This window comes from Numenius arquata, chromosome 19 (assembly GCF_964106895.1).
Source record: "Numenius arquata chromosome 19, bNumArq3.hap1.1, whole genome shotgun sequence".
NCBI classification, from domain to species: domain Eukaryota; kingdom Metazoa; phylum Chordata; class Aves; order Charadriiformes; family Scolopacidae; genus Numenius; species Numenius arquata.
Genome location: NC_133594.1, coordinates 12,244,441 through 12,305,388, shown reverse-complemented (window position 1 = coordinate 12,305,388; position 60,948 = coordinate 12,244,441). Strand labels below are relative to the sequence as shown.

Genomic DNA, 60,948 nt, shown 5'->3' with positions numbered 1-60,948 from the left:
ATAGGAGATTAAAAAGCCATTACATTCATATGATCAAAGACCCTCCTAAGTGAAAACTGCCTCATGTATTTTCAGCTTCTGTTTCACTGCAAAGTCCCTAATACATTTCATTATGCTTTAGGCAACAGTACCACCTATAGATAAAATATGCCATGAACAATTTAGTAGTTTCATGCACATTCTTTTCTGAGAAACTTCTTACTATAGTTAATGAATAATAATGAAAATGTAATAGAAATAATATTTATAACTTAGTACATAAATCCCTATATTGCGCTGTGACAAGACCCAAGGATGATACACCTTTTGAAGGGAAACAGCGCTCCAAAGCTTAGTGCAGCAACTTCTACCAGTCACTGTTACTACCAACAAATACAGAAGTTGAGCAGAACTAGTAAAGTGTGTCCCAGATTCAGGATCACTAGACCTGTCAATCTTCAGTAAACTGAAATAGGATTTTAACCAAAACCACTATAAACATTAAGGGTCTATGGTTTAACTATATGTTAACCCTACTGATCTAGCTGACCAGAAACCGAAATCACTGAAGTAAATATTCTTCAATAACATGCATAATTGCTGAGCAAACAGGCTGAAAAACTGATTCTTGCTGCACCTCCCAATAGCTGCCAAAGAATCAAGCCTAACTCATGAAAAAGCAGATTGAAAGTTGATTTCTCTTAATAAAGCTGTTTCAACTCTCCTACTTCCACCCCTACAACAAGACCGAATGACAATTTGAGGAAGTTTTATGACATACAGTATAGAAGACACCAGTGATTATTATCAGAGTCCTCTCCTGTTTTCATGATCTATTAATTAACACAGGACACGTATCAGCAAAAGCTTTAATGCTGAAAATCACCTTCTTGAGCAACAGAAACTACTAAGAATAGTACACAACAATACTTGGCAAGTTCCATCAGCACTGACAAAATGAAATTGACCCTACAAAGCCCAGACTCTTCAGAAAACATCTACAAGAAAAGTGGGAACCAGTAACAGTTTGTTAATTTGTCAAACAAACATGTATTTGCTGGAACATGGCAAGGTGATTTAAGCCCTCCTTTAGCTTGACTGGTGTGACACTCCCACACCACAGGGTTGCAGACACTCCTCCCCAAGTTAGACAAAAGCTGAATGACGTTAAGTTATTGGCATCCGGAACATATTTTCTGTTTCTGCAAACTGAGCTTTCCATTTTCATTGTCAAAGTGACAAAAATGCCTCTGAACTGAAGTTGTAATTTCTAGTCAAACATTGCATTCTGATTAAAATTTCTCAGCAAAACTAGCTGAAGTCTCATATTTAGCACCAGCCTCAAGATTAGAAGACACCCTGCCTGTCACACTAAACATGATTAACATATTTGTAATATATTGTTTATATACTATTTCAAGAGAGGAACTAGTAAGCACTAGTATTTGCAACATTTGCCACAAAAACATAACAACCTTTGTGGCTTCTGAGTGCTCCATTTAGTGTTTTTTTTATTCAAATGTAAGAAGTCAGCAGGAGCATTACACATGTTCTACTATAAATGGAGAAGGAAGAAAAAAAAGTTGCATTTCTTAACTGAAGAATAACGACTATAAGCTACCCAAAAAAAAGAAATCTGGCATCCTTTGCTGCTCTTGGAAAGTCTCATTCTGTGTCAACCATGAAAAACCTGTGAATTCTCCTCTCCAAATCTTATTTAATCAAGTTTTAGAACACGTCAAAGTTTTCAACGTTCCACTAGGTGGCAGTGATTCTTTACTTACTACAGGCCTGTTTCCAAAATGTCTTAAATCTTTTAATATGTAATTATAACTCAGAAAAGAATATGTACTCATCTTTGATAGACTACCAAATGAAAATGGAAAAAAAGTGCTTTCTAGGTTTTAGTTTTTTCATGCAATTACTCTGAGAACCTATTTTACAGCATCCCTTAGAAAAATAATGGAAATAAATACAAAGTGTCACGACTTGGTTGATGTGAAGTCATTCAGAAGACAATGCTAGATTGCACTGTACTGTCCCAAGTCCTGGAGAACAGAATTTACTCAGGGCTAGACAATAATTTATCCATCACATGCATCATTCCAAACTAATTCCATACTTTTATTAATTTTGTCAAATCATTTTGGCTGAAAAAGCAAATATTTTGGAAGAGATTTGCAAAGTGTAGGAGGCAGTGATTACCATTACTACCTTGCCTGTGATTTAACCTATACGCCAATGATCCAGATGTTTATGTAGGACTGTGATAAATATTCCTTCTTTAGCATGAAGGGTTATTCACCACAACTATTGGCACCTTCCTTCACTGCTTCATCTGCATGAAGTCAGTTTAGAAAGCATGCTGTCTCTCTGACTGCAATACTCACAGTCTTTTCACAGAACCACTGAGGCTGGAAGGGTCCTCTTAAGATTATACAGTCCAATGCTCCTGCTCAAACAGGGCAGGTTGCCCAGGACCATGTCCAGTTGTGTTTTGACTGTCTCCATGGATGATGCAACTTCTTTGCACAACCTGTTCCAGTCTCATGGTAAGTGTGTGTTTCCTTGTGTTTAGGGGGAATTCCATGTGTTTTTCATGTTCTCCATTCTATTTTAATTTGTGCTCATTGCCTCTTCCATTCACTGGGTACCACTGGTAAGATTCTGGCTCCATCCCCTTTACATCCTCTCAGCAGGTACTTCTATACACTGGTGACACCTCCCCTGAGCCTTCTCTCTCCCAGGCTATGCAGCCTCAGCTCTTTCAGCCTCTCCTCTCATGGAAGATACTCCAGTCCCTTAGTCACTTTCGGGGGTCTTTGTTGGGCTCATTCCAATAAGTCCATAACTTTCTCAAACTAGGGAGCCCAGAACTGTACGCAGCACTCCAGATATGGCGTCACCAGTACTAGTAAAGCACCCTACAACCTACTAGACATGCTCTTCCTCGTGCAGTCCAGCACACTTTCCCACAGTATCACTGCACCCAACAAAAATCCAGTAAGGAGGGCAAAAAAAGGCAAGACAAAAGTGAAAAATGCCTTAACAATTCAAACAGATGAAACAAATTCCCTTTTCCTCCCCTTCCCGTTTTTTTTTTTTGAACTAATGCTGAGCACTGTGGTAGCAGAGCTCAACTGACAATAGTCCTAGGACCCTTCATCACTGACCAATGAACAAGAGTCTTTGTATGCTGCACAGTACAACAACAAAACAAGAAGTTATACAGAGCTATCAGGTCATGGGCAAATAGCATAAAACAAGAAGCAGACAGACTTACAGACTACAAGAATGTAAGAGAACAGAAGAGGATTACAGACTCCAATCGAGTCTCCCACTGACACTTTTTAGAAGAAATGTCCTTGAACTGCTGGTCTTACTTTCCTGGACCAGTGAAAGAACACTATATTGCTATTTCAGTGGCCACTTCTTTCCCATAACGCAGTTGGGGAGTTTTGCTGTGATGCACTACATCATCTTAATCCAGCTGACATGCAGCTGATACTCTGCAGGAGTCCCCCTGACAAAAGCAGCTCATGCAGGCTGCCTGTTGGCAACTGGGGGAAGAAAAATAACAATCAACTTTTATAGCCATGTAAAGACAGTTACCCTATGTTAACTGGCAATTGCTTCACGTAAATGAAACTTGAACACAAACTCCATCTTAGCAAATTCTAAGAAACTGAAAGATAACTATATAAAGTAAGGAAAAAAGGGAGAAAGTGCTGCTGCATAATGTTGAAGGGAACAAAGTGAAAAGTATTTCTCAGTTAGCAACAGTAACTACAAAAGCAACACTTGTCCTTAGCAAAGAACAAATAATAAATAAAAACCCACAAGTTAAGAACCCAATACCACACCACCATCTTGATCCACATCAATACCGAGCTGCAGCTCTCTCTCCAGCAGAAGCCCTCCCTCAAAAGTCATTACCCTTCAAGCAAGTCTGCTGCCTCACATAGCAAGGTTAGAAGGACAAGATACATGTTTAGGAGAGTTATACTTTAGGGGAATCTCAATAAAACAGTCACAGAAAAAAAAATAAAATATATCTGCTGTATTACAGTGTAATACTGTCATGACTCTAACACAACTCTAGGTTCTCAAAACAGAACTAAAAGACATTTCTGTAATCTCTGATACCAAATATAAGCGAAAACAGGAAATTACGTGTTGCTTTAATTACAGCTAGATACTTACAGTGGAATCAGGTAGTTCTGCACTCACTCAACCCATTGTGCTGCACACCACCATCAGTCCGTTGCTGGGTCTAGCTCTGGCTATTCAGCAGGTTTCTCTCTTGTTTAAAAGCATGACATTCCTGTAAATTAGCAGGAAATAGGATTACAGTGACATTTATTATATAACTCAGTTCTTCAAAACCTGTGCATTCCTTATGTGAAACATGCATTCTGGTATTTTTATTCTTGGCCCCGCCTTCCAGCTTTGATGGCTAGTTCCATTCTACTTCTAGTTTCATTGGTATGTGACAAATTCCAAAATTCAAAAGAACTAAAGAATACACCACAGAGAGAAAAGCAACATATTAGGAATTTCATAACTAAATATTCTCCAAACATGTACCTGTAACTCTTCCTCACTCTGTCAATCAACACAACCTCCAAGCTGATATGGGTTTGCCTATTGGTTTTAATCACTTCTTTCAAGGAGATTCACAAATGGTAAATGCTACCCATTTGCACTTCATTTTCCTCAAGACTTAACTAAACAAAGCAGAATGGACACAAAACCAAATACAATCATTCTTCTTTCTCTGTATCAGCAAATTAAGCCACAGCTCTTCCACTAAACATGATCAGCAATAATCCTGAGAAAATCCTATTTAGGTAACTCGCTTGGGTGATATTTAGACATAGCCCTTCCCTTATCTCCTCTTTTGCCTTATACAAACTTTTATAACACCTAATATTTAAGCAAATTGTACATCAAATGATAAGAAAATAATCTTGAAGACAGATACTTTCATGTGGAAACTGACATGAAAATCCCACTAAAGCCCATGTTCCTTGGATAAAGTTAAAAATCACTGCAGATCACACGATGTTACTACTATGCCACTACTACAGTATTCTCCTTCTACTGTTAAGGACCCTCCACTTACATAAATTTATATCTTCTAAATACATTAATTCCTATTGCCAAAGAAAGCTATCTTTTGTTTGAAAAGTAATATTCTCTTCATATACTCAAAACTCATCCAAACTCTGAGTATACAGCAGGCACACCCTGCATGAGCAAACAATCCCAGTTCCTAAAAGAATCAAAATGACAAGTTCTGAATGAATTAGCATCCACTTAAGTATTCCAACCAAAATTATAGACATAATGTATGTCTGCATCCCAACTCAGCTTTGTTCCCTGGCAATTAAGTTTTTGTTTTGTGTGTCTGTGTGTATGTTCTATTGTGTCTACTTCTTTCACTCTGAATGGCTTTGAAAACTAACTTTCCAAGTACAATTTTGATACATCTGAAAAAATTGCCTTTGCAAGCTCTGTGCTGGCAGTCTCCAAGCTCTTTTCAATCAGGCAATCAATTCTTCCTGTTTCTCCACCTCCCTCGTGCTGTTAATAGTCAAAGATCATTTAGTATTGAAGACAGACATCAATTAGGCAGACAGAAAGAACTTATCAGGAACAGACACACATGCCACCTGATGTCAGAAAACAGAAGCCCATGAAAACATTAACAAACAGGGGAAAAACCAGCCTCTTGCTGGAAAAAAATCCATCAATATTTGGAATCCTGCATTAAAGACGACCTCTGCATCTCGACACAATATAACTGACAACTTCTTATGAGACTAACATTCAAGTTGAAGCGTGTGTTTCACACAACAAATCCAGTAAAAATAATTTTTTACAATAATCCAGTTATCCAATATAGTCAATGAAAAGCTTTGAGCCAAGGAAAATAGCTAGGACTGCATATACTAAGGAAGGACAGGAATCAGCAAAAAAAAATAATTAGATAATCCCAAACCAAAAAATAATTAGATAATCCCAAACCACATCTTATGTTAACTGTAAAATAGTGCAAAATCCTTACATTTCATATTACTTGCTAAAGGAACTATTAAAGCTCCCATTAGCCTTCCATCTTCCTCAATGTCTTTAGTGCAATGTGATCCATAAGAGAGTATCTAAATGTTTATTTTGGATAAATTTCTGCAAAATAAGAAATTGTTTCAGATCCAAACATGAGAAAATACACCTCCTTTTTTTTTTTTTAAATACTTAGAACTAGTTTACTTTCTTAGTTAAAAATACTTGTACTTACTAAAGAGATGTGATACTTCTGAATATCTATTTCTGACTGCTTATGAAATCAACAGATGTAGTCATAAAAGAAAATCATTGAAAGCAGCATAATTTAGCTGTGTTATTTAAGCAGTCTTCTTTCCTTTGGTAAAGGATCAGCTATGCTTTGCTAAAACACAAAAGCGGAGTCTACACTGACATACCAGTTGTAGAATTTTTTATTCCACACTTAAAATCTGAAAACATTAATTGGCATAAAAAAAAAACGACCTAAGCCTTTCACTATTCATTTTCTGTCACTTGACGATGGCAATTATAAGATAAATCTAAAGATATTGAAGTAATATTAAACCAAGCATTAGTTTGTTGAAATAAGATAATTTCCTTGAAAGCAATTCTAATACAGTTTCAGAAAACAAACGTGACTGAAGACTGAATCTAATATATATGACATAAAGGCCAACTGAAAGTTAGGCTTTCATTGACAAAAAACAAGAAAGAGCTCAGATGCAGGAGCTGAAAGAACTGGGTTTGTTAATCTTAAAATGACTATGCTAAGGACTGATCTTGTTGCTGGCTTTCACTGCCTAATGGGAAAATACAGAGAAGATGGAACCAGACTTTTCTCCACGGCAAGCAATGAAAAGACAAGAGGCAAAACAGGCAAGTCACAGGAAGGTAAATCCCAATCACATATCAGCAAAAAAAACATTCACAAAGAAAATGTGTAGGCATTGAAACAAGTTGCCCAGAGAAATTAGAGAAATTAAAAACTCAGGAAGACGCTGAGCATCTTGCTCTAAACTGGCCCTGCTTTGAGCAGGGATTTGGACGAGATTATCTGTGGAGATTCCTCCCAATTTACAATATTCTATGACTAGAGTAATTCCTTATTCTAAAAGCTGCATGTTTTCCTTGACATCATTTCAGTCCAAGCTAGAGTCTATGAATACCTAAGTGTACCGTTCCATGTCCCACCCTAAATGTCTTAGACTAAGTTTTCCACAGTTGTTCAAGAAGTATTTGGACAACACCTGGATGTATGGTTTCACTTTTAGGCTGCCCTGTGTGGAATCAGGAGTTGGACTCCATGATCCTCAAAGGTCCCTTCCAACTCAGGATATTCTGTCATTCCGTGTTACAGCACTATTATATCTAAACTTCTACTCACAGCAATTTAAGCTGTAAGAGATCATTAAAATCACTTAGTCTGATCTTCAGTTTTTAGTGACAGATCTTTAAATTTCACCCAGTTGTTCGTGTGTTGGCCTCAAAAAATGTATCTCAAAATGAACACAGGATGTTTTTCCTGAAAGATAATGGAGACACCTGAAGCCTCCTGCTTTCTTGCTCCAGAACTGCATCCTAATTTCTTACTTAAAGTGTCTCGGCTTCAGTTTCATTTGTCTGTACTCTGACTATAACTGTAGCTGTACCAGGAGAACCTAGTGATCTGTGCAGCACACTTTGCAGATGCACTTTGAAAAGCATCTGCTGGACATAAAAGGCACAGATCACTTCATCCAACTCTAAGGTCTTTAAGGCAAGGAATATCTTTCTGCATTGTAAGAGGGGCCAACCTAGATTTAATTTTTTTTGAGCCTACATATGTTCCATTTTTTTGGGTTCTGAACAAGAGGCTAGAGACAACGGGGATGCTGTGGTTCTACAGCTGAGCATTTCAACACTGGTTCCTTCTCTGCCACACGCCAAAACCTCAGATGTACTGAAACCTGCTGAAGTCCGATCAAAAACCACCCGAAGTGATCTGAAAACAGATCTCAAAACCCAAGGTTCTTAACAGCATCTCCACGAAGTCATTCACGCGATATGCAAATAATTTTCACATTTATTCCAGAAGTCCAGCGGAGGCTGTGGCCAAGCCCAGGCGATTCTCGCCTGCCCTCGGTCCCCGACACGCACGTCCCGCAACGACCACCCGCGCCCCGCCGGCCCCACCAGCACCGCCCCACCGGGCCGGCCCGCCCCGAGACCCGCACAAACGGTGAACACCGGCCGGGCTGGGCGCGGGGGGCACCGGCAGCGGGGCTGCCCGGCCCCGTATCAGCGCGGGCCTCTCCCGGGGCCGCCCCCACCGCCGCAAGGCCGCACGGCGGCCCCCGGCACCCTCCGCCTGCCCCAGCCCGAGCCCGGCCCAGCGGCGGAGGAGGCGGCAACCCTGCCCGCGCACCTGCCCGCGGGCCGCGCCGGGCCCGAGCGCCGCCGCCGCCGGCAGAGCCGGGCTGCGCCCCGCGCCGCGCTCGCCGCCGCTCCGGAGGGCCGGGCGCCGCGGGCCCCCGCAAGCGGCGCGGCCTCGGGGGTGGGCTCCGGCTGGGCCCGTCGCCGCAGGGCTCCGCCCGCAGGGGGGACGGCTGCGGCAGAGGGGCCCGCAGCCCAGCGGGCGGGCGGAGGGGCCGGTCCCACATGCCCCGCCGGTCCCACCGGGCTTGTCCTCGTCTCACCTGCCCGGGGACGGCAGCCCCCAGCGTCGCAGCGGCTGCCCCCCGCCGGCACCGGGGCAGGGGCGCCGCCGCCGCCCGCCGGACCGAGCCCCGCCCGCCGCAGCCGCCGAGGACGAGGCCCAGGCCCGGCCGGGGGGACGAGGGGCGGGGCCGGGGCGCGCCGGACTGACGGGCCCATCGGCCAATCGCCGCTCCGCTCGGGAGCGCTCACCAATGGGCGCGGCGCTGGGCGGGAGCGCGCGAGCGCGCAGCCACTGCGCAGGAGGCACCGCCGCCCGCAGGTGCGCGGGGAGGGCCGGGGCCGCGTCTCCCGGGAGCGAGGCGGCCGTCGGGCATCGCGGTCCCCCCTCGAGCCGCCGCCGGGTCTGCGCGCAGGGCGGAGCGGCCCGTCCTGTGTCCGCGCGTCACCTGCCGCAGCGCGGCCTGGAACTCGCCTTTCCCAAAATAGCAAAGAACGCACAAATACCGAAAACGCCCGAAGCAAACCCAGGCTCGGGTGCACGGACGAGCCCTCGCGCTGCCGTCATCCGCGGCGCGCTCTTCCGCGGCGGTGACACGGGGCTCCGCGCGCCAACGGAGGCCCTTTGGCCTGAGACCGGCTCCGCCGCGCGCGGGACGCGGCCCGTCACCGGGGGAAGGTGCCTCTTCCCCCGGGGCTGCTGCTGCTCCGCAGGCGGAGTCTGGCGGCCGGGGCACAGAATATTATTTATATTTATATTTATTATTAATATTATTATATATAAGATATACTATATATTATTATATTGTTTATATTATATTTTTTATTATCTAAATATTATTATTTATATTTATATTCTTTATATTTCACAGGCACAGAATATTCTTTACTTATTAGAGTTAACCCTTCTGGTACTGCTAAGCTTTGTACAATTTCCTCTAAAACTTTGAGCACTAGAGCAAGAGTACAGAATTCTCTGGCAAAATGTTTTCCACTCCATCCTATATCACTAGGCTGGGACATTAAAACAGCAGTTCATGGGCTACAGTCCTCTTAAAAAAAAAAATATATATATATATGTGTGGTATATATATGGTAAATATGTGGTATTTCCACAAGGACTCAGAAAAAACAATCTGAAAGCTGCTTCTTGTCCTAGTAATGATGAGATTCTAAGTCAGAGTTTCCAAACTGATGTGGTAAGTACTACAAAGTGACACTGTGTGCTGCCAAAACAGGTCTCGTGCATTACAGCACGCACCCTCTGAAATCCTGGGTATGAACACTGCCCTGCTAAGAGTGGAATTACTCAGCAGCTTGTCCTGTTGAAGGTATCGCCATAAACAAAGATTCTTTTTTAGTTCCTGTTTCAGGCTGCTTTCAGCAGCTTAAATTACCCCTACGTAACATACATTTTTAAAAATTGGCCAGCACCCTCTGGTGGAAAAAAATGCAGAGACAAGATTTAGGGTTGTACCATACTGAGTTATTTGAAAAGGCTGGCAAAATGCACAGCCGAATAATGTCCCTTTAGACAATGCTATCAGTCATACCGTTTCCAAAAATGTTAATGAAATGTTTCTGTCTGTAGTTCATCTGACATTTGATTGAATGTTCAGTTTACATTTTTCCTAAATCCATGTACAGTACAATTGAAATACGCTATTTCAAACAGTTAATGAAATGTAGCATCCATGGGATCAGGCTCCATTTTTCCTGCATGATTATTGCTGAAAGAAAACAAATTCTGTGTTATGCCGTGTTCATGGGCTATTCTAGCTTCCCCACAAGTTGTTTTCAAGAAGTTTGTATTATTAAAAGTTAAACTATGTGGAGGGTGTCTGTGTGTGCACAAAGTCCCTCCCCATCTTTCTTACAACCCCCCTTTAAGCACTGAAAGGCTGTGATGAGGTCTCCCCAGAGCCTTCTCTTCTCCAGGCTGAACCCCCCAACTCTCTCAGCCTGTCCTCACAGCAGAGGGGCTCCAGCCCTCCCAGCATCTCCATGGCCTCCTCTGGCCCCGCTCCAACAGGTCCATGTCCTTCTGATGTTGGTGGCCCCAGAGCTGGAGGCAGCACTGGGAGGGGGTCTCCCCCCAGAGCGCAGCAGAGGGGCAGAATCCCCCCCTCGCCCTGCTGGCCACGCTGCTGGGGATGCAGCCCAGGGTGCGGGGGGTTTCTGGGGTGCCAGTGCACGTTGCTGGCTCATGTGGAACTACCCGTCCATCAACAGCCCCAAGTCCTTCACCTCAGGGCTGCTCTCCAGCCATTCTCCACCCAGCCTGTACTGATACTGGAAATTATAAATTATTATAAATTGCTTTAATAATAGCATTATAAATAGCAAACTATCAAAATGCATCAAAGATAAACTGGCACTGGGCAAATAAGTACAAATTGACACTGACTTGTCAGTTGTTAAATTCAGAATTAATATTCCACTTAGAGTAACAGAACTTTGCATCTCTTACAGGGTTTTGAGATAATCTCTGTCAAAATTTCTACTGTTGCTTTTTGATTCTATTGTCCTCTGGTATTTATCCCATCCCCACATTAGGCTTTGCACGGCAATGGCCACATCTTTCCTTCTGCTGACTCTGCTACATAAACAGTAATTTCCAGCAAAGGAGAGATACAGCAGTGCCGAGCAACAGCCCGTAAATCTTTCTATTACAGGAAGATCTATACACCACAGCTAGAATAGATTTAGAATGGTGGGTACCCATAAAACAAAAGGCAAGTTCCTACTTATAATATTTATTCTACTGAATTTACAGGCAGGGTTTAGGGAAGCAAGTTATACTATGTATGAAAGTAGAAAAAATGATCCAAACGAAAGTAGTCCCGATAAGCAGTTCAGGCTTAGGGTTACCTTGGATCAAGAAGTTCCGTTTTTTATTTAAAATGATGAGCTATTAAGTAGTTTCAACAACCAAAGTTGTGTGTGTGTGCATTTGTCTGTCAGCGTTGCTTGAAACTGATGGAGAGAAAACCTTTTTCATGCTTTACCAAATTATGCTTTGGAAAAAAAGTTACTTTAGTTTATGCAAGACAATTCTTTCATTGGATATCTCTGCTGAAATAGCCTAAAGTATTTTCCAAGTTATTAGGGACAGACTCTAAACAATCAGGTAAGTTGAAGTTTAACCACACGTACTGTACTATGGCACTGTAATTATTGCCATGGATTGCAACTTTAAACAAATATGAGCTACCCAAGGTCAATGGTGTATCCCCAGGTAGAACTAGATGAAGTGAGAATCCTGCGCAGCCAAAATGCAGTGTAAGGCTAGCTAGAAAAAAGGGAGTTTAAAAAAAACCCCTGAATAATTTCTAAGTGTTATGTGCAAAACATTGATATCAGAATTATTCTGATAGTCGAGTTACTTTTTAAATCTTAAAATAAGCTGATATACACCACCACAATTTCTCTTATTTCCACATCTCCATGTGGACAAAACAGGCGGAGAAGGGGCCTTTGAAGCCAGTTGACGCAGGCAATTGACCTACATCGTCTCGTATCGTCATCTTGGATTCCACTGAGCCCAGCGGAACTCCCCGTCTTTGTATCAGAAGATTTTTCCTTTCTATAAAAAGAGAGAAACCACTCTTAAGAAAGATTATTCAGATACTGTGAAGTCTTCTGATGTATTATGGATAGCTCTTGAAGTGACAGACACCGCATTTTACATGGTGTGAGAATTTGATTGTAACATCATCACTTCAGCTTTATTTGACAAGCTTGAAAAGTTTTGACTCGTTAAACCTACAAAGACAGTTTTCTAATCTTGTTGCTTTGGTCATGTACCTTCATTGTTTTCCCAAGTTTTCTCTTCCAAAATCAATATGTGTCTTCACCTTTAAGAGCTTTTCCATTAATCCTCAAGACATCTATTTTCTCACAATCACATTTCACTTAAGACAGCCAGGGTCACTACGTTCTCAAACAAGCACCCTTGTACTTCCTCTGACACCACCTCATGCTCACGCATTCTCCATCAGCCTCGCAAAATTGCCTCCAAAATCCATCCTTCAAACCCCTCCTTTGTTTCAATGCCCAGAAAGTCCACTGTGGGTGACTGCAACTTGCCTCTCCAACCAAAACCCTTTTACCTTTTCCCCTCCTGGCAGCCTCTGCTATCCCTGCTTTTGCGCAGCGCGAGGCTGGGGAAGCGATGCCGGAACACGAGCCTGGCTCAGCGCCGCAGCGCAGACGGAGGGTCCCAGAGCTCCCGCTGCCTTGTGAGCCTTGTCACACTCGGTCACGCAGATCTTCCCCGATACTGTTTTACCCCTTTTTTTTCTGATGCTGGAACTTAAGATGTTTGGCAGAAAGGGAGATCTCTTGTACCCGCTCAGCGTTACGAGCCCCTACACACATCCTTCTTGCATGACTAGAAAAAAGCTGTTTGCGCAACGGACAGAGAATTAGGAACCTTCATAAAAGCACAAATTTTCTCTAATGCCCTTGACCAAACTCCACTACATTCAGGGCCAGGTGACCAGGACCAGTCGTTTACTGCTATCCATAGTGGCATATTTTCATTTTGCTAGTGCTACAATTTTGTGCTTTTCAAAAGAATGCAATTTTAAAATGTACACCCTGCCTCTCCTCTCCGCTCCCCCCGCCCCCAAAAAGGCAATTTAAAGGAAATAACGTTTTATTTCATTAACAATTCAAGTTACTTCTATAATTGCCAGTACCACTCGTGCTATAGGCACGCTGCCCAAATGCTGTGCGCATGTTACGCACATGTTGCTCTGATGGTGCGAAGACACCCCGTTCTTACAGAAAACCACATTCTCAGAAGCACCAGACAGGTTCCACTTCTACCTGGAAGAAGTTCCCAGTTACTTTCCCTTCCCTCATCACTCCCTAAAGTTTGGTGCCCTTAGGAACGGTATCTGTTCTAAAGGATAAACTATCTAGAACTTTAGAACTTAGATTATACTTGCACAGCATTGTAAGCAAAATACAACAAGTTTGGTTTGCTTGACTAAAGCAAGTAAAGAGCAGCCAACCACGTCCAGGAGGCGGCCTTGCACTTGCTTTCAAACAGAAACCACTGGGCGATGCTGGGAGCAGCCCCTCCTGCGGCCTCGCCGACTGAAAGCACTTTCCACAGGTGCCCCGTCTGTGCCAGGTCTGTGCCTGCCCCCGATATCTGCTGCCAGCAAACCTGGTGCTGGCAACGCGCCTGCCGAGCATCACGTCGGCTCACGCTCCTCCCGACCCACACGTCTGCGCAGGGAACAGCCACAGCCGCCGGTACCATCCGTCTGTGGGCAGAGACGGGCAACAAAGGAAACAGTCAGTGTTTTCTGCAGGAACTGACGAGCAGCTTGGCTCTAAAGGTTGTAACTGCATCACGTTCCACGGACACAGCCTGGATGGCTCCCTGACAAGATGAAACAATTCTACCAAATCAAACAAAACAAAACATCGTGGAGGGGAATACACAAAGTATGTTCTGTTCTGTCTCTGCTTTTCAGCTAAAAGTAACATCACATTTATTCCTCTCCTCACAGCCATGTCTTCTTTACCCCATTCTGTATCACTCCCATTTTCAGGGGATTTGAACAGATGTTTTGCTAAAACACTGAAGTCATTCTGAACCTGCCCGTAGGGTCTCAGGGACTGGCCAACCCACCCCACAGCGTTACCCCGACTGAGGGGCTCGGACCTGGGCTGCAGGGAGACACTCTGCCACCACCCTGCTGGTTTCGTGTTTTCCTCTGAGAGTTGGACAAGGTTTTGGAGCACAAACCCCAGATGATCAACGTGGGCAAAAAAGAGAAACTTCAAGAGTAGTTTGTCTCTACAAAGACTTTTGATTCCTCGTTGGCAATGAGTATTAAACTGCAACTTTTTATAACACTTCAGGAAAAGCATTTAAAATGCAAGTCCCTTTGTAATCAAATATCTAAATGTAGACACTGACACCATATATTTGCTCTAGAAGCATTTTAATTTACAAACAGCAATTCCCATTGACTTTATACCATAAAAAAAGCAATTTACAAGCAAGAAACAAATTCATCAGAACAAAATAAAGCAGCACTGAAATATTCATGTCACAAATCTAAAAACAAAGTGAATACAAGAGTAAAATATCATTTGAATAAATATTTTAAAATTCATGCTATAAAATAATCCTTAATGGCAAGTTATTAATTGTTACAGCATCAGCTTAGCTAGCTTCATTTACTTCATATGGTGATGAAGTCTGGAGTTGTGAGGTTACCGGTTTATATTGCAAGATAATGACACCAAGTGAAGTCATTCAAACTGTTCAATTATTTATCATGAAAAACAACCATACAAATAAAAATTATTTAAAAATACAATTTTTCAGTCAGAAACAAACACTGTTAAAATCGTGCAAGAGCTCTACCTCTAGCCCGAGGGGCAGCGGGAGCCGTCGGTGCCAGCCCTGGCTGAGCTCAGGCCATGAGAAGGGGAGACCCCGCTCTGGCACCGACCCCGGCCCCCACGGCCCCCAGAGAGACTCAGGAACACGTCTCCCAGGCTCACTTCTTCCTTTAGCTTTTTTTTTTTTTAAATGTAAACTTGCGTCACTTAAGTTAATGCTGTCACAGGGATGTGCAAGTAGTATTAAATCTACAATATTAAATACAGCTATTCTGGCACTTGTTAAAATATATGTAAAATGCACACAGATTATAAACTTTGAACATTTTGAATGACTTTCCTAAACTTCCAATTCGATCACTGAGTATTATGAAATTTACAATTAATGAAATAAACAGATTCATATAAAGAATTTACATAATTCCCCAAATACTTTCAAATATAAAATTTAATAAATAACCCTGACCAGTCAAAAAGCACCATTCAAGGGTAAAATTCCCTTGGAAAATAGATTAGGTGTTGCATATTTGAGTCCCTTTCAATGGTTTCATGTGAAACCTGTTTAGAAAAATGACCATAAAAGAATCACAGTAAACTAATACAAAAATTCAAATAAGAGATATATATATATATATATTTAAAGGTAAAGCTCATTCAATCTTTTCCCAGCCCTTGATTTTATTCCTGCTGTTCTTCCCATAATTCAGCCTAAACATTAAGAGGCCTCACTGCTTTGTCTAAAAGTAAACCAAAGGCTTCAGCATAAGACAGGAATTTACGCTTGGGAAGACTGCATTAAGAACTATCAATTTAGGCCTACAGTATCTTCTGCGGAACAGTGAACTGACAGTATCCTTTATGCTATTGAAAGGTTTCACGCTAAAAAAGCAGAGCCAATCTTGAGGCCTTATTGACCAAACTGAACTTTTATTATACTGTAAGTATTTACAAAGCTATTTTCTAAATGTATTTACAAGTTTAAAAGAAGTAGTGTGGAAGATAACTGATTAAGAAAACTAAAGTAACTGTTTAAAACCACAAACATTAGCAAAGGTATAAAATCCTTTATTTTCACAGTTTGTCATAATTAAACATCTAGAGGAAAGGACACTGTCACTGTTTTCACATTTGTCTATAATTAAAAAGGTAGATTAAGAAGAGACTCAATTATGAACCAGCCTATATAATTTCATGATTTATTTTGCTGTCAAATATTACTTCACATATTTTATTGACTTCTGCATTTATTGTAAATGAAATGTGTAACAGCTCTGTGCTAACTTAAAACTGTACAGACACAAGACACCGTACAGTACTTCCATAATTTGCTTAAAATGACACAGCACACTCTGTTCTGGTGACTTGTGAAATGAACTTCAACCCGAAAATGCTTCATGTGTCATGACAATGTTGATCCTGGCAAATCATTATGTGACAAGGCACAATTTAATTGCTGTCGCCAGGTTTGAAGTTCGTTTTCTACCAGAGTCACACACTTTGCAAGTGTAAATGTGATGCTCGGTGGTGTTCTACGCTCACCGACGCACGCACCCTCTGAAGCACGGCTGCCCTTCACAGCCCCGTGCTATGGCTTGATCATTATGAGCGCTGCGAGCAGCGCAAGGGGGAAATGGCCTATCAACACCAAGAGGAGGAAGCGGAACTCGCAGAATCATGATTTTGTAGAAAAAGGGATCATTTCCTGCCCCTTAACAGTCCCGTTACAATGTTTTGAACCTGAACCTGTACAATCAAAGTGATGGTTTTTTGTTTGTTTTTGTCAAAGACAATTTTGGATAAGTCACTCTTTGGTAAACTCAAACCATTTAAATACATTTACAAATACAAAGAACTAGATTTAAATAATGTTAAGATTGTGACACACAGAAATTCAAGAAATATAACAGTAGTACCCACATCCTGCTGTCCTCAGCTCATACCTCCATGGAAAAGGTCACACCAAAGGCACCACAGCACAGGTCCAAGACAAAGGGTTAACAAGAACTGTACATTTCTTGGATTTTGCCTGTCTCAAGCTGAATTCATCAAAACACTTTTTTTTTTTTTTTTTTGCATTTAATTACTTAAAACAAACATTTAGGAAAAAAAACAGTATCAGAAACGCCAACATGTTTTTAGGCGGGTAAACATACAAACTACCTTCCCTAGACACAGACACACACTTTCCCTCACTGCAAACAAAAGTTCTGTCCTTGCTTCAAGGAGAGAAACATCTCCCCACCCTCTGCCTCTTCATTTACGCAATTTTAGGACAAAGAGGCAAATCACGTACTCAGTTTAACTGAAACTGCTCCAATGGAGCAGGTGGGGTTTACACTGTAAATCTGTACTTCATGAAATTCTTATTGCAGACCGTCACAATATTCAGAGCTAGTGTATTTAATAAAGCTACTGCGCAAATACGCCCTAACTTCGCAGGAGCCAGAAAAGCTTTACAAGATAGCAAACCTACCTCTTTGCTTTCCTGGACTTTAGGAATGAGCTTTAGTTTTCTAAATTTCAGGAGTTACACAGCATGTTCACAGGTGTATTTTCAATATTTGCTAAACAAACTTAAGGCCCAATCATATAAAACCTGTATTTTAATCAAGCGTGTGATTAATTTAATTCTGTTCAGGTAGAATTTCACACAGTAGTGTTTGCCAGTTCATGCTTTTGAGGTCTCTTAAGCTATTGGTTTGTGTTTTCTCTTGTGGTGAGGGCTTTTTTTATTGTTTTTTGTTTGTCTGTTTGTTTTGGATTTTTTTTGCCTTTTTTTTTTGCTTTTGCTTAACTGTTACCATTAGGTTTCACATTTTATATATTATACTGACCTAAATGATGAAGTTAGCACCATATTAAAAGGAACATTTGGTGAAACAAAAAGATTTAGAGTATTTTTAAAGTTGTTGGTAGTTCCTTTATGCAGAAAACAACCACTGAAAATAGTAGGGAAGCCATAGCAACTCTGTAATACTCACACATGAAATAACAGACATATTGCTCGAAATTCCCATAGAGTATTTGTTTTTATACAAAAAAAAGTACAAATTCCAAGTGCTGATGCATCACTTGGAGCTTTAAGTAGGAAGTCAATGTGCACCTGAAAACAGCTCTCTGTGAAGAGACCTATTAAAACACTGCTTGGAAATACTGTAGTTTAAACTACATCATCTCTCTCGGGGTTTTAACCAACCACGAAGAGTGATGAAGTTAATTACCTGGTATGGTTCTACAGTACGAAATGAAGGTAGATTCTGAGGCCAGTAAAAACACATTTAAAACCACAATGCTACTTTTAGCTTTGCTAATTATTTGTTTTTTAAATATATATATAGATATATCTATCTCTATATATATAAAAAGGTCAGCACCACAGGTTGTCTAGCTTGCGTTCTAGACAACTAACAAAACCTCTCAACAATTTAACCATAATTTAATAGATTTATGGCATTTGGTTTACATATGTTATAAAGCAAAGCTATTAAAACAAGGTAATTCACTTCGCTCACTTCTGCACACAAAGTAATAGTTTAATAAAATGAAAACTAAACAACATTCTTTTAAAACCAAACCCATCCTCCTGAAGTCTGAAGTCCTAGATCCTAACCAGAGAGGAGACCAGCAGTTGAAAGTCATACATAGTATAAACCTTGACGTACTTTTACATTCACCTCAACCAGAATAGGAAAAGTGAGAGCATTTTATATATATAAAGCAAATTTATATATATAAACAGACTAACTACCAAAACCAGTTAGTAAAAGCAAACAGATTTCATTGTGACACACATAAGGAATCAAAGTTCCAATATTCTCCCCACTGCTGTGTAGCTCATTACCAGCAACAGGATTTAGGAAATAAAATAAGGGAGATTAGAGCTTCTCGGCATGTCCAGCAGAGCTGCCAATCTTATTCTAATATCTTTCTCCACTGGAATTTGTGTCTTGACAGATCAACCAGTGGGGACACTTCAGCAGAATCTTCCTATCCTTTCCCCAGCACACTGTCTTCTACATTTTGAGCATCTTCAAAGGTAAAAAACAAAACGAAACCAACTCAGCCTCCTTCAAAAACAAAGAATACTTATGTAATTCTTCTCCAGAAACCATTTCAAACTGATTTCCAGAAGGTCAGGAAAATTAAAAGGCTGTTATACTTGTACTGAAGATTACTAAAAGAATAGCAGATTTAAAAAAAATACATTAGTAATGTGCTTGTTTGTGTTGCACTTAGAATGTAGTATTTTAATCAGATGCGTTAGACATTGCATGAATTTCCATACTAGAATCCATAGCTTCAGAAGCTGAAGCATCATTATCTACTTTCTGTTCCACAAAAGCTTCTGTTCTGTCTGGAGACTCTACCCTGTTTCTTACTTCTGTTACCCCAGGGTGATTTTTTCGCAAATGCTGGTTTAGCGTACCCTGGAAAGGAAAACATTTTCCACAGATCTCACAGCGAAAGGGCTTGTCATCTGTGTGACCACGAATATGATACTCGAGTTGGTCCTTGCGGGTGTATTTCTTCCCACAAAACTTGCACACGAAAGGAGTTATTCCCATGTGCAACCGCATGTGTCGATCAAGGCTCCCTTTCTGGTTGAAAGACTTTCCACAGTAAATACAAATGAGCCTCTCATTGTACGGATACCAGTGACCCCTTGTATTTCTTTCCCGTGGACTATTCTCATATCCTGGGTTACTCACCATGGCTTCACTGTCAGCCCCTTGCACCAAGCCCTGGACATCACCGTGCAGGTGACCGGTGGGTACCCGTTTCTGGCGCGCACGACCCCCTCGGAAGCAGCTCAGCATTGACCTGGAAGGGCTCGTATTGCTCAGGCTGCCGAAGGTTTCGGACACGCCTGCAGCCTGCGACGAGCCATGGGTAAACGAATAGACATGCTGTAAGACAGACCCATAGGAACCGACATTGACTGCCACCACTTGTTCTCCATCCACCATCTCGGTGTGGTACCCATCATCGCCCAGGGAAGAGCTGTCTGAGCAGCTCGGCCGCTCTGCCTTCTCCGTTTTAACTTTCACCTCTGCAATCTGACTTTCCCTTACTATCAGGTCTCCTTGCTCATGATCCCCTTCAATCTGAATCTCATATTCAGAGATACTCCCGCTGCTTCCTCGATCCGAGTGCCCTTCTTCTTGCAGACGGCTGCGCAGGGCTTTGCCTGGAGCAGTTTCCATCCTGAGGTCACCGCCCGCTGCCGACTGTCGCACCTGAGAGCAATAGGGGGGAGAGATCTCAATGGGATTGGCAAAGTAGCTGCTGTCTTTAACTCCATTGCGATTTTCTGAATTGTCTTCAGCACCAACCGTGACAGAGTCAACATCACCAACACTGATCTTGGAGTGAATGCTCTCCAGTATCTGTGTGCATTTGTCAATGACGCACTGCATCTGCAAAAAGCTGGCTGCGGTGAGAAAGCTCACGACGTCCTTCAGCTGTAAGGACATCCTTCCAGTGTAACAAAACGACAGCAACTGCTCAAAAACATTGGGATTTTTAATAACTGATATTGATAAGCCACTCATGGTGCTTAATGCTGAATGGTCACGGAAATAGGGAGAACTGGCAGCTAAGACGGCTTTATGGGCTCGGAACGGCTGACCCTGAATGTGCACAATTATGTCACACAGCTTCCCTTGCAGGCGGAGCTCATTTAACTGGCTCAGAACAGTGTTGCTGTACTCGGGCACATCGAACTGAATGAAACTGCTGCTGTCCATTTCTACTGATGTAAAGAGCAATCTGAAAGAAAAATGAGAAGATTTACAACTGAGAACGAACACAGTTTTCCATTTCAAAACCGAACGCTTGTACACGTTGAAGACAAATCATCACATTGATCTGTTTAAGGTGCGCTACAACAAAACTGTTGGTATAAATACTTGATATACTACAAAAAGTAGAGCCTTAACCTACCCATTTCTTGCATTTCTATAATTTGAAATATCCCTCTGCAACATTGACAATTCAATTGTCCATTAGAGTCTCCCTGGGACAGTCCATGTGCTAAAAGGAGCTTTGCAAGTTCACTTCCCGGTAAGAACTGCAGAACAGTATCCCCACCCTCCCAAAAGAATATTCACTTCATAGTCACTAGACAAGTTAAAAACTTCAGAACCCTTAGTAGGTCTTCAAGGCAGATACTACACCGATACTTGCAGGGAACTGCACTGTTAAATTGCTCAGGAATGATTTTTGGAAGGTATTTCATCAAGTTTGAAAAACTTGCTAAAGAAAAGCCACAGGCACATATGTGCGTATGTGTGTGTGTGTGCATACACACACACACACAAATATTAAAAAAAAAAACATTCCATATGTCATATTTATGTCAAAGGAGATCAATATACTACACCAGTGACATTTCTGTTTAAACATTTACCCCCTTAGAAAACAATCTCAGTAATTATTTTAAAAAATTAAAAATCAATCTTTCAGTATTCACATCACAAAACAAGGAAATCCTCATGAAAGGAAACATTTAGTGTGGACTCAATTCCAAACTATTTACCCAGTGTGTCAGAGGTTCCCAGATAATAATCAATTTGTGTCAATATTTGAGGCAGCACTTGAAAGAAAAGTGTTTGAGCCACCCATGGACTTTCAATTTTTTAAATTTCCTTTTTTGATTTTAATTTTTTCATAAAAAACCAACCCACCACAATGTGAAGCTCGTCTGACACAGCAGTGATTTCCTAGCTAGAATGATTTGACATTTAAACTCTAACCTAACTCAAAAGCCATGACTGCTCAGACTTGCCTGACACTGGGAAAGGATGCTCCAAGAGGCTTTAGAGAAGTGTGTACATTTCAAAACAAGATCTAAAGAAAAGCACTTTACCAATTTTTCATAGAGCATTATCATGAAGAGCACACAGGCATGTCTCCCCTTGAGAGCGTCTATCTGTAGCAGACGCCACTTCACACTTCCAAGACCGGGCCCCTAATCAAGCACCCAACAACCCTCAGACTTTTATTGCTATTCTTGTTCTAATTAATGCAGAAGTCTAAACACATAATGTTGCCACCATACCTGTTTCTCCAATTGAACAAACAGATCTCAACATCATCCATTGACTTCTGATGCAGGAAGCATGTCCAATGTATCACAACATGCTAGTGGATTTTTTTTTCTATTTATGTCTTATGTTACATGCTGTAATGGGACATATGAACAATTTAAATCAAATTAGGAAAATTCAAGCACTCTAAAAACAAAATCAACAGGCAGGAATATGATAAAAAAACCACAGGAAAGAACTGGAGCTGTATCACTGGGCTGTCACTTAAAACTAACATTCATAATCTTGACAAATGGAACTTCTTGGCAAAGAAACAAGGCATGCAGCTTCCTGACTTCACTAGAATTACATATGATTTAGAAAACGGTCAAAAAATCTCACAGAGCATTCAAAATCAGGTTATCAGAGTTGCTAAACATGTTCTGTAAGTTACCAATGTGTCATAGATGAAAATGGGTGAACGAGACTTCATTTGAGTTTTTACAGTTGTTATGTAAAAGCAGGGGAAAAGACGTTCTATATGCTCTTATATCTGATGAGGGAAATAAGGACTAAAGGGTGGTTAACAGAAGCGAGATGATGGCAGCCATCCATACAAAGGTAGCTTTGGCAGGAGAGTTCTTTTATTCAGCAAATAAAGCTACAAAACGCCTCAGAGCTTGTGAGCTGACGAGAGTCAGACACAGCTCAGAAATCAAACATTACACCAAACAATAAACCCAAGGGAACAGTGGAGCAGGCAAAGGCCAGAGGAATGTTTTCTGAGCACCCCGCAGAGCCCCGCTGCCGTGGGGGGACGCAGGGCTCAGCGGGCGCACGTTTGCCAGCCCCCCCATCTGAGGGCAGCGGGGCTCCCTCAGCCCAGCCCTGCGTCCCTGGGGCTCAGGAGCCAGGCACAGGGGACACGTCAGGACACTCCTGATGAAGCTGCTCTCTGCTGAGTGGAGGAAGGGCTGTTGTGGACCTGAGGTGACAAGCTGCCCAGGCTGAGGACTGTGTGCAGGCTACAAGACCAGTCCCCAGCAGCCATGATTGGTCGGTCCTGCATCATTTCGGATCTTTGAGCTCAGGAACCAGATCTTGGTCAAGCCTCACTCAAATCCCACCAGAAATTACTCCTTCTTTGTGTGTGTTTAGAACATACAGAAAGTTTGTCATATATAGAAAGCAGCCCCTCTCCTTGTCCCATACCTTCCCAAGGGCTCTTACTCAGTAAAATGGAGAACAATTTAGTGCAGGACAAAATATTAAAATACAAACTGTCACCACTAGCACTAGGTCCAGACAGAAGGAATGAATTAAGGATAGGCACCTAAGTAGAAAGAAGATGGACATTTTATGCCCTACCATGGAGGAAAAAAAAATACGTTCTTTTGATTACGGCATCTTAGCATCTCTAGGTGAATTCACACTCCCTAGGACTGGGCCACACATTGAAAATGGACTGTGAACACGTACCACGAGAACCAGGAAGAGAGGGGTGCCAAGAGGAAAGTGACCCTCAGTGGTCCTTGCCCACCTCATCTCTGTTAGAACAGGTAATTATCTCCATAGGCATATATATCTATTGATAAGCAATTTTACACCCTTGTTGTCAGAGTTGTTTTGTCTTTCTTTTGGGAAACAAAGAAGCTTATTCTTCTTAAAATGTTAGGAGTAAACAGCACAAATCCTGGTAGTGAGTGGAGTGAACGATGGAGTTAAAGGTCTGTAAGTCTGGCTGTCAGTGTAGCAGATAAGCAGTGAAAACCAGAAATAGGGATCAAGGGAACATACAGTATTGCTTTGAAAGCAAACAGATCAAGTACACAAAGCACAGCCCAAAAAGCAGTAGACAATGAGTTTCTGTACCCATCTGCTCTTAAAAAGAAGAAAGTAAACAAGCTACATCACGCACTTGTGACTACTTTTCCACCTTAGTTTCTTCCTTTGAAGATGCATGCTTCCTGCGATCTTGAAAACATCGCAGGGGTAGACAGCTGGGGTGAAATAACAAGAATTTTGAACAGCAGCAGCACTTGACAGAACCCCGTCCTTTGCTTTCAGCCAAACTCTGAAACCTCAAGCTGAAGCGGTGCTGGACCTGAGGAGGCTGCCAACAAACGCCATGCTGGGGAGCAGGCAGGACCGCAGCAGAACAGCACTGGGACTGCAGTAATTTTGCTGGGGTTGGTATCAGGGCACCCCAACTTCCTTCCATCAGTTTGGGAAGGCGAGACTGGCCCTTACACAGGTCAGAGAAGCAGGCACCACTAGTAATACTTTATTGATAAATAATGGGTAGAAGAACAACAATCTCATTTATTCGCATAAATCACCAATGTAACTATCTAGAAAATGAAAGTAATCTTTAGATTATATTCCAATACACAAGAAGGTTTTATTTTATTTGCATACAGAAGTTAGCAGCTCCATAATCAAATTCCAATAGAATTAACCAAAATATTATTCAGCAGGGTACCGTACCATAACAATACTTAATTATTCATCAATGCTGGCAGGCCAGTAGCTCTTTCAAGACAACATGATTTAAGGTTGCAGTACTCCTGAAACAATCCTGGAAGATCGCTACAGTTTGAAAAGGTTTATAAGAAACCCCCAATTTTTTAACAGCTTTCTCCAAGTTGGAATGTCTCCCTAACCTCTTCTCTGAGGTGATGCAAGCAGCATTAAACTGAAGCAGAAAGGTTACTCTAAAACACAAGTTAATTTTGGACACATCCACTGTATGATCTAAAGAAAAAGTTATTTCTACAGTTAACCAGACAGTCATAAGGCAACTTTGCTTCTCAAAGCCATGAGAATGTAAGTACTTTAATGCACATAACAATTCTTCATAGAATTAGCAGAGATTAAGAGAAAAAAATTAATGTGTAGTCAAAAGTCAAGTCCAGCACCCTCTGTGATATTTCAGCACGTACAGAGGTAACCTGTGTTCTTTAGGTCCAAGACCACTGTATAGTAGTTCAGAATGAAGACAATTATACAAACTCAAGTGTTTGGGGGGTAGTGAGCGCTAAGACAACTCATAGCAATGTTAAGTACTCTCATTGTTAAAAAGCAATGCATTTTGTTTTGCTTAAGCTTCCACCCCTGCCTATGTGGGATAGTGTAACGGTAGGTTGAAGTCCTGTAAAATTTAAGATCACCTCTGGGGCACCTGTCTATGAATAGGTCTTATCTTAACCTTCCTGCATACATAGATGAAAGCGTTTAAGGCTTTCATAGATATTATGTATGCAAGAAATTGGCTAAAGGCTTTCTAACCGTGAAGCACAGGCAGAAGTGGACACTGAGGTCACTGAGCCCTTGCAGCGCCCTGCGGAGCCTCCTGCCTATTTCTGTAGGGGATGATCCAGCCACACTCAAAAGAATCATATCAATTCTCTTTGCCTCTGCATTACAATTATTCATCAAGGTCTTATACAGCAAACGTAGACCATAACACGAATTTACTAGTAGTGGATTGCTGCCCTGTGTCCTCCAACAACAGTGTTCACTGAAGTAACCTGTGAACATGAGAGTGACATGCATTTAACATTTCTCATTAGATTTCATAAGAAACTTTAAAAATTATGTTCTATGAAAGCTCTTATTTCACTTAAAAAACCAAGAATAGATGGTGACAAAACACGTTCGGTATTTAATTTTACTGACATCATACAGTAGCAGCAAGGAAGCATCATATAACTACAACACGAAGCCGCGTGGCTGCCAACGTGGTATTAGTTTCTGCTTCTAAGTCTGCACCTGTTTGATTTCCTTCACTCACTGCTGTATGATTCGCCGCTCTCAGAGACAGGTGAATGATACAAATTATGCTCATTTTAACTCACACAAAGGTGTGAGAAAAGATCCCTTGCCTTTTCTTTAGTTAGCTCAGCAAGACAGGTTCCTTGGGAAAAAACACACGTTACAAATCACTGCTCTTGTAGCATGTGTCTGAAAACAGAAATCCATAGAGAAGTTAGGAGGATCGTAAGGAAAATTAAGACTAAAACAAAAAAGGTTCTCCATGACATGAAGAATGGACACTCTGTACATTACTGCTCAGAATACAGAGAAAAGGCAAGAAAAAAAAAGCAGGTATTTGTATAGATCAGCGTACTCCTCCCCTGCATTTGGTAGGATTCACTATTTACTGCACCACTGGGGAGAACTAAAGACATAATTGCAAAAATGTATCACCATTCAAGAGCATTTTAACTTAGGAATGTGACCCTATGCGCTGTGATCATGGAAGTTTTAGGGCAAAAATCTTCATCACCCTCACTCCTCTAGGTTTGCATTTGTCTTAGTCCTCAGATGGCAGCAGCCCCAGTAAATAGTACCAGGGTACCCACGAGGAGCTGCTGCCAGGCGGTCACAGCCCAGGGGCACTTCTAGGACAGTCCTCTTCAAATAATCTTTGAAAACAAGGAAGAAACTGATCATCTAATATTTTACCACCTTATACCTCTCATAACAGCAGTGTTATAATCTCTTTTAAAAGGCAACACACGGTGCCCTTGGAGAGCAGCGCTGCCGCTTCCCCGAAAACCCAGCCCCAAGGTACAGCACACGTCCCCCCGGCTGGAAAACCCGTTTCAGTATCACAGCCCTTAAAAAAAAAGGAAAAAAAAAAAAAAAGAAGAAGAAGAAAAGCTACTCTCCCAACAACTGAGATGATTTTGTGCAGAGCTGTGACACACTTGTAATAATATAAGCAGCAGTAGGTAAATATGTAGCACTGGTTTTTGCTTCAATTCTTCCTAAATTCAAGCAGCCATCTTCCTAAGAACTCTCTACTCTTTAAAGGATGAAGGACACCAAATTATTTTCTATTTATCTCAAGTGAGATAATCAGGTATTACCTTTTTTCCAGATTTAAAAATCAATGGTGCTAAAGGTTTTTCCAGAAACACACACACTAAATAATAAAAATTGAGCCTTGTGCATTTTCAGCTCATTCCTGCAGTCTATTTTGTGGTCTATGCAACACACTGCCAGAGGCATCCTCCTGGTGACAGAAAATATACCTAATGACACTTCTCCATGTAATCTATGCACTAAAATCATAGACACACAGAGACATATATATTTATAAATTTAAAACAACTCCTTTGAACCATAGAAAGGATGATTGGGGGAATGTTTCCACTTGATACTTACAGAAAAACTTGGAGCTTAATGGAAGGGATATATAAAATAAGTCTTTGTGTACTAACTAGATTTTTCTAAACTTTGAGTGCACTACATAGAACTAGCATTTAAAAGCTCTTTAACGTAACATTTATCACACAAAACATAGCACTACAGCAAGCAAAAAATTGTTGTAAACTTTAGTCATTCTGACTTTGGTCTCCTAGATGTTATCTTGTAACAGCAATTCACACAAACCAAAGAAATTAATGACACAAAACAACAGGCTTTAAGATCAGCAGTAAAATTACAAGTATCTGGTTCACCACACAAAATGATGGTTTCATGCATTTTCTTTCAAAGCCTCCCTTGAATGGAACACCACAGGAGTACCGACTTGCTGCTCAGTATTTGTCATGTCAAATAAATCACTCTTATTTATACTCTTCTTTCCTGAAACTCTTAGTTTCCAGAATTTCAAAAATTCAAAAATTCCAGAAGCTGAATTCTAGAAGCAGCATTATCCATAGAAAAATAAATCAAGCAATAATCTTTGCTTAGGTTGATTCGTATTCTTTGCTTTTAAACTCACCCAAATATATTTAAACTTAGACACAATGTAGATACAACTGGAGAGATTGCTGCATATAAACAAGAAATTTTGACATCTCAGAACAAGTAAGTGACTGTCACGGACTTAGGCGAAGTTTAACAAAGAGCTCATCTGCAGATCCTAAGAGACGCTACAGCACAAAAGAAAATTCTGTCAATATTTCTGTTGCAGCATGAAGTTTTATTTTGTTTGCATTTTCTCCAAGAGGATAAAATGCACTATATTTATGCACCCTTTACATCTGCAGTGATCTCAAACCCCTTTCCAGCTCAGTCCAACACATCGCTCGGTTAGATTCGCGTCTAACAGGGAGATAAAACTGCCATATGATTAAAAACAGCTAGCACAAGCCTGTGTTTACACATAAAAGCTCAGTACCGTTTTGAACAGTCTATGGCATAGTTGATTCCCGATTCAAAAGCCATCCAAAAAATCCCTGAATGAGAACTAAGCTACCTTTCTAGTAGTCTGATCACAGAGTAATGCAGAAGTTATGGAAACAACCACATCTCTCAAAAATAAATGGCTACAGAAGCAATTAGCTCCTTTCTTAACAACATAGGATTTCAAATCCTCATTCCTCCAAAGGTTAACCATTCACAAATTGCTCTATAAATTTAATTCACAAGGTGTGTTAAGTTTTGGGAAAGTCTGAACAAAGCTAAAACCCCCTCCCATTGGAATCAAAGGAAATACAGACAGTTTGGCCAAAACTTGAAATAGTAAATTATCTGTAGCAAAGCTAAAATAAAAGGTGTGTATCTCTTATTATTCATTGGAAAACAGCTTTGAAGATGAGTCTGCTTCACTTCTATCTTGTTATAGTAGTGGAGACTACACAATAATGTAAAACTTCATTACAGTACCTCATAAAAATGCAGGAAACCCCCAGTTTTCCCAGAAACTGAAGCCAGTTGGTACAGACTGAAATGTAGTTACTTGACAGCCCAGCTCTTGCAGGCTTTCCCGAGCGGGTATCAGAACACCACAGCGAAACTCGGCGTCAGAGACATCCTCTACTCAAAGTGTAAATGTCCCCAGTGAAACTCTCCTGTCAGGTATCCTAAAGCGTCACAGAACATAATCTGCCACTTGCGCAGGTGAGCAATACATTAAATCCCTACACTTTCTGCAGATTTTTTCTACTGATTCACACTTTTTTTCTCACAAAAGTTGAAAAGGATTTCTTTTTACCTCACAAAGATTCACAACATGAGGAACAGAAAACCACTTGAAGGATTGGATGATTTCGAAATTAAAAACAATTAATTTTAATTTATATGTGTGTACATATATACACACATACATACATACACGCTAATATCGGTAACACTACAAACCTATTCCCAGTGCTTAGTATGGTGCAGCAGGGAAATGATTGAAACTGCATTTCATAGAAAAAACCCAGGAGCCTTTTTTGAGCAGTTATCTAAAGAAAGCAGTTGTGAAACTGAAGTCCAAGGGCCAACTTTGTCCCTTATTCTTAAATTGTCTTCCTCACAATTGCTTGCCTATATGGAAATGATTAAAATAGTAAAAATAAATTAACTATTGATACATAAACTAAGTTTCACCCAATGATTAGAAACCTTAATACAAATAATCTCTAAATTTTGGCTCTAGAAGTCAAATTACTACAAAAGCAGTTACAGGTATGTATCTAGTTCTGAACACAGAAAAGTTACTAGAAGGCAAACTGGAGACAGCCAAGATCAGCAAAAGTCTTAGGTCAGATAAGTAAAGCAAAGGGGCATATTTATGATGAACTATAAATCAGTAAGATTTTACAAGTAATGATCACAGACTTTTATTTTGTGCACAAATTTCATAACATACCTGTTATATAATCCTAAATAGTTACTGTCCACATTTTCTGAATATCTGACACCTTTGAGACGTAGGCTTTGAGACACCACTATTGGTATAAAAACACAGCCGATAACAGGAGACTTGTGATGTATAAATACACCTGGAGCTTTAGCAAGTGTGGGGGGAGGGCTTTTGTACCTTCTGCTACGACAGTAACAAAAGATTTGCTGCCAAGGTAATATTTGGTTAGTATTATGCATTTTAATCCATCTTTTTTTTTTTTTTTTAATAACCTTAGTCACTCTTCATCAAATCACAACTGTTTGGCTCCAATGTTTTTTCTAAGCGATGAAGTGGCTGCATTCTCTAGATATTAGCAAGGTTTTTTTGCAGTAGATTTGAAGTGAAGCTCTGAAGGACACATTTTCATAGTATTTCCCCGATCCGCTACTCCCGACAGCCCCAAGGCTCCCGGCTCCCGCTGCCCGGGGGCGGCGCCGGCACCTCGGGGCTCCCCGCGCCGGAGCGGCACCCCCGCTGGGCGGGAACCGGCCTCTCCCGCAGCAACGCTTCTGAGACTGCCCAGGCTTGTTACGAATTCACTCTCAACTTTGGTTTATTATAAAATAAACTCAGTTCTGTCCGCTACGCACACCCGCAGGGTGCAATTACAGAGACTGGGGCTCCCCCAGAGCTTCCAGCTCCTCCAACGGGGCAGCGGCGGCGGCAGGGGCCGCCAGCAGCACCGCTGCGACACGGCCTCCGCCCGGCCCGGCCCGCTCCGCCGGCGGCTCTGGGCCTTCCCGGCAGACCCGGACACACGCGCGTCCGCCTCCCCACCGGCAAAGCCAGACCCGCACCGGGGACACAGACTCGGGTTACGCGGCGGCAGCGTCTGCCGAGACGAGGACGGAGCGGGGCGAGCCCGGCGGCCGGGCCGGGGGCAGCAGAGCGGCTGCCCGGCGGCCTGCCCCGCAGCTGCCGGCCGGTTGCAGACCTGAGGCCTCGCTCGCCGGCCCGGCCGCCCGTTCCGCCGCCGCTGCCGGCCGGGCGGGGCCTGTCAGGGCGCTCGGACCCCCTGCCGGAGCGCGGCCTCCGTCCCGCCGCGCCGCGCCGCCCGCCCGCTGCTCACCTGGTGCTGTCAGCGTCTCTCACATGGCGGGGCCCCGGCCCGCCCCGGCCCGTCTCCTGCCCGCTCCCACCACCGCTTCCCGCCCGCTCCCACAGCTACTCGCACCCGGAACCGATTCCCCTGGAGGCGCTTCCGCTTCCTGGTGACGTGCACCGGCGGGGGCGGGGCCGCGGCCTGGGAGCGGCGGGCAGGGCCCCGCCGGGGGTCAGCAGCCCGCCCGCCCCGCGGCTCGGGCTGTGGGGGCCGCAGGGCCGGGCCCGCCCCGGCCCCGGTCCCGGAGGCGGCCGCCGGGGCGGGCTGGCGGCTGCGCGGCGGGGACCGTAGCGTCAGCGTTACCGGGGGCCGGCGCGCACAGGCGCATCCGCTCCGAGAACCCCCACCGCCAGTCGGTGCATAACGTCAGGCGCACTCAGTTGCGCACCGGTGGCGGGCAGCGGCAGCGATGACGCGAAGAGCCCGGCTCCGCGCCCGCCCCGGGAGGGATGTCCCGGCCCCGGGAGGGGGGGGGAGGTCCCAGGCCCCGCGCAGCTACCGGCGCGGACCCGTCCCCGTCCCCTCCTGCGACCGTTCGCCTCACGGGGCGTGCACCCCGTTCCATTTAAAGTCGCTGCGGACAGAGGAGCGCGGTGCACAAATTCCCCATTTCTCCAGGAATTAGCCGAATATGCTTTAAACGAGAGCTCACTCGCTTCCGTTTCCATGGCGAGCCTTAGGGAATGCCCGGTAAGAAGCCTCAGCTGTGACGGTTCCACAGGAGCGAGGAGAGGGCAGTGCCTGCAAACTTAATCTTTCCCATAGCGTACTTTTCCCAATACTTTTCCATAGTATAAATTTCCGTAGTATAAAATATCCCAAAGCTTTTGCATACTATAAAATTTCTTTCATACAAAGCCTACAAAAATCTACACGTTATCTGCACTCCCTGCAAATGCAGCTTGCAGGGGGTGCAGATAACGTGTAGATTTTTGTAGGCTTTTTGGACACACAGTGGTTGCTACTATAAAGGAAGTTTTCTGGAATTGTGTTATAAATCGTGTTATAAAGTCAGCTTGGTGTTTTCTTAGGCTGGGCTGGCATGTTCTCAATATTTCAAGAAGACACGTTACTAAATACACTTTTTCTTTATATATTTAATAAAGTTATATATCAACGACTTTTGGATTTGTACTTTCTTTGAGCACTTATCGTTTTGGCAAAAGTGAAATATTAAATACTGGTACTAGACATGCATTCCTTTCATTCAAGCTTAAGAAAACATTTACAAAGTTGACAGATAACATTTATTAAAACATGTTATACAAAAAAAGGGGCATGGGACTCTTCTATAAGAAGAAAATACTGAACAGTAACATTAAGTTAAAACCATGCTGTACAATTAGGACAGCAATATTTATAGACAAAAACTATCCAACCTCTGCAATACAAGCATAACATCTCACAAAATATCAAGATATGCAAATTTACTATTATAAATGACTTGTTTAGAATAAAAACTTATAGCTCATTAAGGAAGATTCACTTGACTTGCATAAACAGTTACATTTCTGGAAGAAATACGGAATCCCGTAATTAATTAAAAAAAAAAAAGGAGCAGCAATTGACAGACACAGGCTTCAAGCAAAAATCGGAACTTACAATTTTATCACATTAAAAATATACCATTTTGTTCTCCAGCATCTTCCCCTAGGGCACTGACAGTTCACAGCTTATAGCTAAAGAAGCCTAGCTATACAATGAAGCATTTAAATGACAAAAAAACCCAACTCTCCTTTGTTGTCTTGAGAAAGGTTCCAATTCTGTTAAAGCAAAATACTCAATATAGTGCTGTAGGCTCTCCTAATTCAGAGACAGGTCACCCTTCTGGCACCAACGCAAAAGCTGGGATTACAAGATCTGATGTGCCTCCATTCTTTCAGGCTCAATACTACAGGGACATCCAGTATTCTTTTTATAATGAGAAACCAAATACATCAGCCTTTGATCATCTGCCTTGCTTTTGACATGGGACAAAGTTTCTCAACCCCAGAAACACCTCAGACGAAAAAAAGCTAAGACCAAAAATTGTGCTGACAGTACCTTCTAAAGTCTACCTGCTCACCCATAAAACAAACAAGGTAATGTTTAAAAACAAACCAAAAACCCCAAGAGTGGTGTGTGAAATAGGAATCTCCTTCCTCAAAAGGGTCAGATATACACCTGAACAGAGATCTTAACCCTGCAAACAGTTGATACACCTGAACAGAGATCTTAACCCTGCGAACAGTTGAATCTTTCAGAATGGCAGTTACACAGATTCCATGGTAATTAACATCTTAGTTACAAAGTGGAATGAAAAGGAACTTAGCTGTAGTATCGTTAAGCGTTCTTACCGCTGATAGACAATGAATGGCTTCACGGTAGCAGGACATTCTGAAAGTCTCCTGCGTGCACAATGGCTCTGGTTTTCAGAAGACATTCACTTTACTACAGCCAACAGTGAGCAATATAAAAACACACAAACGTTTCTAAGCCATATCATTAAAGGTGATGAAGCTTAAGGGAAGATTAATGAAATTTATCATATACATATGCATTCACTTTTATATATATATATACGTATCCCTTCCCTCCTCCCCACTAACAAGAAATAATTTCCTGTATCTTGAACAGGACCACTCCATCAGCAAAGATTAAGAGCCTGACAGATCTTGGTTTACTGTTGTGGCAGTTTGGGCCAGACTGGCCACAGAAACCAAGGGCAGATGCTCTCCCCACCTCTCTCCCCAAGGCCAGAATTGCAGGGTTTCAGTAGCAGGGGACTGCAAAGGTGACATGTGGCTGGAGGTTGCCAACTGCCCTGTGCTGATCAAAACAGTCTGCACTGAAACTAATGTAAACGATGCATTTCATGCCAAAACTTCAACTAGAGGTGCGCACAGTGCCTCTGCTCAGACATATTTAAGAAAGAGTGGCAGCTGCTGGCAAGAGGTGCAGGGAGACACGTGAGGAGAAGGTACTCCCAGGGAAGAAACACATGCAAAGGAACCAAAGAGCTGCTCTTGGGAAAACACCTGGAGAAAACACTGAGGACATGAATAGAGACACTCAGAGAAGGACAGAGTCCACGCCTGAGGAGACTCACTTCTGAGGGCACTTTGGCTCAAAGGTAAGCCCTGCCAGAGCAGGTACCTCTGAGTAACTGAGACCCACAGGAGACCCAAGTTGGAACTGGCACATCCCTGAAGGGACTATGGCCCAGTGTTACTATGAGCAGTGACACCAACTAGCCCAGAACAGCAGAGGACACCACTAAGAAGTGAAGAGCACCAGACAAGCCAGTACACACATGAGCCCGCCCTCCCATGAGATCTGTCACCTCACTACAAGAACAGCACAGACGCATGCAGCACTCCGTGAACACAAGGGAAACGGACCAGGGAGATGTCCTGGTCTGAGGGTGGTGGACTTCAGTTGAGCCTGGGGAAGGGGAAGGAAAGGTGTTTCCTTAAGCGTTTAAATGATTTTTTTGTTATCTTTTTCTCCTAATAACCCGAATCAGTGATTAGAAGTTTGTCAAAGGGCAATAAATTAAATTCAAGAAAAACACCACAAGACAACTGTTTTGCCTTTGAAAAGCAAAAGTAAGGATTTTAGACATGTATCTCAAGCTTCCCTTAAATCATCAATCCTCCCAACTAGATCTAATAACAATCATATCAGTATTTTCCTGCAATCAGTTTCATGTAAATTAACATCAGAAAGCCTAGTGCTACAAAATCAGTGGAGCAACATTTGCTGGACTTTCAAGACAATGTACTAATATGGGGTCAAACAGTAATAGGCAAATATTAAAAAGTTACTATTCATGCTAAGTCATTAAAAAAGGACATGGTTCTATAATGTGATCTACTGGACCTGTTATAAAACCTTTAAAGTGTCTCTAGCAGTACATTTTATTTTAAAGCTTTATTTCAAAGTACTCTAAACTGCAAATAGGAGTAATGCTTAACTTTGAAGCGTCCCATATAAAAGTCATTCCAAGCTGGTAAAAGAAATGGTTTTGCTGGCAGCTCTGTAGGATGGTTTGGGTTTAACAGAAATAATTTTTTGCTTTTTTTCAGCCTGGTGTTTCTGACCAGCTTTTTTATGGTTAAATGGGAAGAGGTACCCTTAACCTTTTCACGCAACACTGAAGTGACGATTTGAAAGGGGTTGAGAACTAATGTAATATACAAGGTCATTCTTGAAATGAGTATGAGAATACCTTCCCTCAAACGTGATGATGGTACTTGCAGAAATGACACCCTGTATGTAGTAAGGCCTTGGAGAATGGAAAAATAGGGCCATTGAGTGCAAGAACCTTTTCCTCTACACTCATGTAAACAGGCAAGCATTATAATATTATTATTTTTTTAATATTAAAAAAGACAGTGTTAGCAGTGTGGAAACAAACCATAAAGGGAATATAATTTCTAAGTTTAAAAAACATACTTATAAAGTTTTATGGTTTGTTTGTTTTGTTTTTTTTTTTTAAATACAAAGTGCTTCTATACATTAAGCAGGTTACAGTGTTAGTGAGCAAATCCCTGTTTAGTTACCTTGATTACAAGGGTTATATATGGCCACCAAGGTTTATTGTAGAGTTCAATTAAGTGCTAAGAATAGGAACTCCTATGGTGCTGACCATTCATGCCCATTGCCAGCAATGGGTTCATCATATTTGGGAATATCTGTTCTAACAAAACTCCATATGAAAAATATCTGAAGCATCAGAAGATTAAGAATTAAGAGCCTCTTAAAAAAACTAAAGTTTATAAGTAGAATACCGGAAAAGAAGTTACAGTAATTACAGCCCACTGAGTAGTAAACCCCCAGCTTGTACCAGACATTCATGTTCAGGATACAGTTCGGTTGTATCTTAAGACAATTTGTAACTGGGAGTTCAAAAAAGCATCTAAATAGTAATTACCTTTGTGTGTGTGTTTGCTTCACCATACAGGGTCATCTGTTTAAGTACGTTATCCTGCATATTGCAGTACTTAATACATAAACTGGGGCCAGACAGGCTTAGGCCTTTGATGCTGGTTAACTTCCCCCCACTCTTGTTACCAGCACTGTACTTGGACACCACCTCTTTTATTATAGTTTATGTATGCTCTAAAGGCTCTTTCCTTTTTATAATATGTTTTAGTAAACTACAAAGAAGGGTTAATTGCTTTTGCATAAGACTGCATTAAGCTTTCAACCCCAAAATCCTGTTGCCACCTTTACAATTGATGCATTCACTCTACCTGCAGAGCTGGCAGCATCTCTCAGAACTACAAACACTCCTCCATCCATCCCAAGAATGAGAGCCCAGGATATAGATCCTCATCCAAATGAGGCAGAAGTGCCACTTCCCAGCAAAAATCCAGACTTCACACATGAGCACGGTACCAGGTTCTGCAGTACCACTAATAGATCCAAATACCATACTTATACTTTTTTTCCCCACAAGCAATGCAATTTGAAGAGGTAAAACAACTCTGGCTGCTCGTGATCACATGTAACCAGTCACAGTAGTTCAGTACCAAGAATCTGTATTGTAGTTCTTGCTATTCAAAGAGTCAAGAACTAAAAGTATAAATACCTATCAATGACTAAATCATTTTCCTAGAGTAGGTTTCTAAACTAGATAGAAGTTCTCAAAGAAGTTTTTGTACCAATAAAAAGTAAATTTGTGAACCCACAGAGTTTGGTACTTGCTACTGTAGTAAGCCATGAAAATCTGAACAGAAAATCACAGCTTAAATGTTTGATTATTTTGGATAAGTTCCAAATGTTACATCTTAATTTTTTTTTTTTGATCAAGACAGACTTATTGCACACACTTCTAGAAGCTCTCACGATGTAGCAATCAAAATCAAGTCAAGAGTCATACAGCATTAGACCCTAGAGAAGCAAAGACAAATTATACTTAATACAAATTGAAATATATATAGTGCTCAACTATATTTAAGTGCCTTACAGACTCTAAATAGAAATCAGCAGAAAATTAGATATTTGTGCTACTGAAGGTGGACAAAAAATGGAAGACAGATAAAGGAAGCCAAACCATCTTCAACACAGCCTTTCATTAAGCAATACAGCAAAGGCTACTTAATCATGTAGATTATCTAATGATGCATGTTAAGTGTGTTGGCAATCTCCAGTTTGAGGTGGAAAAAAAAAAAATTAGGATTCCTTAAAATGTGAATCATATAACATGGTTTGACCATCCTAGTTCTCTTTATCATTAAGTAGGGCTACTTGAATTCCTGCTTCATACAAGTATTTGCAGAATATGGGTCAATTTAGAGCCGGGTTTTATGTGAATTTAGAAGACTTAGAAATAACAACAGGGCTTCTAAATACTGCTGTGATTACAATCAACGTCACAAAGACCTTACAGACCTCATTTTGCAAGCACCTTTCAGATGAACCATTTGCACTTCACACATCGAACACTTGGAGTAATACTGTGGAAAATAAAAGTTTGGTCTGCTTATACCAGCATAATCATTAAAACTTGGGTTTTTTGAGAATTTACAATAGCAAGTACCAGACATCATTTGCATAATTAGTTTATTTTGCTTACTCTACTACACAAATGTAAGCACTAATGTCTTAGTTCATCTCAGTAGTACTCTGCTCAGCTTTAGAAGCTTGGTATGACTTGGTACAAGAGGTCACATGCCGATGAAAACTGTCCCGCCACATAAATCTTTTCCCACAGATGTTACACTCATATGGTTTTATGCCTGTATGAATTTTCATATGGCCTACAAGATGGTGTTTCATTTTGAATTTCTTACCACAGACACCACAGCCATAAGGTCGAAGACCAAGGTGCATACTCATATGCCGATCTCTCTGACTTTTGTGTGTAAAGCTTTTACCACATTGACAAGGATACAGCTTATCAGCATGTGAGAATCCAGTGAGGGATGTTTCTTCTTTAATTCCCGTAGCCATTTCAATGCCTTCACCGTAGCCTGCTGCTATCATAAGATCCTGTCTGTGAGCGCTTAAATTTCCATCTGCTCTTTCACCAGAAAATTCTTCCATAGATGAGCCATAGAAGTCAACTTGTTCATCATAATTACTTTCATCTGCCTGTTCATCAAATTCTGCTTCCATCTTTTTGTCACCTATATGAAAGTCTTCAACACCTGAAGACTGGATTGAATGATCTGCCTGAATGGCGTTCATGGATTCAGAAACTTGATGTTCATCATACGGATTATCAACACCTTCACAGTCTTGTTCAAATCGTTCTGGTTTCACGTGGATCCACCGCTTGTGAGACATGATGCTGGGTTTGCTGTACATAGGTCTAGTATATTGATACTCTGCACTATCGCTAGTTCCTTCTTCACCATCCTGACTTGTCATCCCAGTGCTAAGTCTATCATGTTCTGTTGAAGAATTACTGGGAAGGTACTCATGTTCTGTCAGCTGACATGACAGTTCATCTTTAGAGCTCTCTTCTTCATTTTCACCATCCCTTAGTTCCTGCACTTTGTGGAATTCTGTCTGTCCTCCAGATCCAAGCTCAAAGGTTTCAACAAGGCCATTGTAACTGCTACTGCTCGGGGACTGATGATCGCTGCCATGGTTCATCTTCTGACACAGAACCGTCGGGTTCCCCTCTAGCACTTCCGTGCATTTATCCACTACGTGCCACATCTGAAGGAAACTTGCTGCTGTCAAATAACTAACAATTTCTGGAGCAGGCATTACCAACCGACCTGTGTAGGTAGACAGAAGAATGTTTTCAAATACTCTGGGATTCATCACATCAGGCAGGACTATTCGCCTGCTGTTTTTCAGGAGAACCTGATCACAGAAGTAAGGTGAACTAGCTGCAAGAACAGCCTTGTGGGCTCTGAAGAGATGGCCCTGAACTACAATGGACACGTCACATAGTTGTCCTTGCTGGCGTTGCTGGTTTAACTTCTGCAAAATGGTGCTAGAAAAATCTGGAAATTCCACTCGAAAAGAGCTTGACCCAGACTCCATTTCATTACAAATTTAGTGTTGTGCTGCAAGAGAAAAAAAATAAATCAGAAATTCTGCTTAGTAAACTACTGATCTTCCCATTTCCTTCTACACTTCTTTCTTTAACAAGTAACACTTAAGCAGACTCATACGGAACTCAGCACTTTCTGGCACCTATGTCACTGCTGTAATTCTATTTCTCCCACCCCACCTTGTTCCCGTCTTTTCTGAAAGTTGTACCGAGGCTACAAATTGCTATGTCAGCACATTTTCTTGTGTTTCTTCTGTTCAGGAGGACTCATCAACTACAGCAGGAGCTACAAACAGAAAGCTATCCCCCTGAGATAGACCAAGCATTTCAAGCATGAGTTTAGGATCACAAAAACAGTTATTTGATGAAATTATAGCATGAGAGTTCTACTCCCGTGTCCCAGAGCATATGAAGATTCTAAGCGTATTTATAAGAGCATGTGAAGATTCTGTATTTCAACTGCCAACAAAATTGATCCCCCAATAAAGACTGACGGTACTCTTACAAAATATTCCACTTTCAATGAAGTTTTCAAAGGCCAACATATCGATTCATTCGATGAGAAAGGCAGCACAGACAGAACCCTGGTGAGAATAAGGCTTATGATTCTTCTAGTGATATTTCCCTGTCCTTTTATTAACTGAAAGGTGGAATAGCAATATCTTACACAGTTGCAGGACTATAATCCAATCTTTTAATTCTGAGCTTTTTCAGATGTTACTATAACATTCCTTACTTTAAGAAAAACCTTGCAGAATTTAAAATGTTCATCAGGAAAGTGATATCTCTGCTGTACAGAATTTTTTTCTGCACGTACCTTGTATACTTGTAACAATGCAACAATTATATGCTAGAAGCTCAGTTAAGAGCTCACAGATTTTAATGTTTATATTCCCACATGATTCAGTAGTCTTATTACAAAGTTATCAGTCTTTTAAGCAGTAATACAATTCTTTAAATGTCTACTTTACATTTTAAATTGAATTTGAGATAAATTTGCATGTTACTGTGATTAGAAATAATGACAAATTCAAATGCAACTACAAAAGACAAACATTAACATCCTGAACAAGTTAAAATTGTGCAGTTTTTCAATTTGATAATGTGTAAATTCAATACAGAGGAATTCCAGAAAAGCCATGGAGTATCAAGCAGTTTTCCTCTGTCAAGTTCTGTTTCTCATAAGTGGGAAAGTGCCAAAGTTTTAACAGATGAGGCTGCACACCTGAGACACAGCATTTAATAAATTAGCAGATAGTTTATACATACAGAATCAAAGCACTCTGTTAATATGGTGCAAAAATAGGATTTGCATTACAAGCAGTTGGAGGACTCTGAAATTAAAGTACTTCTAGGGAAATACGGCATCAAGAAAAGCTGATTCTGAATCCCTGCTACAGACAGCCTGTACAATAACGACAGCATTTCCCACACAGTTGCGTAAGCACCCACAGAAACGGTTTGTTTGCTGTGCTGTGCTAAACGCTGGCACAAACATATGACTGCTAACTGCAGGGAAAGCAGCAGTGTTTGCTTAAAAAATGCAGACTACACAGGAGTGATGATGTAAATCACTCAAAGTTTAATCAACAGCTCATGATTACATAACCCCTTCCTTACCATTTTGATCTGTTTTCCAACTCATTCTTGACAACTCTCCCCCAATCCCCCAAAAACTCAGTGTTCCATCTCCAAAGTTTCAGAGCTAGAGAAGGATGACAAGCACGTGGAGCAAAGGTGAACACAGGTCACTCACTGTTTTCTTCCATAAAGGTGGCAAGGGTCTCCACAGAAAAAAAGAGCATGGGCATCAGACAGCTACCAACACTTCTCAATAAATACAGGCCCAAACTCCATGTAAACACTGAAACTGGCATCTTCTGCAGAATTGTGAAAATCATGCTCTTAAATTTCCTTTTAATTTTTCACTAGAAGCATGGTATAAATCCAACTCTTATAAAGGTCTCTGAAGAAAACCAACCAGGAAGAATAACTTGTTATTTATGAAAGCCATTTGTAACCATAGATAATCACATCATCAAAAGGAAAAAGGTACCCTTTTTGACCACAGTTTCCTTCTTCAAATCTAATTTCCAATGCGGTAGTGGGAGGAATTGAAAGGACTGAATAAAGCTCCCATTGGAGGACAGTCAAATGACTAAAAATTTTGTAGTTGAGCACTGTAACTTGCTGTATACAGTCACACTCACTTTTACATTTTCATAAACTGTTACTATTTTACTGGTTGAAACAATGTTTAAATTGAGGTGTTTACCTTGGGACCCTCAGATTTAAGACGAGGATTAGTCATAATTTTATTATTCTTTTTTTAAACACTTGGTGGCACAAGGCAGTTTTCCTAAACATACTGCTTCACATAAGTTACGGGTGAGCAGTTGCATCCTGCTGAGGCAGCAACCAAGATGCACCAACTGAGGAAACAGCCTAAAACTTGCAAATCTTGCACACCACTACTATTAAGTGCTTTGAATTAACAGTGTTATGAAAGAGGAAAGTCCTTTACATCACACATTTACATTACTCTCCAGAGAGTGCTCAGCTTTGGCCTTCACAGCTTGCCTTAAGTATTTGACAAGCTGAAAATGATATCCTTGAAATTGAAAATGCATATCCTTGAACAAGTTTCTTGAGATGTGTTCCCAAATGTATATGGAAATTTTCACATGAAGGTGCAAAACAGAGAACAGCACCATTTCCCCACCTTTCAAATGAAATAAAAAGTCTAGGGACAGTAACCAACTCACCAAAAGGGATTTACCACAAACTGTCATATCTCAAGCGTAACTGTGGAACCTGGATTGAATACTCCTACATTTATAACCTAACTGCCACATAACCACTTTTAGCTAGTCCAAGAACATTCTGTATGACTATCGATATAAACAGTTCAGTAGTCTGAATAGTTCTTGATTTAGTAAATCCAATGGAATAGTAGAAACAGGAGATTTTTGAAATTACTTCCTTGGAAAAGGAACCTCTGAAAAGCTTGCAGTTCAGCTGATCTTCTTCAGGTTGTCACCTACATAACAGCAGAAGATCACCTTTAAATTTAGAGTCTTCAGCACGCCTCAGCTTCTTTCCTCAAAGCATCAGGCCTGCTATGTACCCATACAACCAATCCACTTCAAGAGACCCAATCAGCTACCAATGTTTTTCCAGAAAGTAACGGAATACTACACCTGCCAGTTCAATTGTTAATTTTTCTTTCTGCTTTGCTTAAAATAACTTGACAATGTTATTTAAGTACTTCAGACAGTTATCTTATACCTGGTGTATATTGTAAAATATCTCCTTTTTTTTTAAACAATCAGATTTTTTTTTATGCAGACACAGTGGTCTAACTCCTTTCAAAATATTGTCAGATTTTAGACTCTATTTTTCAATACTTAGCTACAAAAAAGATAAGCCTTCAGGATATGTTCAAGTCAAATTTAAAGAGAGATCTATAGACCTTATATAATTACTGCTCATCTAACACACCATCTTTCCGGGAGGGCTCAGCATGCCACCACAGAAACAACTCCACATAGGAGCAGACTTTTATAAGCTTTAAGTTCTCATGAAAACCAAAGCCATCAAAACACAAGTAAAATATTTCCTTCCAGTAGAGCCACACAGGTCAAGAAAACTTTGTTTTTCCAAAGAGCTTTCACTTCCTCCTCTTACAATCTGTTCTGCTTCTGCATTTTCTATAAAGAAAACGCTCATAACAAAGTCTATTTTAATTAATAATAATAAAAAAAATAGTCTCCAGGCTGCAACACTGAGCAAAACTAACAAGGCACGTATTACTTGCTTAAAAATAAAATTACTTTTAAAAAGTGCCAGCAGGTAGTTACTTCAGTTCTTTGCACATAGAGCTTAGGAAGAAATCAATCTCTTGCACCTGCCAGGGCAGAACGCCACAGCACCGGCTGCCGCGGGCGCACCGGTGGGGCCCGTTACAGGCCCCGGCCGCAGCCTGGCCAGGCCCCGGTGCCGACACCCCCTCCGCGGTGCCGGCCCCGCCTACCAGCCCTGGCTGGCACAGGGCCCAGAGCGGATTGCGTCCAGCACCCGCCCCCCGCGGTCCCTCGGCCCGCCAAGGAAAGTCGTGAGGCGGCGGCGGCGCTGATCGGGAAGGCCTCACTCGCCGTCCCGCCCCCGCGCGAGCCCACATGGGATGGAAGGGCGGCGGGCAGTGCGGCCCCCCCGCGGGCCGATGCCTCACCTGCGGGCGTCGGAGTCTCTTCGCATACCGGGATGCGGCCGCGGCCCCGGCCCCGGCCCCAGCGCTCGGTGCGACCGGCACCGCCTCCGCGCCCCAGCCCGGCCGACACCGGAAGCAGCACCCCCCACTTCCTGTGGAAAACTTCCGCATCCCGATCACGTGACGGCTCGGGGCGGACATCACGGGCGTCCCCGGAGGGGGCGGGGATAAGGGTGGGGCCCAGTGTTGCCCCGCCCCCTCGGGGACGCTCCGCCGGGTCCCTGTGCCCGCCGCCTCACCCGTCTGCATCGCCCTGGGAATGGCAGCCCTAAAAAAGGGGAAAAGGGGGCAGCCCCCGGGAACGGCAGCGGTGCCCGAGTATTCCCGGCCTCCGCTGGAGGAGACGTGGGCGCTAATTGACAGACACGTGCTGCACGCGCTCCCTGGGTACGGGAGGGGATTTTTGGGCGCTCCCGACGTTGACACCCCGAAAACGGGCCTCGGCGCGGGTCCGGCGGCTTCGCTGCCGAGCTGAGGCTGGACCGACGGACGAGCGTTATCGCTCCATCGAAATTTCTCAATTGTTGAAAAATGCCGTTACGAGGCTGAGACTAACGCGCGCCCTGTGATTTCTTACGAGCGGTAACGAGCACAAGTTGTTTGTGTTGTGTAAGAAAAGCACAATCCAACGAGCCGTCGGTCGCTTTACACATCCCACAGAACGAACGCCATCCAATGCCTCGAAAAGGAACAAAGGAGGTACATTTTGGAGCAGAACAATAATCTTCCCCCAGTCCAGCTTCCTTTTTTTTTTTTTCCCTTGGCAAGTTAACTGCAGGAAAGGGTAACAAATTATAATATGCAATCCACAAGAAAATTTTATGTTTGTCTATCAACCCTTAAGATAGTAAGAGAGGTAACCAAATACTAGGCATTTTGGAGAAAATAAACTACTGAAACTTTGTGACTCTTCCTCTAAGAAAAAGCAAGGGAGCTCAAGCATAGGCTCCGCTCGCGCGAGAGGGTTTGGCATTTTCTTGCCAGTTGTTCAGGATGCAGCAAAAGACCTGTGTTGCTTCTCCGCGAGAAACTGGTGAGCTAAGCACAGGTAGTGCCACTTTATTTTTATTTTTGTTTCAGACGTTTCTCATTCAGTTCAACTTTATTTGAAAGAAAACATGACAGAGACTTCTTCACAAGTGAAAATCCAGCAAAATAATTTTCAGTCCTGGAGACACGCGGCGTAAGCAGCGACCCCGACACCCCCCAGCCCCGTCAGCTCAGACGCTCGGAGTTTGCCTGGAAATAAAGATGATTTCGGTGTGAGCTGCAGACACAGCTCGTGCTGCTCCTTCCACGGCGCTCGCCAGGGAAAGGCCCCGCAGCTCAGGGGTCTGCGGGGGGACGCGGCGGGGGATCACTGTTGACGTTTCTGCGGCCGGTCACCAAATGTCCTTCAGCTGGTGACGTTTCAGGAGCTGAAAGAGGGGAGGTCCGGGCGTTTGGGACAGGACTCTGCCTCCGGGGCCCCCTCGGTGCCCGAGCCCGGCGGGTGTGTGTGTGTGTGACGGGGACCCCCCGCGGTGCCCGAGCCCGGAGCGGGGGGGGCCGGTCCGGGGACACCCCGCGGTGCCGGACGGGGCCGGCAGGTGGCGCCCCAGCGCCGGCCCGCGGCGGGTGACACCCCTAAAAGCGGGTGTTAGTGTCTTTCGCCTTCAGTCTTCTTTTAAAGAAAACGGACGGTAATACCTGGATTTTTAAATTCACGGCAAAGACTCCGACTGGATTCGACTCACGGCTGAAACGCAGCGACCTGGGGGCACGGACGGACCCGTCCCCGCCGCCCCCGCCCGCGGGGAACCCCGTTGCCCCCCAGTTGGCACCGGCAGAGCCCCGAGCCGCAGCCCGCTCCGCTGCCAGGAGCCGCGGCGGTGCGAGGCCGGGGTCTGCTGCTCGGCAGCACCGCTCCCGCTGGGGTCATCCTCGGGCTGCGGAGGCCTCGTCCGCGGCTCCTTAAAATTTCACCCAAACTAAAACAATAGAGATTTTCCTTGCCTCAGCTTGAGCATGAAAAGGCGTTAAAGCACAGGGGCTAAACGAGGTCTTTGAGATGGAAACCATGCCCATTTTACCAAGTACTGTATTTGAACAAAATTTGGTCTGAGCGTGTATTTTCAAGTCTAATAGTGCGCATTCACGGAGCTTCAGCCCATATCCTTCCTACATCAGTAAGAACTAAAATACAAACATGAAAAAAGGGAAAGCCGGTATTTAATACAACACATTTATCTAGTTGTCATTGGCAGTCATTATCAGAATATGTTCGCAAATTAAGCAATATATGAGAATGATAAGCAGTAGGGCAAGGAAGCTTTGAATGAGGAAAGACCTATTTTCAGATGAGCTTCAGTTTCTGACCTAGAAAATGGGAAACAGCCATCTTGCTACTGAAGTGAGGAGGCATACGCTCAAATGCTGTCTTCATCAGGAGGGTTTTGAGAAGGGGTTTCAACAAGGAGGTTTTGTATATGAGGACTGGAAAGGAATTTCACACATAATTGATAGCAGAGAAGAGAATAGTAGAAGGGCATTCAAGAAGTATTGCAAAACTGCAAAACTAGAATTCTCTTTTATAAAAAACTACTTTTGCAAGTATTTTCAGTTCATCCTCTAAATTCTTCATTGTCTTCCCAATGTCCATTGATAAAGAGGCAACATATTCTACTTTTTCAGAACATATAAGAGTAATGTCATTTCCTTCAGCTTTTTCTAGCAGTGTGTTTGTAGGTGAGAAACCTCTATAGACTACATACCTCTTGCATTCCTATTTCATTCCGTATGTCTTTTTCTTCTAAAAGTTGATTTTCCTTTATTGCGAACCAGCTCCTGTGAATAGAAATGTATTGTGGGTTCAGCTGGCTGAGAACATGTGCCCTCGCACAGCGCTTCTGAGAGCCACGGCCATTCTTTTCCTGAGGGATCTCAGGGCAGGCTCCAAACCCTGACACTCCAGTCGTTTTCTCGGTGGCAGAGGGCTACATTCAACCCACAGTTCAGGAACAGGCAGGAGGCAAATACAAGATCCTCACTGTGTCAGACTTTCATAGTTAGCCTTATCTAATGCTAATCATAAAAATTGCTCAAAAAGGAGTTCTTGGATTAGAGTTAAACTCTGAAGAGTTACCAGCTAGATGGATGTTTTTCCTGACTTGGCACTTAAATGACTAAAGACACGAGGCTGAGACCCTGTGACCCTACCCCTGTGCTTCGAGTTTTATCATCATTGGATTTGTCTAACACAAGGATGGTCCATGGGGAATCTTAAAGTCCCCTTCCAATTTATGTGGGATTCACAGTATTTCTAAAAATCAGAACATAAATATGAAGAAGCTTTAAAAGCCTTCAAATTTATACAGTCTGTCTGTTCAGCTGATGCCCATGTATCATGCCTGTCCCCCCAGCACCCCCCCTTTTTTGTCTTTTTATTTTTGCAGCACGGAGATCAGAGTTGCTGGGTCTGAACTGCTCCTGGCTGCTGGTGGGCAGCCTCCTGGGCCCAGCCTTCATGCTACCAGCAGAGGGGAGGTTTGGCGCCAGGGGCAGAGTGTTGCTGCATGTACTTTTGACAGACCAGATTAACAGGTTTCGCTTAACGTTTTGTGCGTCAGAGGGAAAATTCCCATCAAGAAAGCAGGCCCTTGTGTGATTAGAAAGGGGTTCTTCCACCTTTGACAGACTATCAAGCTATCGGTAACATTTTAAATTGCTTTTAATTGAAGTTTCCTATCTTTCCTTGTAATCTTTTCTGGAAGTTATATTTGTTACCTGCTCTACAGTTTGCTTGATGAAAAATTCTTTCTGATTGAATTAATGGGGATGATTATCTCAAAACATCATGTTTTAGGTAGTCAGTCAGCTGTCCTGGACCAAACTCCAGATGTTGGCTGCAGATGCCAACGCTTGCAGCTCAGAGTCAAAGACAAGAAGAAAGAAAAAAAAAAAGAAAAAGAGCAGTTTGTTGGAAAGTCCTTTTACATGCGCTTCTGGAACAAGCGGTGCCAGGTACCGTTCTGCTGCTTGTAGCACCCATCAAGAATTCTTTCGTACAACTTGCTTCCAGTCAAGATGACAGAAGCAAAAATTTATTTCCTTATTTACAAGCAGAAAACACTTAATTTGTTAAAGAGAAAGTTTATGCCACCTTCCATGTTTTATTTCTTTTTAGATGACAATTAAACTGTAGTTGAGAGATGAAATGGTGAACAGGTGACTGAAGCCTGTGTCTTGGCCCATATAAGGACACTGCCACTCCGCAGTTAGAAGTGCAAAGTGTTGCACAAAGCAAATAATGATGCATAGAGCAGATGTGAAAGAACCTCACAAGAGAACAGGGCTCAGCCCACCTGTCAGCAGCACGAAGAGAAGCAGAGGCTTCCTCAGCCGCCCTGGCAGCCCCTGCTTGGGTGTTCGGCACCCGGACACAAGGGGTGAGGGTTCAGTTTGCTCCTGGTGTGGGAATCAAGTACTGGTAGGAAAATTACAGCCTCAGAGTGTTACAACAAGGGTAACCCAATTTCCACTACACCCAATTGCACAAAGCACTTTTGGAACTTCTCTCTAGATGACCATGGCAGTGACCCTGCCCCTCGCCTGCCGGGCAACTGTGCCAAGCTTTTGGGTGGGAAAACAGCCACCTACTCCCCTTTTTAAATGTCAGATTTCTGCAAAGAGCCAACAACACAAATCCAATTGATACCTGACTCAAAAAGCTCCATCCTCTGGTGACAACAGCTCCATGATTCCCCAGCAGGAAGCCCACACCAGCAAATCTCATGGTTCAGAAGATATCCTGACTGATGCCAGGTTCATACTGCACACCGGGGTCTCACTGAGGTTCTTAACAGCTCCTTCCGCTTTCTGTGCTAAATTAGTCAGGTGCTGATGATTATTCACCTGCCAGGCTCCCCTCCCATCCTCTCCTTGACACCGATTCTGACCCTGCATCATCTAATAGGAGCCAGCTGTAACGGGGTATGTGCCTGATGTAGCTCAGTAAAATTCTGAGATCATGGTGAAGAATATCAAATCAAACCCTCTTCTTCCCCCTCATAATTTTGGAAGCTACAAAACTCTTATTTAGATGGATTGTTTTAATCTCTGTTTCTACAGAATCTTACACATGATTTAAAAAAAAAAAACATTATCATCTGTCCCACTTGATTCTTTGCTAGTCAGGAAGCCTTACATTTTAAGGAACGTACACTACATTGCTTTTTGCATAACACTGTCACAGGAAGATCTGGAGTATTATATTGGCTCAGCATTTACACCAAATTAGCACTGGCAGTCCCTGTTAGATTCAGGATCCCATAGTGCCGAGTACTGGATAAACAAAGGACGTTCCTGCCCAAATATCTATTGAAAAAGGGATGTGAGACATGGCAGCTGGCTGCAGCCCGCTCAGTGGGTGGAATAAGGGCATTGTGGTATGAGGAATATAAGATTATGATTTGAAATACGGACAAAATCATTCTATACAGTTAAAAGAGAGACAGCACTCACTTCTCATGTTGTGCTGTGAACTCCTGTAATGATTTGCTTTGCAAGATTTGGGGAACTAACTGCTACTTTTTCTAGCTTCTTCTGATTTCCTGCTCCTGCATTTTTTTCAGAAAAAAATGATGTTTTTAAAGGTAAAATCTGCCTGCACTGCCAGTTATGATTAACCATGAATGTGGCCTGAAAGGCATTTTGGATTTCCTTCATGTGGTCAATTCTGCAGTTAACGTGTAATCACACACTCCGGGAGTGGAGCTGCGGGGTCAAGGCTATTTTAGTAAATCAGAATTTCTGTTTTACAAAATTTTACAAAGGAAGCAAATAGAAATAGCATTAACTATTTTTGGAATGTTTTACTTTTTCCTGAGGATGGATCAAACTCATGAATATAAGCAAGTATATTACCATTTTTGGCACTTTCTGATGTTTCCAGACACCTGTAAATAGTGAAGCTTCAGTTTGGGATCTGTGGCCACAACAAAAATATAAAAGCCTCGTGGATACCAAACCAAGTGCTAGAATTTTATTGTCTATTACTCGCTTGTCAAAGTTTACTTTGCATTTTAATTGCAGCACAAACAAGGGCCCTAAGGCTAGTGGTTGTTATAACCAGTGGTTGTTATAACCAGCATTAAAATGGGAATAATATAATTGTAAAATATTACACAAAAATGCAGCTTCAATTAGTGAGATGTTTGTGTTAACTCCAACTGGAGAGCTCTGCTCATGGCTGGGGGCACTGGAGCTCCCAGATTTGACAGCAGATATTTGGCCTCCCTCCTTTCCCCTGGTTTTGGCGGATGCGGTGATAACGCCGTTCATCTGTTTCAGAAGTTGAATGTTTGATAAATATGTCAGATTCCCATCCAGTTTTTGTTGTGGATGTTTTTGGTGACTGGTTTTGTTTTCTCTGGTGCTTACTAAATGAATGCACTGAGAAGGCAAGAAGCAGAATGCTGAGGAAAAAGCTGGTTGGCAGCTCAGCTCTTTCTCCTACCAAGGATCTCCTTCAGAGATAAAACAACTGGCCCAGCTTACAGACTGATTATTCCTTGGGTACCAATTGCATGGAGGCTGCAGGTGGTTCATAAGCCTATCTGACTTCATGTTTTTTTAAGAAGAATGAACTTAATTTAAGAGGATGCTTTCCTGTTGGCTGTTCCTGCTGCCGGCAGCCACTGGGGATGTTGCCCGGTTGTTCCCCGTGTGCTGAGCCCTGATGGCCACACAGTCCCCAGGGCCCTGAGGGCAGCAGGAAGCCACAGATGGGGCCATTCCCAGCGCTTTGGCTGCACCGTCCCAGGCACTTGTGCTGCTGAGGGGACCCTTGTTTAATTCCCACATGGCACCATCCGGCCACTCTTGACATTGAATTGAACAGTTGGAAATTTTTGCTTTTGCCTACTTTGAAACCACCCAAAAGTAAGTTAAAGCACTTCCTTTTACTACTGGAAAATAGAAACACCATATCTGTACAAAAGAAACTACTTTCAATTGTGATGCTCGTGATCTCCAAAGCTCAATACTTGAAATACTCCTTTTGTGTAATAGTACTGCCAGCCGCTTAGCTCTTTAAAGGAAATACTCATTAAATTCTCTCATTGGAGAAACAAATCCTTTATAAGTGTTTCTTAAAACTAATTTAAAAAAAGGCACCCCCATCCCCAATTAATTTTCCCAGAAGGGAAGTCTGATTTAAAACTCTTGGTTGCTTGGCACAGATTGCTGCAGTAAGTTGGACTCTCCATGAGTTATGAGTTAGGGCTTTGTGTCCTGGCATGCAGTTGCATCGATGCTATTTCACACTGCTGAGAGAGAATACTGGTGCTAAAAATCACTGTTACCTCCATCTTTTGCTAATGGAATTTAGACCCATGGCTGAACTCCAAGTAGGGAAAAATCATGTGCTTCTATGAAGCTCTGTCTGTTGGTGGGAAGCGTCAGTCACCACCGACAGTTCTTCATCTCAGAGGATCCATTTCTTTTCAAACTGAGACAGGCAATTCATGTACAGTTACAAAATGGAAAGAGGAAGGGCATGTACGACTGTGCTTCGTTAGAGGCACGGAAGGTTTCATGTGTATCGGGGCAGGTGCATGGAGCAGGCAGACTGGATCCATGTTGCCACATTTTCATCAGTGCCCTGAAGAAAATAATTTCATCGTTTATGTACAGTACCTCCTGATGGTCTGGTGGTTGCTAATAGAAGAGGAATTTTTATTTGCTTTTTTCCCAATTTTCCCCTCCTGTTCTTGCTGGGACATGGCTTTATCAGTTTGTCCTATTTGGAACTGCTCCTCTTGTGTCTGGCTTTTTAAGGTGTGCTGGGCCTGAATCACTGCTGTCCTGCACGGTGTGTAGGTGCCAGTACGTGTATAGACCCAGCATGAATCGATGTTTTTTCAGTGGTATATCTCCTTTGAATAGATAAAAATGACTTGGAAAGGAGAAAAGCGATTTGATCTAACACTTCTGATATAAACCCCCCTAACATTTAACCACCAAAGTCACAAACGTATAGAAATATACGGTCACCAGATTATACGTCTTGAAATAACAGGATGACAATGCCAAAGGAGAATTATATCATTAGGCTCTGGCAGAAAGCAGAAGGCTGAAATTATTTTAGGAAGGTTTTAGCACTTTCTTGCCGACGTCTGAGCACGAGGTCTGATATGGATGGTATCTAGGAGCAGGCTTCAAATCACCAACAATTTGGAAACAGAAATCTGAGATGAGTCCATAGCTCTCATTCTTTTCCTTTTTGTCTTGATGATTCTAAGCTTAGAGACCATAATTTTTCTCCCTTGAATGCTTTTTTTATAGTAGTGTGGTTTTTTCCTCCTCTATACCCCCTGCTGTGATTCATTTAAATAATTTATTTTTAAGGTGGTGGGTTTCACACTTTTTTTCTGTTATAACAAGAAATACAATGTTCTAATAAGTCAACTGAAAGGGAATTCTTCCTTGACATTTGATGGGCTGACACAGGGGTCTTTCCAAAGCATACTTATTTCAATTTTGAGGTAGAGGTATTCTTCATCACCTTCTGCTGGTGAACAAACCACCGTTATTCAGAATTCCTACAGTAAGCACAACAATGACTTTAGCTGCACAATGATGGTGAGAAACTTATTTATGTCTGTCCCATAGTGTTCGGATACTCTGAAAGTTTGTACCCTTATTTTATGTAATAAGATGACCTTGACGTACAAGTCAGACTTTAATTAGCAAACAACTCAGAAGGGCAACCTCTAGTACCTGTGGATTCTAACTAGATGCACAGAAAAGTTTTCTTCTCCAGGAAACCTGGGTTTTGATGCCACACTCGCTGCTCAGATAAACCTCTCCCTGATTTTCAGGGCTGGAAAACTTGTCCTAGAGACTGGAAACAGGGAGCGTAATTTTTCTTTCATCTGAGTCCAGTTTCTTCATAGTTTTTACATTTCTGTCTTCAAGTGAGAAGAAAGAATTTACACATCTGTAATTATGCTCACCAGTTCATTTGCATGTTGTTAAGTTTGTTTTACATTTGTATAAAATTTTGTTTTTCAGCAGACAGGCACTGTCACGAAATCCATCGTAACACTATCATTCAGAAATACACCAATCCATTAATCTCCATGTTACCTTACATTATTGCAGAATTAAAGAAAAATCTAAGCATTGATGCAAGTTGAGGAATTACATACATAATTATGTATGTATCAAATATTTATTGTTTTCTCATAAAAAAGGAAATGCCACAATGATAAGATAGATACACTTTACAATGTAACAAAAAATTATATGTAAAATTTTATAGCGCTAATCAAGAACAGGAAAGTATTGAGTTCCACAACACCTTTAAATTTTAAACAGACACACGTTGCAAAATCCCTTGAGCAAAACTTAAATAATACATTATAAAGATATAAATTTCATTCTGCTTCTCCCTAAAAAGGGAAGGCTGTGTGCTGAGAAGACCAACCTGTGTTGAAAACAGACTCCAACAAGGATGCTAACAGAAAACAAACCAGCCAAACAAAAACCCATTTATGATTCAGCTATAGACTTGTCTTTATTGTACTTATAAAATATACATAGCCTTTTATTGAATTGCCTGCTGTCGAAATCTGCAAGAATTTTATTGCTTTTTACTGTCCTGGAGAGGAATAAAGCAGCAGCCTCTGTGTAATTTCATAAGAAGCAAGGACAGTAAATCTAATTTTGCTGGATACAGGATCGATGATAAAAAATCATGCAATGACCAAAATTTAGAAGTTTTGAAATACACAGTATCTGTATGTTTCTCCTCATTCGTATTTTCAAAACATTTTTTTTATATCTGAACACATTTCACATTACAGTGCACTGTATGAGCTATTTTAAGCTTTGTGTTTATATATTCCCCACGATAAGGACATTAGCCTGTTCCAATATTAAATCAGGGTTTGAGTTTGTGCACTTTACAGCAGTATCTCCTTTCTTTCACTTTGAAATGGGATGTAGTTGACTCTGCAATATGATGGGAATAAGGGGGACTCGGCCATTTAACAAGATGCTTTCCTTGCCTTTGGTTTCCTTTCCTCTGCACTGAGTGAGGGATCAAAGCGTGACACCCCCAAATTGTCTCCAGAGAAAACACTATCCTGGAACTCAGAAATCAGGATATATTTTTAAAGCAAAACATGTAGCTTAGGAACTTTCCAACCAGACGTACAGCATGCTGCTGTTGGCCATGTTTCTAACCTTGGGAACCCTCTAAATCTATTCCAAATTTCCCAGATATCCAAGGGAATACTGGGCCGATGTATGACCAGTCACATTCTTTCAGATGTGAAATAAAGCTCTGAAAAAATTATTTGACCTCCTATCTGCCAAATACTGATGTTCAGCAACAAGGTCAGTTTAATGGTTCAAGGAAAAAGTAGAAAGAAAAGGTTCTTTTCCATTGTAAGTTTCGTAGTTTTGCCTGAGGGAAGACGTTCAGGAGCCGATATTGCCAGAAATGGTCTATCTGCTCGGACTCGTGAGGATCCCAAAACACATCACAGTTTAAAAGTCCGATGCAGATCAGAGCCAAGTTCTTGCAACGTTCACCCCCGGGAGCGGAGGATGTATAGAATCAGCGTGTTAACGTAGTAACATTTCAGGAGAGAGAGACAAGAAGAAACAATAATCCCACTGTAAGTTTTGAATGCCAAGGGATATTTGATGGAGAAAATTTGATGAAGGAGCAGTATAAGGTACAGATGGCTGAGAAAAAAAATAGATCTTCTTAGCACAGGGCATACGAGTAAGAGAATTCCTGTTTGCTGTTGCTACCAGAAACCTGCAGTACCTCTACCTCAGCGGCCATAAGGTACGGAATGGCCTGGGAGCAAGATTTTCTTGTACCATAAGCTGAAAAGCCCTTCAGCCATAGTAAGTCCCAATCATGAGTCATAAACCTGTTGCTATCAGGAGTGCTGGAAATCCCAACTCACCTTTTTATCGAAATTATGTTTATAAAGGCCAAAGTTTTAATTTTGTAGAGGAAAAATATCATGCAGATCTTAGGTGGCAGAAAGATGCTACTCGGTATGAGCAGAAGCCTTGCAAATCCAGATGTTTGCAATCTGAAACATGGAAAAAAATCAGATGAATTTAACCACAGAAAGAGAATTTTAAGGCACTACCAAGTCAGCACTTGTTTGGCATTTTGGAATGGGCTCAGGCAGAGCTTGTGTCTCCCAGGGGCAGTTGGCGCCGTGGGGAGCTCTCAGTGGCCCAAGGGGCTCTCCTTGTGGCCGCAGGCGCAGTGTGTGACATGGAGCGGAGGAAGGAGAGTGCTGAGACGCAGCTAATGGGGAGCAGCTCTCTTTCCACTTGTGGCAGAGCTGTCCTTCTCCATGTAGAGATTTCACATTAAAGGGTTATGTGAAAACATATGTGAACAGTTTCTAGTGGGGCACTTGGAGTCTGGCACTCCCTCCCTTGGATGGGATTCTTGAAATGAATGCTGAAAATTTGGCTCCCAGAACAGTACCGAAAAGCTGAAAACTTGCTCAGTTTTCATGATGGACTCCTGCCGCCACAGTCTCCTGCCACAGGAACTGTGGCAGCACGGATGCTCGCGCAGAGGGGCCTGCAAAGCCCTCACGAACAGTGGCTGTTTGAATGACCTTCTTTGAAACCCGTGCAGAAGCAGGTCCTAGGACAACGTGCCAGCCTTGAGTGCTGCCTCTGTGGACAGGGCATTGCTGTGTGGCTGCGGTGTCACCGCCGCGCTGGCCAGTGTCCCCAAGCGTGGGCCGCGGGAGCTGGCTGGGCTCGACGTCTCGCTGGGCGCCGCTGCTGGCCTGGATGGTGGCAGCTGAGAGCCACCGCGCTGCTGCGTCCAGAGGTGCACGTTTCCCCGTTATACCAATATCAACTTTAGTCTCTTTTTGGAGGCAATTTTGTGTCGCTGCATGAATACCTGTAACTTTGGGTTTATGTGTTTTCTTGCCAATGTAGCTGGTGTAGTTTGGTGCGTTTTCAAGTGGGTAAGAAATTTCAACCGTGCGGCAGTGATTAGAATTCTGTGAAAAACCTTTAGTCTTGCCCAGGAGGCTATTGACACTCTTTTTTTTTGTTTACAGGTGTCGTGGTTTCGGCTGAATTTACCAAAACCGGACCGGCAGATGTCCCTTCCCCCCCCTTCCCCCCCCTAAAAGAGGAGAGAGGAGGAGAAAGAGATAAGGAGATTCAGAAGTTTAGAATGAACTAAACTACTTTAATGAAGAATTAATATTAAAATAAAAATAAAGAAGAAAATAATGAAATAGATACAATATATACAAAACTGTATCAAGCTCCCGGGATGACAGTCACGTCACCGGCAGGCACTGGGGAAGTCCCAGACTGGACTCAGTGACAGATGGGAACTGGATTCCAGCTCTGGAGTCAGGAACACACGGATCGGGATCAAAGGCAGATGAACAGACAGAGTCCTCTCTGGACGTCGGCCATCGCAGGAAGGGGCTGACCCTTTGATCCCTCAGCCTTTATACTGAGCGTGGGGCAGGTGGGATGGAATACCCCAGTTGGTCAGGTTTGGGTCACCTCTCCTGTCCGCTCCTCCCCACCGATGTGACCCCTCTACGTTTTTTCCGTTTCCAACCCTCTAAGGGGGCAAATAATGAAACTGGCTGACCTTGGTTGTTATAGCAATAAGTATAAGCAAGGGCCTCCCTGCATACCATTCCTTGGCATGGAGCACAAACATTGGGCTTATCATTCTGAGAACGAGCAGTTTTCTCCACAATATGCCGTTAATTTCAGAGAGTTAGAGGAGGCCTAGCTAGGATGTAAAGTTACAGAACAGAAAATTGGTTTGGTTTTACTTCAAACGGGGACAACAGGGAGAAAAAAAAAGGTATTATTATGATGCTGGGCTGTGCCTTATTAGTCCATGAAATAGATTAAATCTTTGGTCTAATTAATTGTCCTGCTTTAGTTTCCATATCGCTGCAAAGGGCATTCTGAGAGGAGTGTTCTGATGTTATATGCATTTGTTCTGTATAAGAAAGTCGAAGTGCTTCTGGTCTCCAGAATATATTACAAGTATATGTTCTCACATTTGCTTCAATTTGCTTGCTGCTTTTCTTGGAAAATATGCTATTTATTCCTGTCATGTAAAATAGTTATTTTGTAAAACACAAACAAACCTAACAACTTTGGCAACAGTTAACTTTGTTTTCCTGCAAAAATAGTGAATTTCAGCCAAGGGAGAAACCTGCAGAAAGTTCCCAAGGGAAATAGTTGGTTTTCATTTGAGTAAATAGAGTAAATTCTCCCTAGGGCGAATTTGAGTATCCTCACAAAATTCTGTAGAAAGAAGTTAGTGTCTGTATGGGAAAAGCCATTAAAAAAAATCTATAAAGCTGAAACACATTTTGGCTCAGCTTTAATGCAGCAGTCGGGGGGAGCACGCACCTTTGCTGTCAGGACGGTGTCTTTGGCAAATACCTCACTGCCCATCCCTGGGAATGGACGGAGCTCATCTCCCGAGCCCCCGGGTGCGAAGGGCACCCTGCGGAGGGGGGGCATCGGGTCCCCTGTCTCACCCCGCTCCGGGGGCACGGGAAAGGCAGCCGCACCAAAACTGTGAATGTGGCTGGAAGCACTTTGAAATTCAATTCTAAATTGCAGTTGTTGTTACAGAGGTTTTCTGAGGGGGAAAACAGAAAATTCTGTGTCACGTCTCAAAAAATGTGCCTTATTGTCAGACAGTTCTTCTCTGTACAATGGGTCTCCTTTCTGTCTGAATTTCTTTTGTTGTTTTTTGCACTGCACAGGCGCTCATGAGAAGATGATTATCTGGGGGCACCACAGCCAAAAAGAATGTTAAAAAACGATTTGGCATCACATGCCGTACCCTGGTATTATCAAAAAGCAGCTTGATGCCAAATGCCTGCAAGTAAATATGTATTTAGGAATAAACTGATATCAGGCTCCTGCAAGAATAATTTGTTATCAGATGCTGGCTCTTTAAAGCTCTTAGATACTGGATACCTGCAAAAATTCAATTCATTCTTTCTCGTGAAACAAATCTTAAGTGTTTTACTGTCTAAATTCTGTCATGAGGCCAGGAATGAGGCATAGAGCATTGTATTAATACTGACACCGTCTCTTTTCTTTCAGCAACCTTGATGAAAAAGGAATTCTGAGGAACACAAATGGAACTTAGAAGTCTAGTCACTGCAGGAAAAAAAGCAATGTTAACCTTTCCTTAGATACAGAGCCCTGGGAATTACCAGTGCCCAAGGGGCTGGAAATTTTGGTGTGGCACTGGCGGCGCGGGTCAGAAAGGGTCACTCCTGCAAAAATCACGGGTGTGAATGTGTCCTTGGAAAGTTCTGCTGCATCCTCAAAAGCACATCTCTGCAGAGGATGTGGGTTGTGCCAGGAGCGGCTCATGCAGGTCTGCTCTTCCCGACTGTGTGCTGTCTTCCCGGGCCTGACGGGCTGTGCAAAGGCTTTTCTTTTTTTTTTTTGTAGTTTTTCTAGAACGTGAAATACTGCCTTTAAAACCAGTCTGTCTGGGCAGTGTTGTAATTTTTGCTTTCCTGAGACCTGTACCTGGCCTACTGCTGTCCTGTAGATGGAGAGGTTTCCAGGACACCTGGCTGCATGCTCAGCAGGAACACACACGGACACTGCTGCCCGCAGAACTTCACTGATTAACTCCATAGATCACTCTGGCTGTGCTGGAATCAATGACAGTGGTTAAAGGTCTGTCCAATTGCTGCTTTTCCAGTAATGAGTTTATAACAAAGCTGCCACCAAATAGTTTAGTGTCATGTGTTTTCTCCTTTATTGATTTCAATAAAAAGGCTAATTTGGAGATATGCTGGATTGTCATTTCTGGGTGGAGGGTAGTTAATATAAGTAATGGCATTGCTGCAGCACAATGAAAACATCAAACCCGCCTTGGTCACAGCAAACAGACCGGGCTTTGCAGACAAAGGAGGATGCTCCGAATGCACATCCCGGGCTGGAGGAGATGTGGCAGCTGCCAGGATGCGCATTGGTTGAATTGTGTGTGAAAAGCATGGCCAAATCGCTCAGCATCTTGCTTGCCCTGGGTTCTAGAGACCCGGAGCCTCTCCCCAGACCTGCGTGGTGCTGCCGTGCTGTGTGTGCTGAGACGGCAGCCACTGCCCTTCTCCAGGAGAGCACGGCGGGATGGGGACGTGGTGGCCACTGCGGCAGGAACATGGGCTGAGCCTTTCTGGCAAGCCAGGGTTTCAGCCCTGTTTGAAGCCGAAAAGCAGCCGGTGCCCGGCTCCCCGTGGAGGCTCCAGTGCTGGACCCAAGGTGGGGGCAGCTCTGCCCAGACAAGGCTCCCGTGCCTGGGGAGAGCGGTGACTGCGCAGGGCCCAGCTGCAGCAGCCTTAACATCTGGAACCACTGTGTCTGCCAGGCCAAAACTGCTCTTGGTGCTCCCAGCCCATGGCAGCGGTGCCTGGGCGACGCCATCCCTGCAGGGCGATGCTTCATCTTCCCGGTCGGGAACCACAGAGGGCCCCTGAGCGCGGCTCCTTCACCTCTGCGTGCTGCTGCCATTCAGAGGGATTATTCCTTCCTGGGCTCACATTTCCTTGGGTCTAGATCCCAATCTGTTCACTGCATCCTCTCATGAGTGTTAGGATTATAAATTTTTACGCTTTTCAGACTGCCATGACCAATGCTTAGGAGAAGGCTGCTGTAGCAGAAGTTGATGCAAGAATTGCCACAATAGTTTAAGAACACAGAACTTGCTCAGAGGAAAAAAGTTCTAGCATCAGACTCTGTGGTATGTGGCTCTGAGCCATTTGAGATTGTGCCCTTAGCTTTTTAAAGAATTCTGGCTTTGGAAATATTAGCCTAAGCAGTTCTGAGTAATATTTCGGGAAAGTATTATATTGGCTTTAGCTACTATAAGTCCAGCATTAGTAACAAAACTCCAGTTAAATACCTGATGAAAACAAGGCCATTCTCAGAAGACTGGATCTGTTTAAAAACAGCATCCACTTTGGCTATATTAAAGGTTCCCTTATTTCAAAAGAGAAGGATTAAAGAGAAATTTTATTATTTTTTTTTTTAACCAAACCAAACTAAAGATAGTTTGACAATGAAGAAAACCTGTTCGGCTGTGATCTCTTCTAAATACTAAGCGTCATTCCGTGCGACACAATGGGAATATGCAGCTGCCCGCTAAGGACTCTGTGCTTTGCACCCTGGGTTTCTCAGTGCCATGACGGAGGGTGGGTTAGTCCCAGCCCTGGCTACTCCAGCACGAGTTGCCCACGGCCCCAGGTCCTGGCACACTGCAATTCCCACCGAATTCCACAGGGCTGGAACTGAGCCGGTGGTGAGCAGGGCCTGTCCTAATTTCCCCTCTAGACGCAGGGCAGAGAACGCACCCAGGAGAGGGGGCAGTGAATCATCAAGTCCACCATCTGCCCGGGCTCCCTTACCCGCTCAGTAGCCCTGGACCTTCAGCTCCCCCTCCCGCTGCTGCCAGCCCCCCCGCTCTCAGGGAGATGTACCAGCCAGCACTAAAATCGGATTCCATCCTTCTTGTCCTAGCCGGGGGTGGAAGAAGCAAAGACATTCTTCCATACCCCTCTACCAAGGAAGTGGAGCTCCCAAGCTGACAGCTCTTCACAACCTTCTAGGTGTGTGGTGGGACGGAGCACAGGTCCCCAACTGCCTGTTGGCCTCTGGGAGAAAAGCCGTCAGTGGGAAAACAGCATAATAAAGGTGCCTTCTCCAGGCAGCACTGCACACGTGCTCTGAAACGCACCTTCCCCACCCTGCCGCCAGGGTAGAGGTCCCATTTCCAGCCTGGATGCGGTGTACCCTGAGCACTGTAAGAGCTGGTTTTGAGAGTTACTGATAGCCCAGCACTCTGATCTACGCTTTCCAGGCATGAGATGAGAACATGGAGCTGAGACAAAAACCTGGGTGGGGATGTGACTTTCTTGTCTTGTATCACCAGATCAGGGAGACTTTCACCGTGACAGAGCACACACAGGGGTATGGAGCTCAGTGACACAGGAAGCTCTTCATACCCAGATTTTAACAAGAGCTGGATGTATATTGTGAATAAAGATGCTTGTGGAAAGTACACCTTTAAAGGGTGGATAGCATGTGATTTAATATGGATGGAGAAAGACATGATGTCTCTCCTGTCTCTTAATGCAGAGCTCCTGCACTCTCTCCGAAACAGGCGGTGCTGGCACTGGGACGTGTGGAGACGAGACAACAGCTTCTGGGATTATATGGGACCAAAAGAGAGTGCACGCGTGCACTCGATGGCATGGTACTATGTGTGATGCTAAAGGAGAGTATGGCGCGCCCAAGCCTTGTTTTCAAGCAAGAGTATGTCCAGCTGCACCCATCTCCAGCTTTTGCATGTGTTTCGGTTTGCCATGGCCAGGAGGTGGCATTACGAAATGTTTGCTGTATGTTGAGCTGTCGTATGCTGCGTGTGCAAACCTGTGCACATACGTGACTGCACTCGCATGCATAGGAAGATGAGTAGCACATGGAGACCTGCTTTCGCATTTCACACCAGCACACAGGTGCGTATCTCCATCTTACCTGGTCTGATAGGAGAGTTCTTCAGTTTTCATCTCTGCTTATAAATGAAATTGGTCAAATCACTGTGGTTTAAGATGATAGAAAAACACAGCAAAAGCTGCTCAGTTGAATGATTTTTGGCACAATATGAAGAAAAAAATAGATGCTGGCTTCTCTTTCAAATAAGTGCTGTGCTCTGCAGAGCAAAGATCAAGCCAAAGTTCACGTTATCAGTTCCCGTACCTCACCTGGGGCTCTGTTATTGATAGGTCTGTCATCCTCCCTAATATTGGAGGG

The 60,948-nt window shown here is 42.9% G+C and overlaps 2 protein-coding genes across 2 annotated transcripts; both read right to left on the bottom strand.

The window, feature by feature from the left end:
- Positions 1 to 19,301: 19,301 nt before the first annotated feature.
- ZBTB34 (zinc finger and BTB domain containing 34) lies at positions 19,302 to 22,155 on the bottom strand. Its single transcript, XM_074161293.1, has 2 exons — positions 22,115 to 22,155; positions 19,302 to 20,823 (listed from the first exon to the last, which is right to left on the bottom strand). Exons 1-2 carry the CDS (start codon positions 22,153 to 22,155, stop codon positions 19,302 to 19,304), a joined length of 1,563 nt encoding a protein of 520 aa, XP_074017394.1.
- A 14,446-nt stretch (positions 22,156 to 36,601) lies between these two features.
- On the bottom strand, positions 36,602 to 43,171 carry ZBTB43 (zinc finger and BTB domain containing 43). The gene is made up of 2 exons (XM_074161241.1): positions 43,039 to 43,171; positions 36,602 to 38,820 (listed from the first exon to the last, which is right to left on the bottom strand). The coding sequence occupies exon 2, from the start codon at positions 38,795 to 38,797 to the stop codon at positions 37,403 to 37,405; it is 1,395 nt and encodes a 464-aa protein (XP_074017342.1). The 5' UTR covers positions 38,798 to 38,820; positions 43,039 to 43,171; the 3' UTR covers positions 36,602 to 37,402.
- Positions 43,172 to 60,948: the final 17,777 nt, after the last annotated feature.

Coding starts and splice junctions, on each gene's coding strand:
- ZBTB34 (XM_074161293.1), bottom strand. CDS start 22,155: ATGGATGATGTTGAGATCTGTTTGTTCAATTGGAGAAACAG. Junction 20,824..22,114: donor TTGTTCAATTGGAGAAACAG/GTATGGTGGCAA, acceptor TTTTTCTTTCAG/ATTGCTCTTTACATCAGTAG.
- ZBTB43 (XM_074161241.1), bottom strand. CDS start 38,797: ATGGAGTCTGGGTCAAGCTCTTTTCGAGTGGAATTTCCAGATTTTTCT.